At 42.4% G+C, this 72,089-nt stretch overlaps 1 protein-coding gene across 4 annotated transcripts; it reads right to left on the minus strand.

Annotated features, from left to right (window-relative positions):
* Positions 1-5,957: 5,957 nt before the first annotated feature.
* tfap2a (transcription factor AP-2 alpha) lies at positions 5,958-53,314 on the minus strand. Of its 4 annotated transcripts, XM_062977713.1 has the most exons (8): positions 44,470-44,898; positions 39,224-39,250; positions 34,392-34,826; positions 29,555-29,606; positions 25,003-25,228; positions 21,597-21,715; positions 12,344-12,485; positions 5,958-9,114 (listed from the first exon to the last, which is right to left on the minus strand). In XM_062977713.1, exons 1-8 carry the CDS (start codon positions 44,518-44,520, stop codon positions 8,826-8,828), a joined length of 1,341 nt encoding a protein of 446 aa, XP_062833783.1. In that variant the 5' UTR covers positions 44,521-44,898; the 3' UTR covers positions 5,958-8,825. The 4 variants fall into 4 exon arrangements, with proteins under 4 accessions (XP_062833783.1, XP_062833786.1, XP_062833784.1 ...); XM_062977716.1 differs by lacking the exons at positions 39,224-39,250; positions 44,470-44,898 and adding an exon at positions 53,209-53,314; XM_062977714.1 differs by lacking the exon at positions 39,224-39,250 and having other exon boundaries at positions 44,470-44,896.
* Positions 53,315-72,089: the final 18,775 nt, after the last annotated feature.

The raw sequence follows: 72,089 nt of genomic DNA on the forward strand, positions 1-72,089 counted from the left end.
AGCCTTCGACAATACTTTATTATTATTGAACATTGTATGACACAGCAAACAAGATAGATATGCTGGATTTCGTATCACAAAATCACAAGTCGAACACTTCCCAAGTGTCTAGGACTGTGTGATGTATTTTCGCATGATGCCTGCAGATCCCAGTAGGGTGGCCTTTTGCAGTTGGCATTATTATTATTATTATTACCCATCTCTTCTAATGGACTTGATCCCGGATCAAATCCCCATCCTAGGCTCGATCTGCACTTCTATATTTTTTACTACATTTATACCCCGCCTTCTCTCACCCCGAAGGAGACTCAGGGCGGCTTACAAGTTATATGTACATACAATATATTATATCATTAACATAGCACAATATAGCATTATATATTATATATATTATACTATACCAAAGCAAATAATCCAGATAGTCTGCTTTGAAATGGATTATATGAATCTACACTGCCATATAATCCAGTTCAAAGCAGATAATCTGGATTTTATGCGGCAGTGTAGATCCAGCCCTAGATCCACTTGCCTGCAAGTGCAGGTCTCATCGAACTCAATAGACTCTTGAGTAGATGATGATGATGATGATAGTAATAATAGATATTTAATGATGTACATTTATCGTTGTCAGATACACTATGCGACCCTATCCTATGGTTTTCTTTGCAAGGCTGATTTAGATAGAAGACGTTTGTCATTGGTCAATGGCGACCCTAAATAATACCTCAACGCAAGACAACTGTGCCTTGTGGCTACTTTTCTTTTCCCAGAGTTTATTTGTGAGTTACATATTTGTCTGAAACGAAGTGGCAGGCCAGTCAACAAATCAGATCAATATTATGATCTCTCCCCTTCCCCGCCAATACATTGTGGGACCCCAGGAGTAAATGACACCCGTTTCCGTGGGATTTACTCCACGTGGCGCGTCCCAGCCTCATCACAGATGTTTCCAGAGGGAATGAATGGGGCGAAATGGTAGGTTGCCCGTGCATGCAATAATACAGAGAGAAAACGAGCTGCCCATTATGGCATTTGCAGAGAATCCAAGCAAACAAGCACACGGCTTTGATCTGATTATGCAGTCAGATTTAACATGGACAATCAAAGAAAAACCTCCCTGATATATTTAAGGATTGGGAGAAATGAATATTCCTAGCAAGTGAATAAAATGTATTCAATTAACTGAGAAGCTCGTGCACTTCTGAACTGAAGTGGAATCGACTGTAATTGATTTATTTGAAACCAGAGGTTAAGGACTGAATTAGCTAAGTACAACTGGGTATTTCAAGCCACTGACTTATCAAATGTCAAATCTCTTCTATTTTAAATATTATTTCAGCTGCGGGGCACGGCTATCCTGACGGTTGCTCCACCAGTTAAATCTCAAATTATATTAATATTCGATTTTGGAGGTGGGGGGAAGGGAGGGAAGCAGGGAATGATGATTTATTACAGAGGAGGGTGGTAACCGTTCAGCTAGATGGAGTATTGTGGTACATTTTTTATTTTTTTTTTAAAAAATGCATAAATTAGCATGGCTTGAAAGGACCGAGCGATAACTCATTAACATGTTGCCATTCATCCTAATTTCAATTTAATCTGGAAGGGTGGGGAGGGGAGTATGTTAGGGTTAGGAGTTAAAAGCCTGGCCTAGCATTTGAAAGGCTGGAACCATGATTGATTACAATGCTTGAAACACATCCCCTCGGAAAGAATGTGAAAGTAATTAGCATGATTTTGTAACTGCACTTTGGTCACAGCAGATGAGCCCCAAACTGCAATGGCCATCATTTTCTTGATAAAAGGGGAGGGGGGAGCATTAAGGGGTTGTTGTTGTTTTTTCAAAAAAAAAAAGAGAAAGAAACATCCTCAAATAAATAACAGTGAGATGGAAATATCTCTGCAATCTCTTTAACTAAAGTGGAATGAGCAGAACCAACAGACAAATGATCAGTGCCACTAAAAAGAATGCAAAAGAGTGGGATCGTTTTCAAATAAGGAGCCATTTAATTTCCAATGGAAAAAGTGCTCTAGATTAGAGTATTAGTTAATCATAACCCAACACAAAATGCCAAGGGAGCTGGTTTTCCCCAGCTGTATGGCCATGTTCCAGAAGCATTCTCTCCTGACCTTTCGCCCACATCTATGGTAGGCATCCTTAGAGGTTGTTAGGAATATCAGAAACAAGGCAAGGGAGGTTTCTATATCTGTGGGAGGTCCAGGGTGGGAGAGAGAACTCTTGTATAGTGATTTGGATTTGTAATTTTATGTCTGTTCTTAATAGAATTGTTTTGGTTCTGTCTTATGATTTTGTTTATTATGTTTACTATGTTTCACTTTGTTGTATGGTGCTTTTTGAAAATTGAATGTTTTTTATGTTCATGTTGGAAACTGCCCTGAGTCCTCTCCAGGAGATGGGGCAGTACATAAATAAAGTTTTATCTTATTATTATTATTATTATTATTATTATTGTCTGTGGGAGGCAAGTGTGAATGTTTGAATTAATCCCATTGATTAGCATTGAAAAGCCTTGCAGCTCCAAGGCCTGGCTAATTCCTGCCTGGGGGAATCTTTTGTTAGCAGGCGTTTGCTAGCCCTGATTGTTTCTACTAGAGAAGTCAGCCATAGCAGAGCACTTGATGAACGAATCTGGACACAGCATATTATTTCATAACACAGAAATGCTAGAGCACTTTAACAACTACCCTGTCAAACTATATAGATAAGCCATTGAAAGCCACAAGCATGTGGACAATTTCAACAGAAAAGAGGAAACCATGAAAATAAACAAAATCTGCTTACCATATTTAAAAAAACTCTAAAATCAGGACAGTAAATAAAGAACAACACTCTAAAAACGGGAATTCCAGACATGGAATAATCAGGGCCAGCTAACACCTCCCAACAAAGGATTCCCCCAGGCAGGAATCAGCCAGGCCTTGAAGCTGCAAGGCTTTTCAATGCTAATCAAGGTGATTAATTGAAACGTTCACACCTGTCTCTAATAGATAAGAGTTCTTTCTCCCACCCTGGACCTTCCACAGATATATAACCTCACTTGCCTAGTCTCCAACAGACCTCCACAACCTCTGAGGATGCCTGCCATAGATATGGGCAAAACATCGGAAGAAAACATGGCCATACAGCCCGGAAAACTCACAGCAACTCAGTGATTCTGGCCATGAAAGCCTTCTACAACACAGTGGGATTATTTTCAAATAAGGAGCCACTAAATTCCACTGAAAAAAATATTTCAATTTTACTCCAATTATTAAGGGTTCTAGATTGGGGTATTAGTTAATAATAACCCAACACAAAATGTCAAAGGAGCAAATAATTACCAAACCAATACTAATGTTAATCTACTTCAAACCAGACCCACTGGTTTTTGATATATTTTATTGCAAGTAAACCTGTTTAGGATTATATTGTCAGGGTGGCACTGAAAATCTAGGCAAAGCTCTAATTGATTTTAACTGGACTTGTATTGCAGTCTAAGAAATATAGTAATCCAAATCAATTGGTTAATTGTATGTGATGTATAATGCTTTAATATTTTAACTGGGCAGTTTATATCAGCTATTGCTAGCAAGGTTTTAACATGTAGCAAGGCCTTGGTTATACTAAATTTTTAAATAATATCTTCTAAATATAATCTATGTGATTTCATTTATTAAATTTAGTATCTTAAATGCTCTTTCATACCCCAAATGCATTATTCATAGCCTTAAAATTATTAGGACCTCCTAATGTTCAAAGATTAAGGCTGTTTTATACATTGCCCAGTTAAAGCCTAAAACGATTAGGCAGAGGTTGTTTTTGCTGGGGTTTTTTTTTTAAAAGAAACAAGCATCTGTAAATCCAGATATGAATGAATGGTATTTAATAAGATTGTTTTTCTTTTTTTAAAAAAATTAGTATTTATGCATTGCTGGAGAAAGAGCAGCAGTGTGTGCATTGCTGTTTATGAATGCCTTTGTGCCTGAGGTTAGGATCCCCCACACAATCTGTGATGCAGCCAAGAAAAACAGCCCAGATAGACAATGCTTCACTTCACCTGCTACAAGGCTGTGCATTTCATTTATGTCAAGGCTGCATGTACAGTTAGGGTTCATTCACCTCATTATTTTGTTACATCCACTTTACAGTTAACCAATGTATCTTGAGGAGGGAGATGAATAAGCATTTTCAAAACGATGCCATCTTTATATGCAGAAGATCAGTCTCTCTCCCTCCCTTTCAAAACCACACACACACACATACACACACCCTCCTCACTGTTTTATTAAACAGTCTTTCACAGCAAAATAGCGTTTCAACTCTGCCAGCTCTCCCCTGGTTGGCCACACAGACTTTCTACTGCTTTATCTGACTAGATTATTAAACAGGGGGCAAAAGAACAACCTGTGCTCTCCCTGTAACGCATTAGCTTCCCCTCCTAATAGCAAAACCACCAAAAACAAGGGCCTATTTCTCTTTGCAGCTTCACTGAAAAGATATTAAGAAAGCTAGCCCATTTCAATGTGGACACAAAAACAGAGAACCTCCACAAACAAAGACAGTGTTAAGCCTCTTCAGAAATACCATCACTGTTTTGCAAAACCCAAGATGGACACAATTACGGTGGAGACAACAACCAGATTGTGCTAGAAGTAAGTTTCACAATGTTTTCGCTCAAAACTCTCCAGGTTTAGCAATCCAAATAACCATTGTAAGCAAACTGCTTTTTTAAACAAGCCTTCCACAAGAAGAATATCTTAAAATCCTCTCTGGGCTCCTCCTTTCCTATCAAAGCCATCTTTACACATGCCAAGTCCACACCACAAAACCCCACAATGAAGCCAAAAGAAATGCAATTTTCATGATAGTATATAGTGAGCCAGTTTGAGTTCTCAGACACAAGGAAATACCTATTTTAAGCAAGTACAGGAATTGACCAGAGCAATAAAATAATATTCTAGATCCAATTTTTGTGCTGTCTTGGGGCCTTCCACACAGCCATATAACCCAGGATATCAAGGCAAAAATCCCACACTATCTGCTTTGAACTGGGTTGGCTGAGTCCACACTGCCATATATTCCAGTTCAAAACAGAAAATGTGGGGTTTTATTCAGTATCTGCATTGAGCTGGGTTATCTGAGTCCACATCGACATATATTCCAATTCAAAACAGAAAATGTGGAATTTTATTCAGCTGTGCAGAAGGGCCTTGGTTATAAAACGTTGGGGAAAATATTCTGCTGTGTTACAACTAAATACAAACATTGTCTTTATTATGTACATGAAGACAGGTCATATCAGATATTTACAACAAAGCTATAGTATGTCCATCAGACACCCATAGAACTCCACTTTCCACAATCTGAGTACCTGTAACACATACATACACACAAACACTGCAATGTTTCAATGCTGTGTGCTATATGTGAAGATTTGTACTTGTGCATGTGTACAACTGCTCAGATCTTCACCCAGGGATACATATTCTTCCCCTGCCCCATCTCCACAGAATAGCAACAAGAAAAGCTGTGAAAATTCAAGGTCAATAGTACTGGTACATAATTACGAAGCAGGAATAAAAACCTAAAGATCAAATAAATAAAATAAAACTTTTATTTTTTTTAAAAATAAAATTACCTTTCAGTTAAAGAAAAGTATGCCATTTCTTTAACAGTACAGTATTTTTTTATCCAAAAGAGTACATTGTGTTTTATTGTGTAATTTGTCTGAATACAGACTCTGTGGAATATCTAAATGATACCCTGCTCTGAACTCCAACTTGAAAGTAAGTTTTTATTATACTTGAGGGAAACAATGGGTTCAGCTGCTTATTGCAAGGAGCAATTGTCAAGGGAGAGTTAAACTCAATTACTGTAACCATACTGAATAAAAAATACTGCCAAGAACAAAAATACGCCTGGGTAAAGACAGCCACTGAATAAAAAAAAATCGACATAAAGCGTATCAAATATTTATTTATCTGGGCAACAAAGGACTATGATACATTGACAGGCATGGAAACTACTGCCAGCACAACTCAATACAATACAACTATAACTGCTTCCAATATGGCCGGTGGAAATAGAGGATACCAGGTGGTCCCAAATGTATGGAAGTTGTTTCAACCAAAAGATAACTCAAAATGAAAAGGGGGAAGGGTTGGGAGAAGATCTCTCATCCTTTTTTTCTGAATTGACAGCAGCAGTGTATTGCTCTGAAGGTAATTTCAATAGAAAGACACTGGATATAAACTTTTTGTTTCTTTTTCTTTAAAGCCACAACACATAATAAGTTGACAGAAAACTACTAACATAGGGTCAAATCTTATCCCAAGGGGGCCAACATCATTTGAGGTGGAAGTGGTTGGGTGTCATTTCCCCCCTCACTTTATCAATGAGAAACTAATAATTTATTATTAAAATCCAGGTTGTTTTATTTCTTTAGCTGTTTTATTGTCCTCTTTAAAAAAAAACATGCTACAACAGGGCTGAAGTGATGAATCCCAGAAAAAATATGCCACCCCTCCCTCCAAAAAGACCCTCCCCGCCTCTGTTTTTCTAAGCAAGTAAGTAACCATGAACCACAGTGATGGAACTAAGAAGGAGGAAGATTTAAAAACCCACTAAAACGAGAGGTAAACGAGATCACCAGATAAATAATTAAAAAAAGGCTTCCAACAGACTCACCATATTTACAATTCCCATTAAATTACACATAAATAAATATATACATACATGAACACTGATCCCCTTATGGAAGAAGAACCGTGAACCGGTGTCGCTATAAGAAAGTTCAGATGGGTGGCTTTACCTTGGGCAGGAGAGAGGTTCTAGAACTGAAGACATGACATGGAACTGCATGGAGTTTGTGTTCAAGTTTATTCACAATACTGATAAAATGTCATCATCATCCTTTTTGCCTTTTTTGTTTTGTTTTGTTTTAAATATGGCTACAATCTTAAACGGAAGTTCGTGAAAGGGGAGGTGCTGGTCCAGAGTCTTGAGTTTTCTCCATATTTTAATTCAAACGTTTCTTATGGTTGAGGGTGAGTTCTTTCACTTTTTATTTCATTAGAAACAAAAAAAAAGTTCAGTGTTGTCGAAGGCTTCCATGGCCGGAATCAATGGGTTGCTGTGAGTTTTTCGGGCTGTATGACCATGTTCCAGAAGCATTCTCTCCCGACGTTTCGCCCACATCTATGGCAGGCATCCTCAGAGGTTTTGAAGTATATTGGAAACTAGGCAAGGGAGGTTTATATATCTGTGGAAAGTCCAGGGTGGGAGAAAAAACTTGTCTTGGAAGTGTGAATGCTGTAATTAATCACCTTGATTAGCATTGAAAATCTTTGCAGCTTCAAGGTCTAGCTGATTCCTGCCTGGGGGAATCCTTTTTTTGGAGGTCTTAGCTGGCCCTGATTGTTTCATGTCTGGAATTTAGAGGGTTTTTTTTAAATACCGGTAGCCAGATTTTGTTCATTTTCATGGTTTTCTCCTTTCTGTTGATATTGTCCACATGCTTGTGGATTTCAATGGCTTCTCTGTGTAGTCTGACATGGGGTTGTTAGGGTAGTCCAGCATTTCTGTGTTCTCAAATAATATGCTGTGTCCAGGTTGGTTCATCAAGTGCTCTGCAATGGCTGACTTCTCTGGTTGTCTTAGTTTGCAGTGCCTTTCATGGTCCTTGATTCGTGCCTGGGCAATGCTGCCTTTGGTGGTCCCTATGTAGACTTGTCCATAGCTGCATGGTAAGCGATGGACTCCTGCAGAGGTAAGAAGAACTCTCTCCTCCTTTGCTGAAGGTAGCATTTGTTGGATTTCCTTAGTAGGTCTGTAGATAGTTTGTAGGTTGTGTTTCTTCATCAGCTTCCCTATGCGGACAGTAGTTCCCTTGATGTATGATAAGAACAATTTTCTCTGGGTAGGTCTTTGTCTTTACTCTCTTGGCTTATTCTTGAGAAGCCACTGAAAACCACAAGCATGGGGAGAATTTCAACAGAAAGGAGGAAACCATGAAAATGAACAAATTCTACCTACCAGTATTTTTAAAAAACTCTAAAATCAGGACAGTAAATAAAAGACAGGGGAATTTCAGGCAAGAAACAATCAGAGCCAGCTAACACCTCCCAACAAGGAATTCCCCCAAGCAAGAATCAGCCACGCCTTGAAGCTGCAAGGCTTTTCAGTGCTAATCAAGGTGATTAATTGCAACATCCACACTTGCCTCCAACAGACAAGAGTTCTTTCTCCCACCCTGGACCTTCCACGGATATATAAACCCCACTTGCCTAGTTTCCAGCAGACCTCACAACCTCTGAGGATGCCTGCCATAGATGTGGGCGAAACGTCAGGAGTAAAGTTTCTGGAACAGGGCCATACAGCCCGGAAAACTCACAACAACCCAAAAAAAAAGTTCGGTTCGTTTTGTTTTTAAAAAAACTGCGGATTTTTTTGGTAAAAAATAAAACAACATTAAAAATTCACACAAACTCAAAGGGACCAAAAAATATCCCTCTCCCACAAAAAAATCATCACCACCCCCTGTCTGGCTGGCTCCATCTCCTCTTATTAGTTTCCTTAGTCTCCAGACTGGTGGAAGAGGAAGGAGGAAAGAAAGAGTGCTGCTTCCAAAGGAAGGGTTGCTTGGAGGGGAGGGCAAGGGTTCCCAGTCTTAAAACTGTGTGAACAGGCGACGGCAGAAAATCTCTGGGCTTCAGTGGCGACGGAGGAGGAGGAAGAAGAGCCTCGAAGAGGAAGGCGAGGGAGGGGGGCAGGCAGGCTGGCTGGCTGGGCAGGAAAGCTGGAGGAGTAGGTGGGTGGGGAGTCCTCATTTCCGGTGCTTCTCCTCTTTGTCGCCGCTTTTGGTGCTGTTGTCTGTGTGGCTGTTGGGGTTGTTGCTGAGGTACATTTTGTCCATGGCCTTGAGCGCCTCGGTGAGATAGTTCTGGAGGGCGGTGACGGCGGCGCAGACCGCGGGGCTCCCGAAGCCGTGCGAGATGAGGTTGAAGTGGGTCAGGCAGCTCTGGATGCCCGGCTCCAGGATGGGGCTGGGCCGCGAGTTCCCCAAAGGAGACCGGTCCTGAGCCAGCAGGTCGGTGAACTCCTTGCAGATCTGTCTGCGGCACAAAGGAGTAGAGAGAGACAAGGAGGAGAGGGGGAAATGAGCCAAGCTGTCAGCAAGAAGGCAGGCATGAGGAAAGGAGCATGAGAGAAGGCAAAGCAGGCAGGACTGCGCCTGCTTGCTGCCTTTCTCTCTCTCGCTCGCTCTCTTTAATCCTATCACATTAAACCTTACTCAGAAGATACATCAACTCTTTCTCTTGCCCTTCAGACACCCCCAAGAGCAACCTTTCTCTTTTTGGTCCCTATTTGTCCTCTTAATAGCCCGCCTTTCTCCTACTACTACCACTTTTAACCAGACCTTCCTCTTTTGACATGCTTCCACATATGTTAGCTCCTTCAAGTACAGTAGAGTCTCACTTATCCAACATAAACGGGCCGGTAGAATGTTGGATAAGCGAATATGTTGGATAATAAGGAGGCATTAAGGAAAAGCCTATTAAACATCAAATTAGGTTATGATTTTACAAATGAAGCACCAAAGCATCATGTTAGACAACAAATTTGGCAGAAAAAGTAGTTCAATACGCAGCAATGCTATGTAGTAATTACTGTATTTATGAATTTAGCACCAAAATATCATGATATATTGAAAACATTGACTACAAAAATGTGTTGGATAATCCAGAACGTTGGATAAGCGAGTGTTGGATAAGTGAGACTCTATTGTAGTTTCTGACTTTGGCCCCTTCCACACAGCTGAATAAAATCCCACATTATCTGCTTTGAACTGGAATATATTGCAGTGTGGACTCAGATAACCCAGTTAAAAGCAGATCTTGTACGATTTTCTGTCTTGGTGTTCTGGGTAATATGGCTGTGTGGTGGGGCCCTAGGTTATGTGAGTCTACACTGCTATAGAATCTAGTTCAAAGCAGATAACCTGGGTTTTCCATGGCAGTGGAGATGAGGCCTAAAACACAGAGAGGCCTTCTTGAACCCAGTAGAAACTTGGTGACTTTGGGCAAATCCCATTTTCTCAACCTCAGGGGAAGGCAAGGACAAACCCCTCTGAACAGGTCTCTGCTATGTTGGGCGTAAAGGCCCTTCCACACAGCTGTGTGGAAAGGGTTCATAATATCAAGCCAGAAAATCCCACATTATCTGTGTGTGAACTCAGATAACCCAGTTCAAAGCAGATATTGTGGGATTTTCTGCCTTGATATTCTGGGATATAGGGCTGTGTGGAAGGGCCCTCAGTAACCCAGGTGCTCACATTGTCATCAAGCAATATAGGGCCCTTCCATACAGCCATATAAACCAGAATACCACGGCAGATAATCCACAATATCTGCTTTGAACTGGATTATCTAAAGTCCACACTGCCATATAATCCAGTTTGAAGCGGATTTTATACAGCTGTGTGGAAGGGGCCTCAATGGACCTCACTCCCATACAAAAAGACAAGTCCTCCCTCTCATACAAACAAGGATATCTTCAAAGTAGATCAAAGATTTCAGTGAAATATAACAGAGATTATACAACCAGACAGACAGGAGAAAGAAAACAGACATGTCTTGTGTGTGTGGGGTATGTGTATCCATATATAAACTACCCAGAGAGATATAGCCTATGCTGGATGCTCTATCTATCTATCTATCTATCTATCTATATATCTATCTATCTATCCACACACGCACATACATAGTAGCATCCAGCATAGGCTATGTCTCCCTGGGTAGTTTTGTGGTTTAAAGCACACAGTGATTTTATAGCATAATTACACATCTTTTTTTCTTGGAAGTTACATTGATTTCAATAGCACTTACACCCTAGTGGATGCACTTAAAATATATGCCTTATCTAATCTACCATATATACACACATACAGGCAAGGCTTTCAAACGATATGTCTTGTGAATGTGTGATCTTATATTCATATGAATTGGTTTAAGTATCATTTCAATATGGGAAGCAATATAGAGAGGAGGAGGAGAGGGAGAAGGCATGAATTCCTTATCAATGCAGTTTAATAGTGGTTGAGTTGGATTTTAGGTCTGTAGAAACCTCCTGGTAGGCCTGCCATCCCAAGGACTAAAGGATCTCAGACCAAAGTAAAGGGGAATGCAACGCTATGAGGAACTAACAGAAAGTTAAATTCTGTTTATGTGTGAAAAGGCATAAGAAGGAAAGGGATTCTGTTCAGAAATCACACTCAGGACCCTTCACACAGCCATATAACCCAGAATACCAAGGCAGAAAAATCCCACTGTATCTGCTTTGAGGTACTGCCATATATCCCAGTACAAAGCAGAAAATGTGGTATTTTATTCAGCTATGTGGAAGGGGGCTCAGTGTCTGAGCAAACTTCTGCCGGAGGAAATTCAGGGGGAAACATGTAACTCTAAAGGCCAGTGTTAAACATCTCCCAGGCACAGAGAGCCTCCTCTATTAGCTGCTGGGTGCCCTCTGGCCCAGTGCCCTTCCCTGACATCCGCCACCAGCAATTAAGGGCTCCTAAACAAGTCTTTTAATTTCCAGCAGGCACACAATTCGCAATACTCCTCCCCCCCCCCCGCCCATCCTGGAAATCGAGGCCTTTTAACTATCTCCTTTCCCCACAAACTGTCCTTCTCCTGAAGTAACCCCCACTGACATTTAGTGCGCTTTGGTATCATTAAATGCACACTAGGGGGGAAAATCTCCCAAGAGGAAGAAAAAGTAACAATTTGGAATAGTCTGAGGTGCTATGCAGCTTCATTCTATGTCTATTCCTACTAATAATGATCTGGGATTGATTTCACTGAGATTATTGTTACTTGTTTTAGGAGTGTCTACTCAGAAGCAGAATTCATTGGGTTTAGTGGGTTTTACTCCCAATTAAGTTTGCAAAGGAGTACAGCACAATGTTATCCATGTTTACTTCAGCATAAACCTTATTGTATCTAATGCAGTTTAACAAGAAAGAGTAGTTTGCCATTTTTGTTTCACTGTTCAAAAGTTCCTCCTTATTTATCTGCATTAATTCTGGTGTTGTGGCATGACACAAACAATAGCCAACTTTAAAGGCAGATTAATCAAAGGAAGCCCCTTCCACACAGCTGTATAAAATCCAGATTGAACTGAATTATATGGCAGCCCGGATTTAGATAATCCAGTTCAAAGCAGATATTGTGGAATGTTTGCCTTGATATTCTGGGTTATATGGCTATATGGAAGGGCCCTAAGACATTAATCTCACAACAATAACCAAATAAAAAAGGTATTTCCTCAGAAATGTCTTACTTTGTAGCTAGAAGCATGTTTTTTCTTGTGACTTGCTCGTTTGGATCGGAATGTTGTCGGTTGAGAAATTCAGCTACTGCTTTGGCAGGGAATTCGGTTTCACACACGTAACCAAAATCTCTCGCTAGATGTACTGCTTCTCCTGAAACGAAGGACGGGGAGACACAACCAATCAATCCACAAAGCTGGGAGGGAAAATGTAGTCACCAACTTGGCCAAATAATCCTATTACAGTCAATAGCACTGCTCTGTTTCTTGAATACGTCAGTCGCTTCCCGCCTTTGGGTTGCTTTAACATACTAATGAAGAAGACGCCAACCTACAAATATTTGTGCATTTGTGAAATATAAATCAAGGTTTAGAGAAAACGAGGATCCCGGGGTATGACTAATCAGGATGAGAAATTGCTCTAGAGAGAGAAATGCTGTTTTCAGAGGATTCTTGAAAGGAACAAACAATTCCTCATCACTTTGGAGGCCTGGGAGCTTTTGAATGCATTGTTTTAAATCGAGCACCGTTTTCATTGGGTTGCTGTGAGATTTCCGGGCTGTATGGCCATGTTCCAGAAGCATTCTTTCCTGAAATTTCTCCCACATTTATGGCAGGCACCCTTAGAGGTTGTGAGGTCTGTTGGAAACTAATCAATTGAGGTTTATATACCTCACTTGGGAAAAAGAACCCTTGTATTTTGGTGGAAAGTGTGAATGTTGCAATTAATCACCTTGATTAGCATTGAAGAACCTTGCAGCTCCAAAGCCTGGCTGATAACTGCCTGGGGGAATCCTTTGTTGAGAGGTGTTAGCTGGTCCTGATTGATTCATGTCTGGAATTTCCCTGTTTTCAGAGTATTGTTCTTTATTTACTGACCTGATTTTAGAGTTTTTTAAAATAATGGTAGCCAGATTTTGTTCATTTTCATGGTTTCCTGCTTTCTGTTGAAATTGTCCACATGCCTATGGATTTCTATGTAGTCTGATTTGGTGGTTGATAGAGTGAGCCAGCATTTCTGTGTTCCCAAATAATATGCTGTGTGCAGAGAAGTCTGCCGTAGCAGGGCACTTGACGAACCAACCTGGACACAGCATATTATTTGAGAACACAGTAATGTTGGACCACTCTAACAGCCTCCACGTCAGACTACACAGAGAAGCCACTGAAATCCACAAGCATGTGGACAACTTCAACAGAAAGGAGGAAACCATGAACATGAACAAAATCTGGCTACCACTATTTTAAAAACTCTAAAATCAAAACAGTAAATAAAGAACAACACTCTGAAAACAGAGAATTGCCAAACATGAAACAATCAGGGCCAGCTAACACCTCCCAATAAAGGCTGGATAGCCATCTATGGAGTGCTTTGAATGAGGTTTTCCTGCTTCTTGGCAGGTGGTTGGACTGGATGGCCCACGAGGTCTCTTCCAACTCTATGATTCTATGATTCCCCCAGGCAGGAATCAGCCAGGCTTTGAAGCTGCAAGGCTTTTCAATGCTGATCAAGATGAATAATTGCAACATTCACACTCGCCTCCAACAGACACGATTTCTTTCTCCCACCCTGGACTTTCCACGGATATATAAACCTCCCTTGTCTAGTTTTTAACAGACCTCACAACCTTTGAGGATGCCTGCCATAGATGTCGGGAAAACGTCAGGAGAGAATGCTTCTGGAACATAACCATACAGCTTGGAAAACTCACAGCAACCCAATTGTTCATCACTTGGAGTGCCTGGGAGCGTTTGAATTCATTGTTTTTAAATCAAGCCCAGTTTCCATTGTGAGCATCACTACTTCCCTTCAGAACCAATCACAACGCGTTAAAAATTCCTGGTTGGATGGCAAGTGAAGGGGGGGGGGGGGGGGGAACTGACTCAACTCGGGAATGCTTTCGGCCCTAATTAATACGGAGATGTATTTAAGGCATTCGCTTCTATATGCTCCCGACGTTCTTCAGAATCGTTCATTTCTCTCATGCAAAGTGGAAATTGTCCTTTTGTTTTGATCTGCTTTATTTGCTCAGTTCAAAGTGATAAATTATGTGTGGGAAAATACAATGCTCCTCTCGGAGACTTCCTCTTCTTTTTTCCTGTTCGCATATACTTGAGATTAATATTGATCATCATGACTTCTCAAAGTCCCATAAGTGGACTGCATTAAATTGTTAAGTATTTAAACATTTAACTTGATCGCGGGTAATTATCTGCCCCTTCCCTCGTTTTCTTCTCTCTCTCTCTCTCCCTTCGCCCCCGCCCTTCCCTCCCCGCCCCCTTCAAACGATTAACCATAAGAATTTTAGGGTCATTCCGCTGAGTCTGTCTGTTTTGTTGATTTTCAAATCTTTGGTTTTAATTTCCTGAACCAGTTGGTTTTTACCGCAGGGCTTCCTGCCATTAGCTCGGGGTCCGGAAGAACGCATGCGCCAATTAGAGCTTCAAAGCCTCAGTCCAGTGAGCTTGTTTCCATAAAATGGAGCGGATCATAAACAATAACAGTACTTTGGAAACTGCCTCATCGCGCAGGGACCCACAGCCAAAACAACTGTAGATTATCTCTCCAGGAGGACAAAAAAAATTAGTCACTATTATCAGTTTATCTGCGCATTAGTCTTTGCTCCTTTGATTTGTTTTCTTCCCTGCCAGTGGATCAAACCCTAACCATTTTCCCAAAGCTCCTTTAGAACTATTAAACCTTCTACATATTACTGAACATCAAAATAACAGGAGCATTAACCAGTTTACTTTCCTCACTAATTCTTTTTTGTAAGAGAGAGAGAGAGAGATTTCTGGGGTTCTCCCTCTCTCTTTCCTCTGTCTGTTCTTGCCCCCTTCGGTTGCTTCTAAACCCTTTGCTCATATTATATGTGTTGTCGAAAGCTTTCATGGCCGGAATCACTGGACTGCTGTGAGTTATCCGGGCTGTATGGCCATGTTACAGAAGCATTCTCTCCTGACATTTCGCCTCAATCTATGCTAGGCATCCTCAGAGATTGTGAGGTTTGTTGGAAACTAGTCAAGTAGGGTTTATATATCTGTAGAATGTCCAAGTTGGGAGACAGAACTCTTTGTCTGTTGGAGGCAAGTGTGAATCATCTTGATTAGCATTGAAAAGCCTTGCAGCTTCAAAGCCTGGCTGGTTCCTTAGCAAATATATACATTAACAAATAAATAGTGAAAGGCTTGGGAGGTTGCTATTTCCAACAGAAAGAACTATTTTCTGTTGGAAGTGTGAATGTTGCAATTAATCACTTTGATTAGCATTAAAAGCACTGCATTTTCAAAGCCTGGCTGATTCCTGCCTGAGGGAATCCTTTGTTGGGAGGTGTTAGCTGATCCTGATTTTTTCATCCCTGGAATTCCTGTTTTCTGAGGGTTGCTCTTTATTTACTGTCCTGACTTTAGAGTTTTTTAAAAAAATACTGATAGCCAGATTTTGTTCATTTTCATGGTTTCCTCCTTTCTGTTGAAATTGTCCACATGGTTGTGGATTTCGATGGCTTCTCGGTGTAGTCTGACATGGTGGTTATTACAGTGGTCCAGCATTTCTGTGTTCTCAAATAATATGCTATATCATTTTATAGTTGCTAACCACACTGAGAATGTCCTTGACAAGCATTCAATTGTGGCTGGCATTTTAAAAAGGCGTTAAGATTCGTTTTCTTGAACCTTTGAATATGTTTGACTATTTAGTGGGAGGGAAGGAGGGCAAGAAAGAGAGGGAATAAGCCATAAAGGAAAAAAAACCATTACCTGATTCTAAGCAAAACTAAAGCTAACTCAAGGATCAAAAACAGTTTAAACACCACTTTACTGGCAGTAACCAAAATTGAGGTTAAAGCCCTCAAAAATTAAAAATAACGTGGGTATTTATCCATATCAACTTCATTTCAAGCCCCCTTTCAAACATGACCACTGCACTTCTTTCCCATTTGAAAACTCCCCTCCTTGCGCGCCCTTCCTCTTTAAGTTAAAATAATATGTCCACTCCCCCTCCCTACCATTCTGAGAGTTAAAATAGGAAATGGTATCAAAGAAGGTGCCCCATATTCTGCAGCGAAGGAGAACAAAAGAGAAGTTCAGGGGCTGACTGCAAGGCTTTCAGGACACCATTAAATCGTGACTTAGGTCAAGGATTCCCAAACTAATTCAGGAAGTAATGGTCACGCATTTCTCAAATGCAGATGTCAGAATAACTTAAATGATTTACTGGTATGTGGCTTAAAGGAGCAGAGACATATCTTTGGGTAGCTGAAGCACCTAACATTTAAAACTGCTTAGTGATTGACAGAGAATCTAATGCTACGGGTTGGAGAGTTTCATTAATATGTGGCCTGGTCAAACAGTTGATCTCCCAGCCTACCTGTTACATCAAATTAATGTAATATACTGGTTATAGACTACATAAAAATCAATGTATTCCTGGTTCCATTTTTAAACAAGAATATTCCAACATTACTATATCTCACAGAAATTTGAATATTTTCTTGACATACTGTTAGACTGTTGGTTTCAAATACTAATTCTTAGGGGAGGTGTCACATCCTTTGCCAGACAGTGAGCAAATAAATATGTGATCTTGGTGAAAAGTAGTGTCCTCTTGTATTTTGAACATTTTGACCTGTCCATTAGGACACTATGAATTTCATAAGATTTTCATAGGTTTAGGCAAGGAAAACTCAGAAGTGGTTTGGCTAGTTCCTTCCTCTGAGATATACATATTATGCAGCATTGGTGGTCTCCCACTGAAGTACTAACCAGGACTGACCCCACTTAGCTTCCCTTTGCGCTATTTAGCCCATACTTTTATTAAAGAACTAGCTGTGCCCGGCCACGCGTTGCTGTGGCGAAGAATGGTGGTATGGGAAATAAAGTATTGAGGAATTGGTGGTAGTTAAGGTAAAGGGTAAAGGTTTTCCCCTGATGTTAAGTCCAGTCATGTCTGATTCTGGAGGTTGGTGCTCATCTCCATTTCTAAGCCGAAGAGCCGGTGTTGTCCGTAGACTCCTCCAAGGTCATGTGGGATGACTGCATGGAGCGGCGTTACCTTCCCGCCGGAGCAGTACCTATTGATGCACTCACATTTTCATGTTTTTGAACTTCTGGGTTGGCAGAAGCTGGGGCTAACAGTGGGGGCTCTCTCCGCTCCCCCAATTCAAACCTGCGGCCTTTTGGTCCAGAAGTTCAGCAGCTCAGCACTTTAACATGCTGTGCCATCAGGGGATATTATTTCCTAAAGGTTGTGAATATACAATATTTCTGATTGGTTTTTTTTGTTTTTTTTTTGTCTGTTGGAGGCAAGTATGAATGCTGCAATTAGGAAAAATGATTAGGATGTAATGGCCTTGCAGATTTAAAGCCTAGCTGTTTCCTCCCTGAGTGATTTTTTTGTTGGGAGGTGTTAGCTGGCCCTGATTCTTTCCTGTCTGGAATTGCCTTGTTTTCAGAGTGGTGTTGTTTGCGATATTTTATGTGCTTCTACTGTCTGTGGCCCTGAGAAAACAGAGGATTGGCAAGACTTTGATGATGAGAATACTTTGTTGGGAGGTGTTAGCTGGCCCTGATTGTTTCCTGTGTGGAATTCCCCTGTTTTCAGAGTGTTGTTCTTTATTTAGTGTTCTGATTTTAGAGATTGTATTGTTCTGTTTTATTATACCACATAAATTTTTATATATTCTGATTTTAGTGTTTTTGAATACTTGGAGCCAGATTGTATTCATTTTCACGGTTGACCGCAACACAATAATAATAATAATAATAATAATAATAATAATAATAATAGTAATGATAGTAATGATAGTAATGATAGTAATAATAATGACTTTGGTAATACATAGTGCTTCACTGCCTTCTCAGCTTCCTTTCTGGAAGAATCCTTTCTTGGGAGGTGTTAGCTGGCCCTGATTGTTTCCTTTGTGGAATTTCCAATTTCCTTGCTTTATTTACTTTCTTTATTTCTTTATTACTGTCCTGGTTTTAGAGATTATATTGTTCTGCATTATTCTATCCTAGAAATTATTTCATATCAAAGTAGAATCTCACTTATCCAACATTCGCTTATACAATGTTCTGGATTATCCAACGCAGTCTGCCTTTTCATAATCAATGTTTTTGTAGTCAGTGTTTTAAATTCATTGTGATATTTTACTGGTAAATTTGTAAATACAGTACAGTAAAGTCTTACTTATCCAACATAAGTGGGCTGGCAAAATGTTGGATAAGCGAATATATTGGATAATAAGGAGGCGTTAAGGAAAAGCCTATTAAATATCAAATTAGGTTATGATTTTACAAATGAAACACCAAAACATTAGACAACAAATTTGGCAGAAAAAGTAGTTCAATATGCAGTAATGCTATGTAGTAATTACTGTATTTATTAATTTAGCACCAAAATATCACGATATATTGAAAACATTGACTACAAAAATGCGTTGGATAATCCAGAACGTTGGATAAGCGAGTGTTGGATAAGTGAGACTCTACTGTAATTACTACATAGCATTACTGCGCATGGAACTACCTTTTCTGTCAAATTTGTTGTATAATATGATGTTTTGGTGCTTAATTTGTATAATGATTACCTAATTTGATGTTTAATCAGCTTTTCCTGAATCCCTTCTTATTATCCAATATATTTACTTATCCTGCTGGCCTGTTTATGTTGGATAAGTGAGACTCTACTGTATATTTCTAATCTTATATTATCTGCTCAGAACTGGATTATCTGAGGCCCCTTCTTCACAGCTGTATAAAATGCACACTGAAGTGGATTATATGGTAGTGTGGAGTCAAGATAATCCAGTGCAAAGCAGATAATATAAGATTATAAATGGGTTATATAGCTGTGTGGAAGGGCCTTGAGTCTACACTGCCATATAATCCAGTGCAAATTAGATAATCTGTGGAAGAAGTCTAAGTGAGGCCTAAATCTGCCTGTCCCCTAACTGAAACCTGGCTGTCCCTTGGTTGCTAGGCAACCAAGTGGGCAGAGATTAGCCCTCTAAACTGGCAGCAATTGGATAAAAACAATTATTGCTCTCCCTCTAATTAGGACTTTATTTTTCTTTTCTTTTTGTTGTATCAACCCTGAGGCATGTGTGATGGGTTGTGTTGTCAAATTTCAAGGTTGGGGGGCCTGTAGTTTTGTTGCTTTGTCCACTGCCCTGATGCCATCACTCTTTTATATATATAGATAGGAGAGATGGTCTATCTCGATGCCTGGTGGCTGTTCAGTTGTTTTGAACTTCCACTCTCAGAAATCTGACAAAATTTTTGGGAGTAGAAGTTTGAAACATTTAGAGAGCCAAAGGTTGATGCTTACACATTTTATATTTAGGTTTTTTTTCTGAAGGGCAAAAGAATCAATTATCTGTTTGTCTTTTGCTCTTTTGGTCCAGATCTGTAAAAGTTTATGGTATCTTCAGATATGATGGTGCTCATCTTAAACTGACTGTTTTCAGTAATTCATGCAACATATTAAATTCCTAAGTCATTATTACACCACTAGTTCAGTAAACTTTCATTCCCTATCAACAGCAAATATAGGACTGTTTCTAGAGGCCATTCTCATCACTCTGTCTCACAAATCTAGGCTTTTACATATATAATCCTCACATCAATGGTTCAGAAGTTATTGCACTGTACATGCTATCATCTATTGACAACAAAGGACACAGTGAGAAGTGATGGTAGTTGTAGACCAACACCTAGAAAACCACATATTATGCCACCCTGACTCACATATTTAGTATCTAGAACCAAGTGTCTTTAGTGCAAATCAGCTAAGATAACATAATATGACCACAGGTTTCAAGGATACAAAAATACATATTTTGTCCTAGATAAGGGTAGAAATCACAGTGTTCCAGATCTTAGTGAACTATATATTCTAGTCCAATAGGACTACTGGAATTCATGGTCCATTAACAGCTGGAGGGTTACAGTCACTACCCCTGTTCTAGATACCATGGTAAATATTTGCACATAATTGGCAGCTTCGTGAATAGATTAGCTAACCTGTTGGGCTAAATTAAATGTTATCCCTATTTAGATTAGATCCACTGAAATGGATGGGACTTCAGTTAGTTGTGAGGAAAACTCCTATTCAATTCAATGCATTCATTAAGGAGGACTAAGGCTGAATTCAGCCCAGAGTATTTAACAGGACTGAAAGTCAGAATGAAATCATAAGAACTTAACTACAATGCAGGTTGCAGTACATTTGAAATATCTGAAGTTGAACAAATTTACATCCCTATCCCAGACAGTTTATTTGTAAACATTAATATTCATGCATTTCCTTATAACACATTTGAAAGGGAATACATTTACAGTAAAATCCTAGGCACCTTGACACAAAAATAAGGCTCACTGGGAGCAATAGGATCTACTTCCACCTAAGTGTATACAAAGTTGCAATCTTAGGGAGCAGCATTTTATTGATCCAAATGATATCAAAGACTGAAATTTTCTGTTTCGTGTTATGCCTATCTATTAATTTGAAATCCTGTAGCTCCATCAGTTTGAGAACCACATTTCAATTACCTATTTTAGCATAATTAATCAGTTTGTTAATCAATTAAAAATTGCAATTATCCTGAAAAGAAGCAGCTGCTTTTGAATACATGTCCTAGCCAACTTATATATTGTTTAGAAAACTATAATAACCCAGTCCCTGGCGTCTGAATCAAGATACACACAATGATTGTACACATCTCTACTGTACCTCTTTCACTGGAGACTACACTGATTAAAATCCAATTAAAATCCACCATGTCAATCAGTGATTAATAAATTAATCCATTAATTACGCTTACTCGAGTAATGTTTTCAGCCCTACTTTTTCCAAAAAGTGAGTGAAACAATCAGACAGCAACCTAGTTTAAAAGAAGTTTGGAAATTTAAGCCAACTTAGATTTGCTGAGGTTTGGCACCCAGAACAATGATGGTAGTCTAAACAGATTTAAACAGAGTCCACTTCCAAGTATTTTGACATAAATGGGTTTTTTGGACTAGGCTGACAGTTTCAATCCACCTTTTGAAAAAAGTACAAAGCAAAAGGTCAAAAATGAATGTTCTCTTCAGTCATGACGATTTAAATCAAGCAATACGCATAACCATTTCAGGACAGACCTTCAGAATGTTCACATTTTGTCCAGCTGACAAATATATATATTGATACAATATATGTATTCACACAAGCACACACTTCCCAAAGAATGCCCTTCCCAAAGCCAAAGCCAAAACCATCACTTACCCTCTACTAGTGATGTAAGCAGGGTAACATTAGCAGCTTTACGTCTCCCAGCTGGCAAATTTAATCCTATTTTGTCCAGTTTTTCTCTCAAAGATCTTCCTCCATTTTTTGATTTTGCTCTGTTCCACACATTAAAAAAACAACAACACTTAACACATGACTAATATCAACCAGATCATATTGCAACTCTGTTCAGACATTTTCCTCTAAAGCTATTTTACAAATCCTTATTATATAAAGGATATTTAGTAAAATTTCATTCCAGGAAATGTTAAGCGTGGAAGATGTGCCATGAAGGTACAATTAAATGTAATACAGGAAAACGTGCTGAAATATTTCCTTGTGTTTGAAAAAAAAGTCTGGAGATGAAACAGCTAAAATTAAGCCCGTTATGTTCTTATGGTATCTGCAAGTCATATATGGGCACCAGGCAATCCTTACAGAGGTTATAACATGTTCTGACAAAGTGTGACTGATGGCATAACCACTTTTAGTGCTTTTACTCATTAGTGATCCAACAGGGACTTGTCTGAGCTATACTCCTTTGCATTATTAACAGAAGTAATTCACAACAGTCTTGTTGCTCCAAAGGCTAAACTGGAAGATCCAATGTAAATGTTTCAAAGATAGGTGGGCTATTCTTTTTTTTAAAAAATGTATTGTATCTCTATACTCAGCCAGATAAAACCTAACACATTCCTTTACTGGAGCATAGCCTTGCAGCTTTCCTAAGTAATGCAATGCTGGCAGTGCCCTCAACTGGTGTGTCTTAGCTTTCAGCAAGTATTGCTAGGAAGTGTGGCTTGCTATACTGAAGGGACTGTATTCCTTTTCAGTGTTGACTTGAATGCTTAGGTGTTTTGTAGTAGAACAAGCTGTCAACTCTGAGTATTTCATTTTACACAGAGGTATGAGTTTGCACCGTTAAAGCTACCAAAAAACCCCCAATATTTTTAAATGCGAATCATCTCTATGATTTCATTAGCCGGTTTTCTGTAGGAGTATTTTGAAAAATATTGGTGGTCATCTAGTTGGGATGTCACAAATAATGTAGGCCCATTCAATGGTTGGCTGGTGTGTCAATACACAGATAAATCTAATAAGATTCAAGGGGGTCTGCTCTACTTAGGACCAAAATAAGATTTAAGCCAACTTGTAGCCTTGTCTCTTTTATAAAGCATTTTGAAGATGTTGATAAGTCCTTTTGTTTCATTCTGAGCTGCAAAATGAACATTGAGGCCCCTTTCACACAGCTGTATAAAATCCCATATTATATGCTTTGAACTGGTTTATATGACAGTGTGGACTCGGATAACCCAGTCCAAAGCAGATATTGTGGATTTTCTGCCTTGATATTCTGGGTTATATGGCTGTGTGGAAAGGCCCTGAATGACTGACTCAACACTATCCTTTGTATTACTGGTAGAACTGGAATTTGAACATAGGCCTTCCACGTTCAAAGGCTTGAAGGCAACAATAAATCCAGAATGCTAAGTCCCAGCTACATTGTTTGCTTGCTTATTTATTTTTAAATGACATCTTTCAGTTAAGGTGTTCATTTCATCATGCCCCATGGAGCTGCAGCTCCTGGTTCCATTATAATCCTTGCAAAATGGATACACTTTTGCAATAATTAACCCTGAGGTAAAGATTAACTCTGATCATAAATTAAAACAAAGGACACTGGACATTGAGGTCAGACTAAGGGGAGGACAAAAAGCACTTAATAGTGAAGTACCCCCCCCCACACACACACACACACTTTATGTAATACTATTGTTTTTCAGATATTCTTCACCCAAATTCTACAAAATCGTATTAGGAGGTATTATGCTCCATTGGAAGGAGGGGGGGGGGGGGTGTTCTCTGAATTGCATGAACAGACTGTGAAATGCAATACAGACACATTTGCTTGTTTTTTAAAAAAATCAAAAACAAGAAAATCTACCAGGATTTATGTCAGTGTGGAGACTTGGGACTTTGTAGAATGAATGCAGTCAAACTCCACTTTAACTACCATTTTATGTCAGAAGCGACTTGACAACATACTGCAAGTCGCTTCTGGTGTGAGAGAATTGGCCACCTACAGATGCCCAGGGGGCACCTAGATGTGTTAACTGGGAGGTTTCTCTCATGTCCCCGCAAGCTAGAGTTGACAGACAGGGAGCTCAACCCATCTTCAGATCAGCAACCCAACCTTCAGGTCAGCAGTTCAGCCGGCACAATGGTTTAACCCATTGCACCACTCCAACCTTCTCTGTGAAACAGTGCTGGTGCCTCACCAAACTACAAGTCCTAGGACTCAATAGCATTGAGCTGTGGCAGTTAAAGTGGGGTCAAACTGCATTCATTCTAGGGTGCGGAATAAGTATGGGCAAACTTTGGCCTCCAAGGTGTTTTGGACTTCAACTCCCACAATTGTAGGAATTGTGGAAGTTTAAGTCTGAAACACCTGAAGGGCAGAAGTTTGCACATGCCTGGTGTAAAAGTACCTCATAATTTGTCATTATCAGTGTCTGTTTAGGGAAAAACCTTAGGCCCTTTCCACACAGCTGAAAAAAATCCCACATTACCTGCTTTGAACTGGGATACAGTAGAGTCTCACTTATCCAACATTCTGGATTATCCAATGCATTTTTGTAGTCAATGTTTTCAATAATTGTGATATTTTGGTGCTAAATTCGTAAATACAGTAATTACTACATAGCATTAATGTCTAATGAACTACTTTTTCTGTCACATTTGTTGTATAGCATGATGTTTTGGTGCTTAATTTGTAAAATCATAACCTATTTTGATGTTTATTGGGCTTTTTCTTAATCTCTCTTTATTATCCAACATATTTGCTTATCCAACATTCTGCCGGCCCTGTTTATGTTGGATAAGTGAGACTCTACTGTGTGACAGTGTGGACTCAGATAACCCAGTTCAAAGCTGATAATTGTGGGATTTTTTTGCCTTGATAGTCTTGATTTTATGACTGTGCGGAAGGGTCCTTAGGGCCCTTCCACACAGCCCTATATCCCAGAATATCAAGGCAGAAAATCCCACATTATCTGAGCGTGGACTCAGATAACCCAGTTCAAAGCAGATATTGTGGGATTTTCTGTCTTGATAATCTGGGTTATAGGGCTGTGTGGAAGGGCCCCCAGTGTCTATATTTCAAGCAAATCTCTGAAGAGAAAAGAGTTCCTCAGGGGCTTATGAGGCCTTGGCCTCTTCTGTTTTATAAGGTGAGTCCAGCAGGGGATGGTGGCAAATTGCCGCCTTTGGAGGGAGCCTCCAGATTGGCTGAGCCACGGCCACGCGCCGGTTCTCCTCCAATGGGCTCCCTTCCCTCCAAAAAGCGCCGCCAGGTGGCTGTTCTCTCACGGTCCAGAGGCAGAGCTGCCTTCTTTCTCCTCACCTCCGGAGCACTCCGCCCAGCAGCGACGCGTTGAGGCACTCCGGCGGGGAGAGGCGGCGCTGCACCTCGGCCACGGTGACCTTGTACTTGGAAGTGGAGCTGAGGAGCGAGAGGCGGCCGGGCACCGAGCAGAAGACCTCGTTGGGGTTCACCACGCCGCCGAAGAGCGTGTCCTTGTTCATGGGGATGGAGGAGACGGCGTTGGACTTGGAGAGGGACACGGGGCCTGCGGAGGGGAGGGGGAAGCATAAGTTCACCACTACGGAGGAGCCCGAAGAGATGGAGAGGAGGAAGGGAGGGTTGGGAGGTAGCATGATGAGGAAGGGATAAAACAACGAGGAGCTTTGACGGATGGAAGACTCTAATTGAGAGCTCTTTTGGGAGACATAAGCAAAAGCTCAATGCTATGGAATCCTAAGAGTTGTCATTTTGCAAGGTCTTTCTCTGGACTTCTATGCCAAACAAAGCTGGTGCCTCACCAAACTACAACTCCTAAGACCCCATAGCTTTGAGCCATGGCAGGTAAAGGATGCTCCACAGGCCTCTCCCCCAGGTGCGCATGCGCCCAGCACAGAACCCCCAAAAAGGAGGACAGGGAAAGGTGTGTAAGCAAAACCGCAGGCCCTCCTTTCCAACTGAATGGCTACCAAAGGCATACCGACTGCTAGACCACCTGACTCGGTCTGGGTCCCTTTCTACACAGCTGTATAAAATTCACATTGAACTGGATTATATGGCAATGTGGACTCCGATAACCCAGTTCAAAACAGATATTGTGGGATTTTCTGCCTTGATATTCTGGGTTATATGGCTGTGTCGAAGGGACCTCAGATAACCCAGTTTGAAGAAGATATTGTGGGATTTTCTGCCTTGATATTCTGGGTTTTATGGTTATGTAGAAGGGCCCTAAAAGGAGCTTTCCTGGACGCAACAGGAGATAATCTTGAAAAACAATGAGCAGAGTTAACTTCTTTAAAAATAATTCAAGGACCAAGCACAACAGAAAAAAATGTACTCATATAAAATCAAGTAAAGCTGCACTTAGTCAGAGTTAGGCCCCTTCTACATAGCTGAATAAAAATCCCACATTATCTGCTTTGAACTGGCATATATAGCAGTGTAGACTCAGATAACCCAGTTAAAAGCAGATATTGTAGGATTTTCTGCCTTGATATTCTGGGTTATATGGCTGTGTGGAAAGGCCCTTAGTTAGAAAATGGATCCCACAGGGAGTGTTGTCTGCGTCTGTGCCTTCAAGTCGCCTGTTGGCATATGGGAACCCCATGAATTTAAGAGGGTTTTCATAGGGCCCTTTCACACAGCCATATAACCAAGAATATTAAGGCAGAAAATCCCACAATATCTACTTTGAACTAGGTTGCCTGAGTCCATACTCAGAAAATGTGGAATTTTCTGCCTTGGGATACAGGGCTGTGTGGAAGGGCCCTTAGACAAGAGATGATTTAGCCACTAGCTTCCTCTCAAATATAGTTTGAAAAACCTGGTATCAATTGGCTGTCTCCCATCCAAGGACCAAGGATAATGTGGGAATAAAATCCCACATTATCTGCTTTGAACTGGATTATATGGCAGTGTGGATTCAGATAACACAGATCGAAGCAGATATTGTAGGGTTTTCTGCCTTGATATTCTGGGTTATATAGCTGTGTGGAACGACCCTCAGACGAGTTTTCCAGGAAGCACCAAGTTTAGATATAGCCTTTTATTTATTTATTTTACTTTTGGGGGAAAGGCAGTACGGCCTAAAATGGCCATTAGCTACTTCTTGAACTAAATTAAGCTTTTCAAAAGGAGCTGGCACAGAGCAGGGAGGCACAAACAAGACCAGTGTCTCTTCAGGCTTCCTTTCCTCCCTCCCCCCAAAAGAGAAGGGCCAATCTGAAACTGGGGTTGTGTCAAGGCGGTTGGCTTCCCATTGGGCGGGGGGGGGGGGGAGAGGCGGGGCTTAGAGGGAACTGCCACTCCAGGGCTCCCCTAAAGGCCTCCCAAGGCAACCAAGTCCTATTGATTTCGCGGGAACTTACAGCCAAATCAGTGTCCTGAAGGCTGTCAGGGAACCTACCGCCCAGGGAGCCATAGAAATGCTTTATCTGATTTTTAAATAGCAATAGTATTCAGCAGAGCTCTGGATGGTGTAATGCCACCCTTCTCTAGGTTTAAAAGAGTACCAATATTTGGATTGTTTCCAAACAATTGGCTTGGCAAGTCTTTCCAGCCTGGAAAGCCGGAGGGGGAAGGAATCTACTTTCCGTCGCCAAAAGAAGCGGACAGTTCAGTCCTTTGTTTAGATGAGGAACGCACACCCAAAACAACGCGAGGAAGCAAAGCTGTTGCCCAACATGGACAAGCCATTTCTCCTTTCTCTTTCGCCTTCTTCTCCCAAGATCTGTAGCATTCTTAGAATCCGCAGAACTCTTCAAGCATCTCCCATTGTAGCTAAACATACGTGGAAAATAAGGGCAGCCTCGTTTGCATGCCACGGCCGTTGTCTTCCTGTTCCAGCCCCGGCCACACTCTAAATATTTACTCTTTTGTCATCCTCTGTTTATTCCCCTCCGTTCCCAATCCCTTCTCCTTCCCTAACCTTCCCTCAATGGGCCTAATCCAAATGTGCAAAGGGGGAGATGGAGCGGGGAAAAGGGGGGAGATATCTAGGTTTTGGATAGATCACTTGTGACATTAATAGCTCTGGGGAGGCTAATAGAGACAATAGGAGTTAAACGAACTCTTGAGATTACTAATAAAAGAGCCAATTATCATGTCGACTTGGAAAGAGCATCTCTTTAAGATTTATTCCTTGCACATCTAATTTGACGTGACAAAGGCTCCCCAGATTGGGGGAGGTGAGGGGGGGGGGGTGTGAAACTTTAGCTTCCAATGTACAGTGCCAAGGTTTCCAAAAGAGAAGGGCTTGACAGAGCATCAGACCTTGGTGATGTCTAAAAGCATCCAAACACTCCGCGAGGGCCCTTTTGTGTTGTCGAAGGTTTTCAGGGCCGGAATCACGGAGTTGCTGTGAGTTTTCCGGGCTTTATGGCCATGTTCCAGAAGCTTTCTCTCCTGACATGTCACCCACATCTCTGGCAGGCATCCTCAGAGGTTGTGAGGTTTGTGGGAAACTAAGCAAGTGAGGTTTATATATGTGTGGAAGGTCCAGGGTGGGAGAAAGAACTCTTGTCTGTTGGAAGTGTGAATGTTGCAATTAATCACCTTGATTAGCACTGAAAAGCCTTGCAGCTTCAAAGCCTGGCTGATTCCATACAGTGGACAATTTCAACAGAAAGGAAGAAACCACGAAAATGAACAAAATCTGGCTACTGGTATTAAAAAATACTCTAAAATCAGGACGATAAATAAAGAACAATGCTCTGAAAACCGGGATTCCAAACAGGAAACAATCAGGGCCAGCTAACACCTCCCAACAAAGGATTCCCTCAGGCAGGAATCAGCCAGGCTTTGGGGCTGCAAGGCTATTAATGCTAATCAAGGTGATTAATTGCAACATTCACACTTGCCGCTAACAGACAAAAGTTTTTTCTCCCACCCTGGACCTTCCACAGATATATAAACTTCACTTGCTTAGTTTCCAACAGACCTCACAACCTCTGAGGATGCCTGCCATAGATGCGGGCGAAATGTCAGGAGAGAATGCTTCTGGAACATGGCCATACAGCCCGGGAAACTCACAGCAACTCAAGGCCCTTTTCCTCTAACGAATTACCAAGCAAACGCTCCAATCCCAGGAATTATTTTCCTCGAGAAAAACCAACCCCGAGAAACGCATTGTAGCGACTAAACAAAAACAAGTTCAAAAACCTTCGGGGAGGTAACCAGAACCCGAAATCGCGCACGCTGTTTTTCCACATTCATTTGGAAGGGGAGGAGAGACACACAACTCTTCTTTCATAGACACACAACAATAACAACAGCAGCAGCCGCCCCACACCGTTGGGACGCAGCAGGGGAATTCATCCTGTTTCTGTCATTTCCAAAAGCAAGCAGAAACCGCAGCCTCGGAGAACACAACACCCCCCCCCCCTTTCCCTTCCCCTCCGCCATCCTCTCTGGCTTGTTGCAACAAAGCCCTCTGATGTCAACAATCCCGGACAATCTCCGAAAGCTGAGAGTGGGAGGGGGGGGGGCAGCGGAATGTTGTGGAGCTATAACAGAGCAGGATCTCCGCTTTATTTCGCCAATAACAATAATTCCGGACGCAGCTCGTGCAATGAGAAGCCAAGCTCTGAACTCCGAATGGGATTAGGGAGAACTAAAACCGGGGATCCCTTTAGTTGGAGAATATAATCGCGCCGAGACACACAATCACAGGGGTGGGGATTAAGGGAAAGGTTAGTTTGCAACCAGGACTGTCAATTTCGTTTTCCCATTTCCAAGCCTGTTGTAAATTACGTTTGGGGGGGGGGGGCAGGAGGAGAAGGGGAGGGAGAAGGGAAACAATAGCTCCAGCAAGTTCTCTGGGCAACAGAACCGAGCTTGTGAAGACATGCTTGGAATGCGCAAGGAAACGGCTTACCTTTCTTAATTACAGTTTGATCTGGGATGTTAAGACCGGGGTCCTCTACGTGCTGCAACAAAAGGAAGACACACGGTGTGAATATTTCAAGGAAGCCCTACTAGAAAACCGCCGCTACCACTGCTTTTCCCTTTCTTTCCTTATTTTTCAAAATGGAAATATCTCCTTTCACTGTATTGATATATTAGGATGTAACACATGTCTAAAATCATAGGAAAATAGCAATATATAACTGACAGAAAGGTTACTAAAGTAGGGAGAAAGCGGCCTTCCAGAAGCAGAGCAACCCTTCCTTGGTTTACACGGGAGGCAACGTAGTGAAGTCAATGGGACTTACTCTCGAGTAAGGTGGCCCTGTGTGTGGTGTTTTTGTTTTTTTTACTATCAGGAATGAACATAATAACAATCCCCGATGCCACAGTTATTCTGGTGGAATTATTCCCACCGCCCTTTGGTACAAAAGCAGGGCGAGGTGGGGCTGAGAGAGAAACAAATCGCAACAATGGGAAGCACTGCGATCAAGGGGGCGAAGGGTTGGGAAGGCTCCCTTTCCGGGAGTCTGGGGACAGGGAGGCAAGGCATGAGGGGACGAGGAGGTGCCCTGAAGGAGGGGAGCCCCTTGGGTGGCTATTGTCTGCCAGTGGGGTTTGCTCCTGCTTTCCAACTCTCCTGGAGAGAGCTCTGAATGGCACGCGTGCGCGAAGGGCGCTCCAGACGTGATTAGAAAGTACAATTGGGGTGTTTCGGGGTGGAGGACTAGGCTTTCTAATTCCCTGCCTGCCTGACAATGCCTCTGATGTGTGTGCCTGTGTTTACAAATGAGAATTCCTCAGAAAAAGAGAGAGGAGAAAGCAATCTCCACCGGGTTCCCCAATCCGTGGACTCCCCCTCTCCGAAATCCCTCTCCTTTCTCGGCCCAGCCCTAAAGCCGAGCCTAACATTTTCCATTCCTCCCTGGATTTATGCTCCTCTTAATTGCGCCTGATCTCAACGATTCCGGGCGGATGGGACGAAGTTGCTTTATTACAGGTTTTATTGTACTCAATGCTCTCATTTGTAACTTGCCTAAAGTGCTTCTGAATCTGAGCATAATTAAATTGAGAAGTGTGCAGAAATGACGGCGGCAGTTTGCTTTGGATCTCTTTTTTTGTTGTGTGTGCGTGCTTTTTTTTAACTACAGGGGGAAATATGATCCCTTCAAACAGGCGGCCCCTCCACTCATAAAGTAAATGTAGTGGGGCGTAACGCTTTTATTTGTCTGATTTCTCCCCCTCGAAGGGAGTCCACCGACTGTTCGGGGTTTTAAAATCCCGCCGAGATCTTTATGCCGAAATAATTCTCGCCTTGGCTCGAAGCGGCTCTTCCGGACCGAGAAGGAGCCGCGTTTCTATGGAAAGGTTAACAAGGCGGGCATTTAAAATAATCCTTTTCCACGACCCAGATCCCTTCTCCCCCGCTCTGCACCTTTGTCCCTTTAGAAGCACCCAATAAAGGAGACTAGGGTCAACATCGCCATTTTTGCCACCGTTTTAATAACAATACATCGCTTTAACGGATTCCGAGATTAGGATCCGACTAAATTTAAGGAGAAACTGGACGATAGGCAATCGTTTAAGCATTGCATGCACACACACAAAAAGATCCAGATATAAGGAAGCATTCTCCTGTTTGCAATTGAAATCGGTTTGGCGGTTATAATACAATTCGAACAAAAACGAAATTCCAATAAAGAAAGGGAAACACTTCTTGTCTTCCCTCTTTCTCAAGACAACCGAAGCCCCGTTTGATGTCAGATTATATTTCACATCCTGATCTCTAAAGACACGTGCGAGGAAGCCAAATATCTGCTATTCCAGATTATCTAAACTCACTTGAACGGGACTCGTTCTTATTTGCTTTCCCTCCATTAACATCTAACACAGACCTGTCTCCTGAGATGTAAATCCCATTGAGTTTCGTGGGTTTTACTCCCAAGAAAGGAGGATAGGGCTGCCTTCCAACCACAACTCGAAACGATTCCCATGCTTTGCTTTCTCCTTCCCGTTCAAAACAAGGAGCATCTCCCCCTCCCCGCATCTCTCCCCCAATTGCTTAGCCCCTCAATTCCACCTTTACCCCTCAATTTCAGAATCGCTGCATTTGTGACAAAACAGCCAACCCGCACTAGACATTTTCCGGTGTGTAAAGGCTTCCCGATTCTTCACCAAAAACTTTTTTTAAGTCCCCCCAAGAAATGAACCCATTACTGTTGAAACAGGGGACGAAATCGCTAAACCGTCACTGGATATATGAGGGGGTGATATCTGATCCAGTAATCCCGGGGGTGGCATTTTAGCAACACAAGGACAAGGGGAGGGGAGGGATAGAAAAGCCCCTCTACACCCCACAGGCCTTCTTCTCCGGCTGACCCACAAAAGGTCTCTTTCTCTGCCACCAAACCACCGGCCTGTCACTAAATTGTTTTCTCTGCCGAAGCCGGGAAGGGAGGGACCTTTTGGGAAAGCCTTCTTTCTCCCTGCAAGTCCAGCCTTGCAGAGCATGCCGTTTACAGATCAGGCAAACCCTCTCCGCCAAGCCAAGGACGCTCAAAAAGATCTCCAACTACAAAAGCCCCGTCCTTGGCTCTCTCTTTTCAACCGCTCGCCTGTTTTTTTCCACCTGCCTGAGGGAACAATCCTCGCCATTTGCGTTATTTTTCCTTAGCTTTCCTGCTCTTCCTTCCCCCCCCCCATCCGGTTCCATTCAATGCTTCCATTCTCGACAACGCTTGGTGGAGAATTTCTTTGTTTTGGGGACAGAGGAAGAACTGAGAATTTCTTTCTTTCTTTCTTTCTTTCTTTCTTTCTTTCTTTCTTTCTTCCTAGACATACAACAATGCAGTTTGGCCTCACATATCAACCACACGGAATCCGGGAAGGGGGTATTTTTAGTTTCTTTCCTCTTTCTTTGGCAGAGATGCACTAGGACCTTGTAAAACCACAACTCCCAATATGACATAGCATCGACCCATGGTAGCTTCAACTACAATAATTCTGCAGAGTATCACCCTAAGTCTTGAAATATGCAGATAGAAACCTGTGGTGACGTTGTTCGCTAAATTGAGGGAAATCTACCTCAATTTAAAAAAAAAACATAGATTACTTCTATAGTGTTGAATGTGCCCATGGAGAAGAGAGGTGGGAAGGGAGGTTTGGAAATCCTCATTTAATTCTATATTATTATTATTATTATTATTATTATTATTATTATTATTATTATTATTATTATTTCTGCAGAGTAGATACACCCAAGGAAGGGAAAGAGCTGGGAGAAAAGGGTTGGAAATTCTCAGTTCTATAGTATAGTATTAATTCGACAAAGAGAGAGAGGTGGGAAGAAAGGACTGGAAATTCTCACTTAATTCTATATTATGTTAATAACAATATAAATTCTAAAGTGTAGATGTGCCCAAGGAAGAGAGAAAAGTGGGAAGGGAGAGTTGGAAATCCTTACTCAATTCTATGGTATATTATTATTATTATTATTATTATTATTATTATTATTATTATTATTATTTCTACAGGGAGTGGTGGAATGAGAGGATTATAAATTCTCACTGAATTCCCCAGTATATGATTAAATCTTCAGTGTGGGTGCACCCATGGAAGAGAGAGAGGAAGGGAGAGAGGATTGGAAATTCCCACTTGATTCTATACTTTATTATTATTATTAATATTAATTCTTCAGTGTGGATGCACCCAAGGTAGAGATAGAGAGAGAGAGGTAGGAAGAGAGGGTTGGATTTCTCACTTAATTCTATCTTATATGATTAATTCTACAGTAGGGATGCACCCAAGGAGGAGAGAGAGGTGAGGGAAGCTTGCAAATTCTCACTTAATGCGACTCAACACGCTACAGTGTAGATGTACCTAAGGCAGAGAGGTGGGAAGAGGTTGGATTTCTCACTTAAGTCTATACTATATTATTATTATTATTATTATTATTATTATTATTATTATTATTATTATCATCATCTACAGTGTAGATGCACCCAAGGTGGAGCGAGAGGTGGGAAGAGAAGGTTGGAAGTTCTCACTTAATTCTATACTATATAATTGTTGTTATTGTTATTATTTCTACAGTGTAGATGCATCCAAGGCAGAGAGAGAGGTGGGAAGAGAGGGTTGGAAACTCTCACTTAATTCTATACTATATTATTATTAATCATTCTACAGTGTCGAAATAATAATAATATTAATAATAATAATAATAAATCCACTCAAAGCAGAGAGAGGGGTGGGAAGAGAGCATTGGAAATTCTCACTTAAATCTATACTATGTTGTTGTTATTTCTACAGTGTAAATACACTCAAGGCAGAGAGAGTGGTGGGAAGAGATGATTGCAATTTCTCACTTAATTCTATAGCATATGATGATGATGATGATTAGTATATGATATATTATTAGTAGTATTCGTATTATTAATTCTGCAGTATAGATGCACCCAAGGAAGGCAGAGAGGTGGTAAGAGAGGATTGCAAATTCTTACTTAATTCTATAGTATATGATGATGATGATCATTAGTATATGATATATTATTAGTAGTATTGGTATTATTAATTCTGCAGTATAGATGCACCCAAAGATGTGGGAAAAGAAGTGGGAAGAGAGGATTGCAAATTTTCACTTAATTCTATACTATATTATTATTGTTAGTATTATTATTATTTCTACAGTGTAGATGCCCCCAAGGCAGAGAGAGAGGTGGGAGGAGAGGGTTGGAAATCCTCACTCAATTCAAGCCCTGGAAGCCCTGGGGGAGGAGAGTATTAGGGTTGGGGTTAGGGCTTCTCCTTACCGAGACGTCTTCCAGCGAGTGGGGGATGGCGTGGATGGGCAGGTCTCCCAGGCCGGCGCCCAGCCCGTGGGGCCCGTGGAGGAGGTCCTCGTGCCGCCGGTAGTCCCTGCGGGGGTCCAGGCCGGAGAGCTGGTGGGGCAGTCCGCGGTGGGAGTGGAGGAGGCCGGCCTCCTGGTTCTGCCTCTGCCCGGGCCAGCCCGGGTGCTGGGGCTGGGGCTGGGCGTGCAGCGGGTTCAGGCTGTAGGGGTCGCTGACGTGGGCGTAGGGGTCCTGGGACTGCGGGTAGATGGGCTGGTAGGGCGGGGGGAAGTAGGGGGGCTGGAAGTCGGCGTTGGGGGTGTGCGAGAGCGGAGGGGCGCTGCTGTAGGGCGACTGGCCCACCGAGCCCAGCTGCGGCAAGCGCCCCGTCCCGTTGCTGGCCCCGTCGTGGCGGTCCTGGGAAAGGAGACAGGCAATGGGGCGAGGAGAGAAGCGGGAGAAAGACAGGGAGGTCACAATCAGATTTAGATATATAATCCCAACAAAATGACCCACATATAATACATATTTCCCCCAATAAACCCACACTACATTGATGTTATTTTCAAAACAAAAAGCAGCTCTGGAGCCTTGTGAGCTGTCTGAGATCCTGAATGCCATCAGTGCATCTACAGAGACAAGAGTTCTTTTTTCCACCCTGAACCTTCCACAGGACCAGCTAATACCTCCCAACAAAGGATTCCCTCAGGCAGGAATCAGCCAGGCTTTGAAGCTACAAGGCTATTCGATGCTAATCAAGGTAATTAACTGCAACATTCACGCTGGCCTCCAACAGACAAGAGTTCTATTTCCCACCCTGGACCTTCAACAAATATATCATCCTCCCTTGCCTAGTTTTCAACAGATCTCACAACCCCTGAGGATGCCTGCCATAGATGTGGGCGAAACGTCAGGAGAATCTGCTTCTGGAGCATAGCCAGACAGGCCGGAAAACTCACAGCAACACAGTGCATCTATATTAATAATAAGGACCAGTCTCCTTACGGTGTATCTGTATTAATAACAATAGTCGAGTGGACAAAAAGGTCTTAGATGGAGGACGATTTTTCCTTCCTTCCTGGGGAAGCTCATTGTCTCTTTTCGTTTGGTTGAAAAATGGAAAAACTTAAAAAACGTGTGTGTGCCTGGAAACGTTGTGGCATCCTTTGCATCCCAAAAAGGGATTCAAGGCGAAAAGCACATCCCCGCTGGACTTTTTGTTTTGTTTCTTTAAAAAGGGAGACAGCAAAGGCATTTAAAGCCAGAGAGTTCAAGCCTTATAGGTTGCTGTGAGTTTTCCTGGCTGGATGGCCCTGTTCCACAATAATTCTTTCCTGACATTTGGCCTGCATCTATGGCAGGCATCCTCAGAGGCTGAGAGGTTTGTTAGAAACAAGTCAAATGGGGTTTATATATCTGTGAAACGTTCAAGGTGAGAGAAAGAACTCTTGTCTGCCTGAGGCAAGTGTGAATGTTGCAATTGGTCAGCTTGGTTAGCATTGAATAGATTTGCTGTTTCAAATCCTGGCTGATTCCTGCCTGGCAGAATCCTTTGTTGGGAGGTGTTAGCTGGCCCTGATTGTCTCATGTCTGGAAATTCCCCTGTTTTCAGAGTGTTGTTCTCTATTTACTGTCCTGATTTTAGAGTTTTTAAAATACTGGTAGCCAGATTTTGTTTATTTTCATGGTTTCCTCCTTTCTGTTGAAATTGTCCACATGCTTGTGGGTTTCAATGGCTTCTCTATGTCGTCGGACATGATAGTTGTTAGAGTGGTCCAGCATTTCTGGACCACTCTAACAATGCTTCTGGAACATGGCCATACCGCCCGGAAAACTCGCAGCAACGCAGTGATTCCGGCCATGAAAGCCTTCCACAGCACCAAGCCTTAGAGTTGTTCGATTTTTCTGAGTCTCAGTCTCTCTCTCTCTCTCTCTATATATATATATATATATATGAATTAACAAATGCCGATTTCTCAAAAAGAGAATACTGAAAAGTTAGCAAAAATCTTCTTTTGTATTTGCAAGAGGAGGCGGAGAGTTGTGAAAAGGACCAGCCATCAAAATGCGTTGTTGGTTGTTACTGTATGCTAATAATAATAGTAGTAATAATAATAATAATAATAATAATAATAATAATAATAATAATAATAATGCACAGTCTGTGCTGATAAACAGATACAGAGCTCTCCAAACAATGATTATATATGTTGTCGAAGGCTTTCATGACTGGAATCACTGGGTTGCTGTGAGTTTTCCGGGATGTATGGTCATGCTCCAGAAGCATTCTCTCCTGACGTTTCGCCCACATCTATGGCAGGCATCCTCAGAGGTTGTGAGGTCTGTTGGAAACTAGGCAAGTGGGGTTTATATATCTGTGGAAGATCCAGGGTGGGAGAAAGAACTCTTGTCTGCTCGAGGCAAGTGTGAATGCTAAGTTTCCAATATCACTCACAACATCCTCTCCTTGCCATAGATGTGGGCGAAACGTTAAGAGAGAATGCTCCTGAATCATGGATATAAAGCCCGGAAAACCCACAGCCACCCAAAGATTACATAGATATGTATGAACACACAAAACGTATTAATATTTTTTTGGGAAAAGCAATGGAAAAAATAATTGTGCAACAGAAATAGAAGGAAAACGGGTCGGGGGATGTCCTAGGAAGGCAAATGTAAATGACTTTTGCAATTGGTTCAATTTAGGACTTCGCTGGTGATGAGATTATAGCCCACAGTGCAGATGCACACAAGGAAGGGAGAGCGGACTAGAAATTCTCAATTCTATAGTGTAGTATTAATTCGACACTAGATGCACCCAAGGAAGAGAAAGAGGTGGGAAGAAAGGGCTGGAAATTCTCACTTAATTCTATACTATCTGAACAATAATAATAATAATAATAATAATAAACAGTATAGATGCGTTCAAGGAAGAGAGAGAGGTGAGAGGAGAGGGTTGAAAATCCTCACTCAATCCTATACTATATTATTATTTCTACAGGGAGAGGTGGAAAGAGGATTGCAAATTCTCACTGAATTCAACACTATATGATTAATTCTACAGTGTGGATGCACCCATGGAAGAAGAGGTGGGGAGAGAGGGTAGGATTTCTCACTTAATTCTATACTATATTATTATTGTTGTTATTATTAATGAAGAGAGAGCGGTGAGAAAAGAGGGTTGGATTTTCACTTAATTCTATGGTATATGATTCTCGCCCAAGGAAGAGAGAGAGGTGAGAAGAAAAGCTTGCAAATTCTCACTTCATTCGACTCTACACTATATAGTGTAGATGCACCCAAGGAAGGCAGGGAGGTGGGAAGAGAGGATTGGAAAATCTCACTTAATTGTATACTATATTATTATTATTATTATTATTATTATTATTATTATTATTATTATTATTATTATTATTTCTACAGTATTGATGCACCCAAGGAAGAAGGAGAAGTGGGAGGAGAGGGTTAGAAATTCTTACTTAATTCTATACAATAACAATAATAATAATAATAATAATAATAATAATAATAATAATAATAATTCTACAGTGCAGATGCACCCAAGGAAGATAGAGAGGTGGGAGGAGAGGGTTGAAAATTCTCACTTTATCCTAAAGTATATTGTTGATATTATTATTCCTACAGTGTAGATGCACCCAAGGCAGAAAGAGAAGAAAGGGCTGGAAATTCTCAGTTCTGTAGTGTAGTACTAATTCGACACTGTGTAGATGCACCCAGGAAGAGAGAGCGGTGGGAAGAAAGGGCTGGAAATTCTCACTTAATTCTATACTATAATAATAATAATAATAATAATAATAATAATAATTCTACAGTGTAAATGCATCCAAGGAAGAGAGAGAGGTGGGAAGAGAGGATTGGAAATCCTCACTCAATTCTATACTATATTAATTATTATTATTATTAAATAATAATAATAATAATAATAATAATTGTAATAATTCTACAGTATAGATGGACCCAAGGAAGAGAGAGAGGTGGGAAGAGAGGGTTGGAAATCCTCACTCAATTCTATACTATATTAATTATTATTATTATTATTATTATTAAATAATAATAATAATAATTGTAATAATTCTACAGTATAGATGCACCCAAGGAAGAGAGAGAGGTGGGAAGAAAGGGTTGGAAATCCTCACTCAATTCTATACTATATTAATAATAGTAATAATAATAATGATGATGATGATGATGATAAAAAATAATAATGATAATAATTCAACAGTGCAGATGCGCCCAAGGAAGAGAGAGAGGTGGGAGGAGAGGGTTGGAAATCCTCGCTCAATTCTATACTATATTATTATTTATTATTATTATATTTGATATTATTATTGATAATATTAATAATCATCATCATTAAATACTACTACTAATAATAATTCTACAGTGTAGATGCGCCCAAGGAAGAGAAAGAGGTGGGAAGAGAGAAAAAGGTGGGAAGAGGGAGTTGGAAATCCTCACTCAATTCTATACTATATTAGTATTTATTATTATTAATAACTAATTAATATTATTAATGATTATTATTGATAACTAATTAATATTATTAATTATTATTATATATAACGAAACCAAAAAAAGGGGGGAGGAAAAACAATGGAGGGGTGTGGGAGCCCTTTGTGGCTAACTGGGAGCAGCCGGAGGGGCTCCTCCAGGAAGCGGGGTGTCGCTTTGAAAGAGAAGGGGAAGGAAGCGAGGTCTGGGTGGGATGCGGGAGAGGGAGCAAGGCAGGTCTCCCAGCGCGGTTTCGCCCTCCAGCCCCAGCCCCGAGAGAAGAGAAATCTGGATCCACTCACCATCGCCGAGAAACTGTGAACTAACATCTGCGAGGTTTGCGGGGCGACGGAGTCAAGGCAGGAGAAGGGGGGAAAAAGGCAGAGAAAAAAGTATGGCTCTTTAGCGCGCTCTCGTCTTCCCTTCCTTCCTTCCTTCCTTCCTGGCTCTTGTCCTGAGCTGCCGCTTTCCCTCTCTGTCCCTCTCTCGCAGGCACACTCACACAATAGGAAAAGCCTAGACTGCCCCCAACCCCAGTCCCCAGCGCCCAAGCTGAGCCGGGAACCGCAGGCGAAGAGGAGCCATCCGGACTGGACCCCGAAACGCAGCAGCTCGAGGCGAGAGGAGGCAAAGTTGCGCGTGTGAAACAGAGAGAGAGGAGAGAGAGAGAGAGAGACAGAGAGAGAGGGTGCGTGTGGGCGAGAGCGCATGTGTGTGCGGCTGTGTTCGCCCCCTCCCTTTCCTCTGCCCTCCCCTAATTTTACTTCACGTGAGAGAAAGAGAGAGAAAGAAAGGAGCGAGAGAGAAAAAAAATCCGCCGCTTGCTTAGAGTCCCCGACTCCCTAATAGCAGATATTCATGACGATTAATATTACACGAAGGCTTAATAAGGGAAGAATAGCTGGAAATCGAGCGTGAAGCGAGGCGGCGACTCAAGGCAGGAGTCTGTTCTAAATGACGTCCATTGAAGGGAAGGATCAGGGGATGGAATCAGGGAGGGAGGGGGGAGGGAGGAAGGGAGGGAAAGAGAGACAAAAAGGAGGAGGGGGATAGAGAGAGAGAGAGAGGGAGAGAGCCCCGCCGCGGAGGTGTCTGGCGAATCACAGGGAAGGGGCCACATTTTAAAAGGTTGCAAGGCCTGGGGAAGCGAAAGAGAAAGGGGCCAGGGAAGCAGAGAGCGGAGAAGGCCGGAGAAGGAGGAGAAAGGAAGGGAAGGGGGAGGAAAGAGTAGAGAGAGAGTGGTCGGAAGGGGCAGAAGGGAGGAAAAGGCTTTGCTTGAGCCCAGGGCGCACCTGAGGCGGCGGGGCGAAGGCGGAGAGGTCTCCCTCCCGGGCTGCCGCCTCCTCCTCCTCCTCGTCGGGGCCCACGCTCCTCCCCGGCTCCTCGGGGCCCGTCTCCTCCGTGGCGGCCTCCATGGCGCGAGGGCCCCGTCTCTCTCCCCGGTTTCGGGTGGGGAAGGGGGGAGGTGGGGAGGGAAAGAAAGGCAGGCAGGAAGGAAGGAAGGAAGGGAAAGGAAGGGGTGGCGACTGCTGCTCTCTCTGCCGGCCCGGACAAGCTCAGGCTCCCAGCTCCTCAACCCGTCCGACTGGCTCGGCAACTCTCCTGCCGCCCTGCTCCCCTTTTCCTCCCCGCCGCCTTCGCAGAACCAGCGCAGGGCCTCGGCGTGTCTCTGCAGAGCTCGCCACACGCAGCCTCTCCCCCACCCGCCCCGTCTACACAGCCCGCTTAACGCAGTTCCGACCTCGAACGCAAAAGAAAGCCCTTCGCGCGCGTATAACACTGCTCTGCGGTTTGTGGCCTCACCATCCAGGCCTCCAGCTCGTTCCTAACCATCTGCACAACTAAACTCCTTTCTCCAATCAGGGCTTGAAACGATTTGTGTCTCTCTGTGTGTCAGGAGCGACTTAAGAAACTGCAAGTCGCTTTTAGTGTGGGAGAATTGGCCGCTCCAACCTCCGACCTTTCACTCAACAGTCCTGCCTGCACAAAGGTTTAACCCATTACCTCACCCTGTCAGGAGCGACTTGAGAAACTGCAAGTAGCTTCTGGTGTGAGAGCATTGGCCGTCTGCAAGGACGTTACCCAGGGGACGCCGGGATGTTTGATGTTTTACCATCCTTGTGGGAGGCTTCTCTCATGTCCCATCTGAGACCAGATCCTGGGTCACTCTCCGTGGACCTCTCTGAGCTGGGCGTCCATTCCTGACTGTATTTCCTCCACCTGGCAGAAATGGGGTTGGACTAGATGGCCTCTGGAAATCTCTTCCAGCTCTAGGATTCTCTAACCGGTGTCAATATACAGACCAGGCAGTCCTTTTCCTTACAACAGTTTCTTTTTTACGTGTAAGGAGCGACTTGAAAAACATCAAGTCAGTTCTGGTGTGAGAGAATTGGCCGTCTGCAAGAACGTTGCCCAGGGGACTCCCGGATTAGGTGTAGATGTACCCCCCCCCCCTCAATAGCGCCACCTAGCCAACCTGAGGCTTTTCCTGTCCTCCAGCCTTGGTCCTCTCTTTCCTTCTGACTGAATCTACATTGACCTACATCCCAGAATCTGGTCCCAAATTTTTCTGATTTGAACGGGATTATATGAGTCTACAGAGCCTCCGGTGGCGCAGTGGATGACCCCTCATGGGAGGTTTGAATCCGAGGAGCGGGGTGAGTTCCGGCTGTTAGCCTGAGCTCCTGCCAACCTAGCAGTTCGAAAAACATGCAAATGAGTAGATCAATAGGTACCTCTCCAGCGGGAAGGTAACGGCGTTCCATGTAGTCACGTAGGCATCTACTGACAGCTCTTTGGCTTAGAAAGGGGGATGAGCATCAACCCCCCAGAGTCGGCCATGACTAGACTAGACTTTATGTCAGGGGAAAACCTTTACCTATATGAGTCTTCACTGCCAGATAATCTGGGATCAATTCTGGAATATAAGGCAGAAGGGCCCTTAGAGCCAACTCCTGACTGTATTTCCTCCACCCAGCAGAAATAGGGTCGGACTGAATGGCCTTTGGAAGTTTCTTCCAGTTCTAGGATTCTCTCTAACGGTGTCAATATACAGACCAGGAAGGCAGCTTCAAGTAGAGTCATAGAATCCTAGAGTTGGGAGAGACCTTGTGCACCATCCGGTCCATCCTTCTGCCAAGAAGCAAGAAAATCGAATTCAAAGCACCCGGATAGATGGTCATCCAGTCTCTGTTTAAACGCCTCCAAAGATGGAGCCTCTACCACACTCAGGGACAGAGACTTCCACTGCTGAACAGCTCTCATAGTTAGGAACTGATCCTTTATGAGGAAGTTCTTCCTATTGTTCAGGTGGGATCTCCTTTCCTGTAGTTTGAAGCCCTTGTTCTGCCTCCTAGTCTGCAGGGCAGCAGAAAACAAGCCTGCTCCCTCCTCCCTATGGCTTCCTCTCACATATTTATACATGGCCCTCATCATGTCTCTTCTCAGCCTTCTCTTCTGCAGGCTAAACATGCCCAGCTCTTGAAGCCGCTCCTCGCTCCTCGTAGGGCTTGTTCTCCAGACCCTTGATCGTTTTAGTCGCCCTCCTCTGGACACATTCCAGCTTGTCAACATCTCCCTTAAATTGCGATGCCCAAATTGGACCCAGTATTCCAGGTCTGGTCTGACCAAGGCAGAATATAGGGGTCGGAAGCATGACTTCCCTGGATCTAGACACTGTACTTTTTCTTACAAGAAGGCAACAAACCCTTTTAAGTTCCTAGCACCCCGACAAACCTCTGGCTGTTTGTTTACCCGTCCAGAGATGAAGCAAAACAAATAACGGAGAAGCGACCAAAGCGACGGGCAAGCAAAGTTGAAGAGTGGAGGAGAGCGTTTCTTGTCATTAAGGGGCACTTCCCTCCTGCAAGCCCCCAAATCTCTCCGCTTCTGACATTCTCGCCCTTCCGAAGGAGCCGTAGATCTCAATACTAGCCTTTTTACATCCCGAAAGAAACATCTGCTAAGGAGGCAAACAAAGGACCACGACCCGAAAAGCCGGTTTTAAACGGCCCGCTGTCTGCAATCTACTTGGGGGGGGGGGGGGGGGCTGTAAAGTCATAACAGGGTCGCCAGCACTTGTGACTTCGTGCGGTTGTGAGGATCTCACCACCTCTGAGGATGCCTGCCATAGATGTGGGTGAAACGTCAAGAGAGAATGTTTCTGGAACACGGTCATATAACCCGGAAAACTCACAGCAACCCAGTGATTCCGGGCATGATAGCCCTCCACAACACTAGTGAGTTTGGCTTCTTTCCAGAGCAGCCTTCACTTCACGTTGGGATCCATTACATCCTTCTGGCCCTGATTGTTTCATGCCTGGAAGTCCCCTGTTTCCAAGAAACCTGGACACAGCATATTGAGAACACAAAAATGCTAGACCACTCTAACAACCACCATGTCAGACTACACAAAGAAGCCATTGAAATCCACAAGCATATGAACAATTTCAACAGAAAGAAAGAAATCCCTAGGGGAGTAGCGGCATACAAGTTTGAATAATAAATAAATAAATAAATAAATAAAAATGAACACAATCTGGCTTCCAGTATTAAAATCAGGAAAGTAAATAAAGAACAACACTGAAAACAGAGGAATTCCAGACATGAAACAATCAGGGCCAGCTAACACCTCCCAACAAAGGATTCCCCCAGGCAGGAAACAACTAGGCTTTGAAGCCGCAAGGCTTTTCAATGCTAATCAGGGTGATTAATTGCAACATTCACACTTTCAACAGACAAGAGTTCTTTCTCCTACTCTGAACCTTCCACAGATATATACCTAGTTTCCAACAGACCTCACAACCTCTGAGGATGCCTGCCATAGATGCTGGCGAAACGTCAGAAGAGAATGCTTCTGGAACATAGCCATACAGCTCAGAAAACTCTCAGCAACCCAGCCTTCGACGACACTTGTGAGTTTGGCTTCTTTCCAGAGCAGGATTCTTTTCACGTTGGCATCCTTCTGCCCACCAAGACACCCGGTATCTGAGGTGAATCCTCTGCTATTTGGGTATACGGGAGAGTAAACATTCCGCGGTGCACCCCGAAAGAGCTTAAAGCGCATCTCCGGCGCCGTGCGGCAAAGGCACCCATTCCGTTTCTCCACCAAATCGGAGTTTCCTGCCATCGCGTCATAACTCTTCTCCAAACCAGACTCTGGGTTGGCAAACTACTCCGGAAGCCACCCCTTGGACCTTTTATATTTTTGGTGCCCTGCTGCCACCGTCGGGGCGAGAGAGGACTCGTCCCAAGACCTCTATCGGCGTTGCGTTTCCTCCCTCCCCGGTGTCACCCATCCATGCATCCGTCCATCCATCATTCTCCCCCTCTTCTTTCCTCTCTCTCTCTTCCTAGCGGTGGCACAGAAAGACCTCTCCTTCTCCGCCCTCTCGCCTTTTCTTCGGCCTCGACAGCCCCCCAACTGTGCATCTTCCCCTCCCCTTGAAGATCCCAAAAAAAAAGGGGTGGACAAATTGAGCCCCTTAAGCGCCAAACTTGGGAGAGGGATCAGATACTGGGTCGGGAATCCCCTGGGAAAAGCGCTTACCTCGCATTCCTCATACTTGATATTATCCGTCAGTTTCCAAAGCATTTTCATGGATTGGCGCGGCGAGAGACAAGCGAGAGAGAGAGAGAGAGAGACAGAGAGAGAAAGAGACCGAGAGGAGGCTGCGATGCCCTGCCGCCCTGCCTGCCTTCCTGCCTGCCTTGGCGCTCTCCTCTGGCATGCAGAGCGCGCCCGCTGCTGTGCTTGAGAAGAGGAGGAGGAGGAAGAAGAGGAAGATCTCCCTCTAATGGTCGAAACTTTCCCCCCTCTGCCTTTCCCTGAGCCAGTCTTCTCCCAACGCAGCCGCCTCGCCTCATTAGCATAGCAGGCGCAGCCCAGTTGCGCCGCCAACGCCAAAAGACCGGGAGCCCCGGATTGGATTCGCCGTGCCCCCTCCTCTGAAGAAGAAAAAACAACATAAAGGTGCCCCCTCCCCTCCAGAAGGAGAGGGAAAGGAGGAGGCTCGGCTTGGGTCCCGAATGTTCCCATTTTTAAAGGATCCTCTTTAAATTGTCTCCAATTCTTCTCTTTCTCTCAATCTCTCCACTTCGTCTGCCTCTTGTACCTGTGATCCCCAGTTGTCTCCTTCTGCAAAGGCATGGGAATCAAAGCCAGGCTCTGCAGAAGCAATGTTTGCTCCGATAGAAGAATATTCATCCAGTCTAACCAACGCAGAAGGAAGCCCTCACCATCTACGCTGTCATCTAATACCGTTTCAGAATGGCACTGGGCTGTACACACCGTCCAAGTCGATGCAGTCAATCTGCATTCTGAAGCATCGTAGATCCAGCCTGAGTTCCATGCATGGAAAGGCTTGCGCCTAAGGACCTCATCACACTAGAGCTTGAATTCAATTTAAATCCATGTTAAATTCACTTTAGGGAGAGGGCTTTAAATAGCTCAGGCAGACAGGTCCTTAGCCTCAGCAGACTACAAACCCCAGAATTCTGCAGGAGACAGAAACCGGATTTAAAGTGGATTCATGCTCTAGTGTGATAAGGCGGTAAAACAGCCAGTAGAGGAATTGTAAGGCCTGCGCTCTTCTGATTTAATAACCTTGCCTCACCGAATAATTGACTAGAGAAGAGATTTTTCTCAGTATTTAAAAAATCAGGACAGTAAATAAAGAACAACGCTCTGAAAACAGGGGAATTTCCAGACGTGAAACAATCAGGGCCAGCTAACACCTCCCAACAAAGGAATCAGCCTGCAAGGTTTTTCAATGCTAATCAAGGTAGGTTGATGTGAGTTTTCTGAGCTGTATGGCTATGTTCCAGAAGCTTCCTCCCCTAATGTTTCGCCCACATCTATGGCAGGCATCCTCAGAGGTTGTGAGGTATGTTGGAAACCAGGCAATTGGGGTTGATATATCTATGGATTGTTCAGGGTGGGAGAAAAAACTCTCTTGTCTGTGCGAGGCAGGTGTGAATGTTGAAATTGGCCACCTTAATTAGTATTGAATAGCCTTGCAGCTTCAAGGCCTGGCTACCTACAGCCTTGGAGGATCCTTTGTTGGGAGGTGTTAGCTGGCCCTGATTGTTTCATGTCTGGAATTCCCCTGTTTTCAGAGTGTTGTTCTTTATTGACTTTACTTTAGTTGCCGTCCTGATTTTACCGTTTTTAAAAATCTGGTAGCCAGGTTTTGTTCATTTTCATGCTAAGTTCTCACCTCTGCAGGAGTCTACAGTAATTTACACAAGTCTACATAGGGACCTCTAAACACAGCATTGCCCAAACAGGAATCAGGGAACATGAAAGGCACTGAAGACTTAATCAAACTTAACCAGAGAAGTCAGCCATAGTAGAGCACTTGAGGAACCAACCTGGACACAGCATATTATTTGAGGAGATAGAAATGCTGGACCACGATAACAACCCCCATGTCAGACTACACAGAGAAGCCATTGAAATCCACAAGCATGTGGACAATATCAACAGAAAGGAGGAAACAATGAAAATGAACAAAATCTGGCTACCAGTATTTAAAAAACTCTAAAACCAGGACAGTAAATAAAGAACAACACTCTGAAGACAGGGGAAATCCAGATAGGAAACAATCAGGGGTAGCTAACACCTCCCAACAAAGGATTCTCCTAGGCAGAAATCAGCCAGGTTTTGAAGCTGCAAGGCCATTCAATACTGATCAAAGTGGCCAATTGCAACATTCACGCTTGCCTCAAACAGGCAAGAGTTCTTTCACCCATCCTGGACATTCCACGGATATATAAACCCTAACAGACCTCACAACTTCTGCGGATGCCTGCCATAGAGGCAGGCGAAAGGTCAGGAGAGAATGCTTCTGGAACATAACCATAAAATCCGGAAAAGTCACAGCAACTCAGTGACTGCGGCCACGAAAGCCTTCGAGAACACAACGTCACAAAACTCATTTGCTTCGTGGTGTTGGGAAAGGAAGGGACCCTTGGAGACAATAAAGCGTTGGCTTGTCCTGATCTCTTGTTTGTTTGTTGTTCTGAGGCTCTGTGGCCTAAGGATGCGCCTCAAGAATCCCCTACAGGCTGAGAGCCTAAATTGAGGTGGAAATCAAAGGTAGCCCAAGGGGAAACTATGGGATATTGGTCGGGAGAAATGGGTTGCGATGCTAAGTAACTGGCGCCTGTTTAGTGAATTCTACTCAAAGGCAAGGCCACGTGTCATTTAAATATCAGGGAGTTCAGCATTAATGCCGATAGGGATTGAATGGCAGGAGTCTGTGAAATCCAGACTTAAACCATAAGCTCAAAAGTCGGTTTTTTCAGCAGGTGGGTGCAAGTCCCCGAATATATTAATAAGAAAAAGTGCTCTATGAGCATAGGTTTTCCATCTAGGTATTATAGAACCACAGAGTTGGAAGAGAAGCCAAGTATCCTCCAATCCAACCTCATTCTGTCAGGCAGGAAAATACCATCAAAGCCCTCCCGACAGATGGCCATCCAGCCCCTGCTTAAAACCCTCCAGAGATTGCATAGCACTGAGCAAGGTCGGACTTAGAAAGGCAACACAAATAGACACATGCCCATGGCACGTGTGATAGCTGCAGGGTAGGACACGTGCATGCACGCAGGCGCACTATCTCATGTGTGTATCTATGCCCTACAGTATATAACAAGAGCATGTACCATACATTGTCTAAGACAGCAAGTACAGTATATAACAGATACTGTTTGTGCTGGTGGTGGTGGTGTAGGCCTTCAAGTCTTTATAATCACCCTAAGTGCAACCTATTGGTTTTGGTCAAAAAGGATTTGCCTTTGTCTTCTTCTGAGGCTTAGGGTTTGAAGCTGAGGCTGAGACAGTGGGTTCCCAAGACTGAGAAGGGGTTCAAACTCTAGTCTCCCAGTGTCCTAGTTGGACTACTGAGTGTTAGACTACCACCTCACTCAGATAGAGAGAGAGATTGCCTTATATACAGAGATATAGCATATATGTCTCATATATCTATAACTATAAAATATAACATGACCAGAAAATATACATTACATACAGATATGTTATTAATTTCTTTATTTATACCCTTTCTTTCTGTCTATCCTATGGCTACAGGTATATATATACACACACACATATATTATCTCTTTTGTGTATCTTAGATGGTTATAGTTATTTTCCTTACATACAGTAGATCTATTATATGTTTGCAGATTGTGTATGCAGGGCAAGATATATCATATGTGAACACATCCAGTAGATAAAATGTATGTATACCACACATTTATACACATTTAGAGCTAACATATATTCACAACTTTTGAGTCTAACCGCTCAATATATTCCCAACAAAGGGTTATGGGCCCAGCACGCTTCTGCTGCTAGAGTCCCAACAACAACCATATAAGTATAATGCGTATGTGTATTCTCAACCATGCATCACATATGTCTATCATATAGCTGTAGATGGCACCATACACACACTCACAGATACACACACATATACATGCATAAACACACAGATGTCACACATTATATGCCAAATACAGTACATCTATGCATTTCATATCTCAAGGAAATGTTATCCCCCCCCCCCCCACACACACACACAGAAAACACTTTCTGATTTCTTCCTCAGCAACCTACAATCCAACTACTAACTGTAACAATAACAAACTTTCTACTACCTCTTTCTTCAGTGTAAGGGAGGTTGGGAACTTGTCCAAAACTCCTAAGTAACCTGTGAATTCTCAACAATATGTAGAGGAGCCCATTCATCCTCAGGCAATAGTTGTTTCTATGTGCTTCAAAGTTCGTATTAGACTTATGGCGACCCTATCACTGGGATTTCTTAGGAAGTTTTGTTCTGTGGGAGTCTGTTATTTAAGCTGAGACAGTGCGAATCAATGTCACCCAATGGGTTTCCACAGCCTGATGGGGGATTCGAACCCAGGTCTCTAGAGTCACAATCCCACTCCCAAACTACTACCCAGCACTGGCTATAATACTTGAATTACACGGGGAACCAGTTTCCCCTCCCTTCTCCTCCACAGCAGAGCCCACTTACTTGATGTTCAGGCCAAGAAGCATGGCTGACTTAAATGTGCTGCCTTACAGTGAAGCTTACAGATTTGACTCAAACTAACACACACACACACACCCATCATACACTACTGTAACTTGAGTGCTGCGCAGTTAGGCCCAGAGCACCTGAGGTATTAATAACCTGATCTTTTGTAAGTTGCTGTGAGTTTTCGGGGATGTATGGCCATATTTCACAAGCATTCTTTCTTTTCGCCTGCATCTATGGCAGTCATTCTCAGAGGTTGTCTGATCTGTTGGAAATTAGGCAAGTGAGGTTTATATATCTGTGGAATCTTCAGGGTGGGAAGACGACCTCTCCTCTGTTTGAGGCAGGTGTGAATGTTGCAAATGGCCACCTTGATTAGCATTGAATAGCCTTTCAGCTTCAAGGTCTGGCTGCTTACTACCTGGAGGAATCCTTTGTTGGGAGGTGTTAGCTGGCCCTGATTGATTCCTGTCTGAAATTCCTCTGTTTTCTGAGTGTTGTTCTTGATTTGCTGTCCTGATTTTAGAGGGGTTTTTTTAAAATACTGGTAGCCAGATATTGTTCATTTTCATGGTTTCCTCCTTTCTGTTGAAATTATCCACATGCTTATGGATTTCAATGGCTTCTCTGTGTAGTCTGATAGGGTAGTTGTTAGAGTAGTCCAGCATTTCTGTGTTCTCAAATAATATGCTGTGTCCAGGTTCGTTCATCAAGTCCTCTGTTATGGTTGACTTCTCTGGTTGGAGTAGTCTGCAGTGGCTTTCATGATCCTTGATTGAGGAATTCCAGAAATGAATCAATCAGGGCCAGCTAACACCTCCCATCAGAGGATTCCCCCAGGCAGTAAGCAGCCAGGCCTTGAGGCTGCAAGGCTATTTAATGCTAATCAAGGTGGCCAATTGCAACATTCAGGCCTGCCTCCAACAGACTAGAGTTCTTTCTCTCACAGATATATCAACCCCAATTGCCTGGTTTCCAACAAACCTCACAAACTTTGAGGATGCCTGCCATAGATGCGGGCAAAACGTCAGGAAAGAATGCTTCTGAAACATGGCCCTAAAACCCGGAAAATTCACACCAACCCAGAGACTCCGGCCATGAAAGCCTTCGACAACACTGCGATCTTCTGTGTTTCTTTCCAGTAGGAACGAATCCGCCTGAAATGGATATGTGTTTTTTTTATTCATCTTTGACTTGGATCCTGGCTCGCTTTATAATGGTATCTACTTGTAAACAATTCCCTCGGAGTTCAACAGGTCTCAGCAAATATGGGAGACCTTCCACATAGCTCTATATCCCAGAATATCAAGGCAGAACATCCCACAATCTGCTTTGAGCTGGAATATATGGCAGTGCAGACTCAGATAACCCAGTTCAAAGCAGATATTGTGGGATGTTCTGCCTTGATATTCTGGGATATTGGGCTGTGTGGAAGGGCCCTGGAATTGCTGCTTTCCAAGGTGCTTTTCCAATCGGCTTTCTCTTTCTTACACTTGTTTACAAATTCGGCCCCAATTGCCATCCCAAGTGTCAAACCAAGCTTTCCCATAGAAATCAGTGGGCCTTCTCTCAGCTTTAAAGCTCGAATCCAATAACGCTTAGAAGTTTCCAAACAGATAACACGGCCACAAAAGGCAGAAAGGCCCGACGTTTCAAGTTAACACTTTCTTTGGTGGATTTACGCTCTGAAAACGGGGGGAAACATCGCCAACCTTGTAGAAAGCTCGTTGCTCCCACCTCGCTGAAACTCAGTGTTTCGGGGCGGCGAAGAGAAGAGCAGAAATTGAGAGATTGAAAGAAAGTAAAGGTGACTCCCAGCCAGCGCCGCGCAACGAGCAAGACGTGGAGCAAGAAGGGAAACTGGAAGCATAAGTGGTTGGGTACTGAAAGAAGGAGACTCCAGGGCCCATCCACTCAAGAGGCCACACAGAAAACGGATGCCGAATCAACGAGGTGTTCAGTTCAAACTTGAGTCACCAAAGGTCCTCCAGGACTGGAGCTGGTAGCCGCCTCCATAACTTCCGCCTTCCCTCATTCTTCCCTAAGCCATACTGATATTCTATATATACATGTGATCTAAAAGCACCAGTTCATATCAGATCTTGCAAGTTGAACAGGGTCAAACTCTGCAAACCTAAGACATCCTCAGGAATAGAAGCTTATCCTAGCTGGCTAGCTGGTTATGAAGTTTACTTCTGGTACTCTGCTATATTTATGGTGGAATCACCTCAATTTGGAGCCTAACAGCTCAGATTTCCCAACAGTCAGCCCGGAATAATCCGGGAGGCTCCTTTCAAATAAAACCCCACATTTTCTGCTTTGAACTGGAATATGTGGCAGTGTGGACTCAGATAGCACAGTTCAAAGCAGATATCGTGGGATTTTCTGCCTTGAGAGTCTGGGTTATATGAAATACCAGGCTCTGTAGGCTATGTTTCAGAGGAAGGAACTGGCAAAACGCGTTGCTCATTCCTTACCTAGGAAAATGCTTTGAAATTCCAAAAGTATCCAAAAGTCGACTTGAAGGAATGCAGGCAGTAAGATTACAAGTGCTCACTTTCTCTTTCTTTCTTTCTTTCTTTCTTTCTTTCTTTCTTTCTTTCTTTCTTTCTTTCTTTCTTTCTTTCTTTCTTTCTTTCTTTCTTTCTTTCTTCCTTCCTTCCTTCCTTCCTTCCTTCCTTCCTTCCTTCCTTCCTTCCTCCCTCCCTCCCTCCCTCCCTCCCTCCCTCCCTCCTTCTTTCTTTCTTTCTTTCTTTCTTTCTTTCTTTCTTTCTTTCTTTCTTTCTTTCTTTCTTTCTTTTTTCCAACCTATCTAGGCTAGAGGTACATGCAACACTCAGCAGACACAGGCCTTTTCTACAAAAGTCCTGGCCTTGGCAAAAGAAAGGAAGGCTGCTCAAATGTTGACTGTCCCAACAAAGCAGATTTCTGGAGACTTCAGTATAGTGCTTTCCTTAAAACCTTATCTTGGCCTACAAATTAGCCCCTCAAACTTAATGGACTTTGTTTTATACCTATATGTATTGTTAGCTGCCTTGACTCCATATATCAGAAAAAGGTGGGATTATTAATATTTAATAATAATTATAATAATTATAATAATGCTCCCAATTGGACATGATTGTTATTTATGACTTCTGGCATAATCATATTATTATTATTATTATTATTAAATATTATTATTAATATTGATATTGATATTTTATTTTATTAACATTAATAGTATTATTTCATTATTATTATTATTATTATTTATGAATAATAATATCTGTTGTAGTGATGTCCTCTCTTCAGAAACCCCAGTCCATGTCTCCTTCTTGGTAAAGTGCTAACCATTCTCCTTCAGACTTTCTCTTGCAAAGGAGAACTGCCCTTTCTGTTGACAGAGGACCATTTTCTCAGCAATGCTAATCCACTCTCAAAAACTGTGAGGTTGCAAAAGCATTGGAAGAACTCATTTTGACATGTCAATAAAATGATCATTGGGAAAGATTAATAATAATAATAATAAATATTATACCAAAAGTCATAAATAACAATAATGTCCCATTGGACAGCCCAACACAATAACTATTAGTGTCTTAGAATGTAGGCCTGTTCCTGGGGTTATTTGGGGCACTGATTCAAAGAAGTGCATTGGATAGACTGCAGCAGCTCTAGCTTCTTAGATTTTCCTATGGGCGAGCAGATGGCAACTGGAAGATGCCATGTGTTCTGTATTTCAAAAACTAGCGCTGGTAGGGGACAACTGTTGCCATGTTTAGAATCAGCAGGTCAAATAACAGCGAACATTTGAGGCACCCAAAAGGTGTGTTGGGCAGTCTAGAGTCCTGCTCTCCTTTCCATAGAGAAGAGGATTGTAAGCCAAGTGAGAGGTTGGCTTGCTGCGGCCTTTCCCTTGCCTCCCTGCCAAGTCCCGAGGTGACAAATAGCCCACAGGGCGATTGTTGAAGCGAAAAGGAAGAAAACAACCCACGCAGATCAATCTCCGGGATCCGTTTCTTCCCAAAGAAGGCCCGGAGGGGACAGAAGCAGCGGCAGCGGCAACTCCTCAGTCAGGTGAGCGGCGGAATGTGCTGTGGAAAGGTGGCCCTCGAGATTTTTTTCTCTCTCTTTGACTGGCACCGCATCAATACGTGTGCACGCCTAAAGAACTTTGCCTGGGCTGGGTACATTTCCCTCTTCCCAGGGGGGAAAAAGAAAGAGAAGACAACAAGAGGAGGCCAAGAAGTAAGTATTACCTGCCAGTCGCTCATTTTGGCAAGGAGTGACATGCTGGCTCTCTGCTCGGGTCCCTGCCGGTCCTGGGGTCCGCCCGCTCTCCTGCCTCTCTCCGGAGGCCAAGCCTTTCTGCTTACCTGCCGGCGGCTCACCTGGCCGTAAAGAACAGGGCGCTACCTGCCCCGCGCCTGCGCACTGGCTCAGGAATGCGTGGGGGGCCCGCGCCCTGTCTTTTGGGGATGATAGATGGACGGACGCGGGGCAGGAGCAGCTCAGGAGGAGCTGGCTTCCCTCAACCCACTCTGCAGGAGCCGTGAGGTGTGTGTGAATGTGGAAAGGGGCTTTCCTTTCCCCTCCCTCCGTCCCTCGATTGTCTTCTTCTATTGTTTGGCTTCGTGGCAGCGAGGAAGGCGCGGAAAAGCCGAAAGACGGACTTGGCGATCGGGAGAGCTCTCCCTGGAACGTGTGAAGGCGGGCCAGAGTTGGAAAGGGATCCGGGGACTGGCCGGGATCCCCCAAAAAGCAGCGGGTTGAGCGGAGAAGGATGGAGTCTCCCCTTTTCCCTTTGCCTTAAGAAATTCTATATCAACTATGTATCGGTAGAGTGGGTTTATGTCTCTGTGTCTGCAATCTCGCTCCTATTCTCTCTCATTCTCTGCGTCTCTCCCCTCTTGGTTGTTGGGGATTTTCCGGGCTGTATGGCATGTTCCAGAAGCATTCTTTCCTGACGTTTCGCCCACAACTATGGCAGTCATCCTCAGAGGTTGTGAGGTATATGGAGATACTAAGCAAGGAATGTTTATATATCTGTGTACGGTCCGGGTGGGAGAAAGAACTCTTGTCTGTTGAATGTTGTGATTAATCACCTTGATTAGCATTAATGGCCTTGCAAGCTTCATTCCTGCCTGGGGGAATCCTTTGTTCGGAGGTGTTAGCTGCCCCTGATTGATTCATGTCTGGAATTTCTCTGTGTTCAGAGTGTTGTTCTTTATTCAGAGTTTTTAAAAATACTGGTAGCCAGATTTTGTTCATTTTCATGGCTTCCACCTTTCTGTTGAAATTGTCCACATGCTTGTGGATTTCAGTGGCTTCTCTGTGTAGTTGTCAGAGTGGTCCAGCATTTCTGTGTTCTCAAATAATATGCTGTGTCCAAATTGGTTCCTCAAGTGCTCTGTTATGGCAGACTTCTCATGTTCCTTGACTCGTGTCTGGGCAATGCTGCATTTGATGGTCCCTATGTAGACTTGTCCACAGCATGGTATATGGTAGACTCCTACAGAGGTGAGAAGATCCTTCTTGTCCTTCGCTGAACATAGCATTTGTTGGATTTTCTTAGTGGATCTGTAGATAGAGGTTGTGTTTCTTCATCAGCTTCATCAGATCCACTAAGAATGCTTCTGGAACATGGTCATACAGCCCGGAAAATGCACAACAACCCAGTGATTCCCGCCATGAAAGCCTCCGACAACACATTGAACTTTCTTGTCTCCACACCCTCCTCCAGCAGTTTCGATCTCTTTCCACTCGGGTCCAAGGCTCGCCTCTCAGACCACGATCCACACTCTGCTTGAACCGCTCAAGGTCTACGTTGACCATTGAATACACATTAACATCCCAAACCGGTCTTGAAGAACGCGGGGAAATCCTAGAATCGGCCGGAGGATGGAGACGGCACCAACCGCTGATGCTCATGAAGAACTTGCTTTGGCGCCTCAGCTAGAAGCTCGTTTCGAACTGTGTTCAATCGTCCCTGTGGATGAGCCTCCCCCTCTCCAGAAGCCCCGGAAAGGGGCTTTCATTGCGCTACTCTGTTTCTAAGGAGGTTTAAACACCAAAGGCAGGGAATGATGAAGCCCTGAGTCCCTATCACAGCAGGATCGGCATTTGAGTCGCACCGGGCGCTGCGGAAAGGAAACAGAAGGACATTTATTGCATTGACTGGCATAGAAGCCCCGGTGGCGCAATGGGATAAACCCTTGTACCCACAGGACTGCGGGTTCGAATCCCTCTGTGAGCTCCAGCTCCTCATGCGGGGATATGAGAAACGCTTCTCACAGGATGGTAAAACATACGGGCGTCCCCTGGGCAACGTCCTTGCAGACGGCCAATTCTCTCGCACCAGAAGTAGCTTGCAGTCTCTCAAGTCGCTTCAGACACGGAAAAAAGAAATCTTAGGAAACTGTTGGAAGGAGAAATATTTCCGGGTCTGTATATTGAATCCTAGAGCTGAAAGGTCATCCAGTCCAACCCCATTTCTGCCAGGTGCATTCTCTCCTGACGTTTCAACCAGAGAAGTCAGCCATAGCAGAGCACTTGATGAACCAACCTATACTGGTATTATTTGAGAGCACAGAAATGCTAGACCTCGCTAAACAACCATCATGTCAAGCTATATAGAGAAACCATTGAAATCCACAAGCATGTGGACAATTTCAACAGAAAGGAGGAAACCAGGAAAGGGAACAAAAATCTGGCTACCAGTATTAAAAAATTCTAAAATCATGACAGTAAATAAAGAACAACACTCTGAAAACAGAGGAATTCCAGACATGCATCAGTTAGGGACAGATAACACATCAGAACAAAGGATTCCCCCAGGCAGGAATGAAGCTTGCAAGGCCATTAATGCTAATCAAGGTGATTAATTGCAACATTCACACTGGCCTCCAAACAGACACGAGTTCTTTCTCCCACCCACAAATATATAAACCTACCTTACTTAGTTTTCCAATATGCCTCACAACCTCTGAGGGTGCCTGCTATAAATGTGGGCAAAACGTCAGGAGAGAATGCTTCTGGAACATGGCCATTCAGCCCGGAAAATGCACAACAGCCCAGCTCGGTTAGGAGTTGGTGAACGAGGAATAGTTCAACGCGACGAGGCAAGCAGGATCTAAACTGTTGTCCAATGCTGTGGTCAGTTGAGTAGACCCATAGACTGAAATTGAACTTTATTAAACTGCAGTTATATAGGTCTACTGATCATGAAGCCGTTCCAAACTGAGTTATATGCCAGTGTCGATCCAACCACAGTTGTAGGCAAGATATCAAGGGCCCCTTCCACACAGCTGAATAAAATCCCACATTATGTGCTCTGAACTGGGATATATGGCAGTGTGGACTCAGTTAACCCCGTTCAAAGCAGATGTTTTGGGTTATTCTGCCTTGATATTCTGGGTTATATATATGACTGTGTGGAAGGACCCAAGGTCTCAGAGGAAAGATTTCCTCCTTTGTCGGAAAATGTGAGTTCCTCTCCTCAAAAAGTAACCCTGGAAGGAAGGAAAGGCAACTTTTGGGGCTTTCCATGTTTCCCCTCCTTCTTTCCAGATTTTCATCTCTGTCTCTTGTGGGAAAGTACTACGACTCTGGAGAGAAGGGTGTGAATTTCAGCCCTGAAAACACAAACACACACACTCGGAGCCCAACAAAATTTATCATAGGGTCGCTTCAGCGCGTCGGAGAGAAACAAGAACAGAAACTTGGCAGTTCTGACCAAATTTTTCAGGGCTTCCCGAGTTCTTGAGTTTTCAAAATGTTTATTGTTCTGAATTTTTCCTCGGGGTGTGTGTGTGGTGTTTTGGTAAGTTGTTTCAAATGCTTTCCCTTCCAATCTTTAAAACGAAAGCACTTTTTCGTGGGAACGCATCTTGAAGATGTTTAAGAAGAAGGCAATCAGGGCCAGCTAACACCTCCCAACAAAGGCTCCCCCAGGCAGGAAGCAGCCAGACCTTGAAGCTGAAACGCTATTCAATGCGAATCAAGGTAGCCAGTTGCAACATTCACACCTGCCTCAAACAGACAAAAATTTTTTCTCCCACCCTGAACATTTCACAGCTATATAATCCCCACTTGCCTAGTTTCCAACATACAAACCTCATTACTTCTGAGGATGTCTGCCATAGATGTGGGCGAAACATCAGGAAAGAATGCTTCTGGAACATGGCCATACAGCCCGGAAAACTCACACAACCCAGAGAAATGGCCTCTAAAAGTCGGAGCTTTTGGGAAGTGCCCGAGGAAAACGTTTTCCACTGTAAAATTAAGCACTTTAATTACACTATGGAACACAGATTTTTGTTCCTGGGTTACAAATGTCATTTTCTAATTGGTTCTATCATACAGACATGGGAAAAAAAGTTTTTTTAAACTGCCAAAACTTTATTATTATGGGACATCCTGCAGCACATTTTGCTGTACTTTTTCAAGGAATGTCTTCTGAGTCTCCACCAATTCAACGTAGTTTGTGGCAACCATCAAAACGAAGTTTCTGGAGTAGAACAACTAAAGTTCTTTCCGCACAATTAAACAGGAAATAACACTTTCAAACCAGGCACAGGTATATATATATATATATATATATATATATATATATATATATATAATTATTGCATAGTGTTATTACGGTTCAATGTTCTGCGTTGTAGTTTGGTGCGGCACCAACACTCTTTCGCCCAGAAGGCAAAAGATCTTGAGAAACTACAATTCTCACGAGGCTTGGCAAGTTAAAGTCGTGTCAAACTACATTCATTGGACAACCGAAGAACACTCAGAAGACAAGAGAATTCCAGACAAGAAATATTCAAGGCCAGTTAACACGTCCCAAAAAAGGAGGTGGAGACTCCTTCTTTGGAGGCTTTTTAAGCAGAAGCTGGTTGGCCATCTGTCGGGGTGCTCTGAATGCGATTTCCTGCTTCTTGACAGGGGGTTGGACTGGATGCCCCATGAGGTCTCTTCCAACTCTATTATTTTATGATTCTATGATTCCCCCAGGCAGGAAACAGTCAGGCTTTGAAACTGCAAGGCCATTCGATGCTAATCACTTGCCTCAGGCAGACAAGAGTTCTTTCTCCCACCATGCATATTCCACAGATATATAAACCCCACTTGCCTAGTTTCTAATAGACCTCACAACCTCTGAGGATGCCTGCCATAGATGCAGGAGAAACGTCAGGAAAGAATGCTTCTGGAACATGACCATGTTGTTTATTCGCTCAATGGCTTCCGACTCTTCCTGACCTCATGGACCAGCCTACGCCAGAGCGACCTGTCGGCCGTCGCTACTCCCGGCTCCTTCAAGGTCAAGCCAGACACTTCAAGGATATCATCCATCCATCTTGTCTTTGGACATGGCCATACAGCCCTGAAATCTCACAGCAATCTAGTAATTCCGGCCATGAAAGACTTTGTTCGACAAGGACATGAATCCGTTATTACTACTCAAGTTTCAAGTCCCCCTCTGCCATGGAAACCCATTGGATGGGCTTGGGCAAATCATCGAGGAAAACACCATCAAAGACACCCCCATACTTTCTCAGCCTCAGATCACAATCCCCTGGAAATGACCACTCCTGTCCGCATAAATCCTGCCAAGAAACTAGTGATAGGTCCATGTCAGGGTGCCATAAATCAAAACCCATCTGGCATAAACTTGCGTGGACTCCAGTCCACTTCAACATATGCAACTACATGATTCTAACTACAATTAGTCCTTTCTTAGTCCTCCCTACAGTTTTCCTGCTGGGTGCCTTAAAGTCATGCCTTCCTTGCAGGCTGTGGTCCCATTCAGATTATCAAAGTAGATAATCCACATTTTTGTGTGTGTGTGGAAGCTTTCATGGCCAGAATGACTGGGTTGCTGTGAGTTTTCTGGACTGTATGACCATGTTCTAGATGCATTCTCTCCTGACGTTTCGCCCACGTCTATGGTAAATATCCTCAGCAGTTGTGAAGTCTGTTGGAAACTAGGCAAGTGGGGTATATATATCTGTGGAAAGTCCAGAGTGGGAGAAAGAACTCTTGTCAGTTAGAGGCTAGTGTCAATGTTGTAATTGGCCGGCTTGATTAGCATTGAATAGCCTTGCTAATTCTTGCCTGGGGGAATCCTTAGTTGGGAGATGTTAGCTGGCCCTGATTATTTAATGTCTGGAATTCCTCCTTTTTCATAGAGTTGTTCTTTCTTTACAGTCCTGATTTGGGAGTTTTTTTTTAAATACTGGTAGCCAAATTTTGTTCATTTTCATGGCTTCCTCCTTTTTGTTGAAATTGTCCACATGTTTGTGAATTTCAATGGCTTCTCTGTGTAGTCCGACATGGTGGTTGTTAGAGTGGTCCAGCATTTCTAATAATATGCTGTGTCCAGGCGGGTTCATCAAGTTCAACAAAAGATTCCCCAAGGCTTTGAAGCTGCAAGGCTATTCAATACGAATCAAGGTGGCCAATTGCAACATTCACGCTTTCCCCCAACAGACAAAAGTTTTTTCTCCCACTCTGGACATTCAACAGCCATATAAACTCCACTTGCCTAGTTTCCAAAGCATCTCACAATCTCTGAGGATGCCTGCTATAGATGTGAGCAAAACGTCAGGAGAAAATGCTTCTTGAACATGGCCATACAGCCCGGAAAACACACAACAACCCGACCCCATAGTACCTGCTTTGAACTGGGTTATCTGAGTCCACAGGGCCATATTTTCCAGTTCAAAGCAGATAATGTGGGATTTTATTCAACTGTGTGAAAGGGGCCCCTGTGGTATGGAATCATGGGAGTTGTAGTTTCCCAAGGTCTGTGGCCTTTCACCGAATTATAGTTCCTACGATTTCATAGGATCCAGCCATGTATTCAGTCTAGATGTTCCCCGAGGCCCCTTCTACACTGTCATATAATCCAGATTGTCCAAGCAGATAACCAACATGATCTGCTTTGAACCGGATTATGAGTCTACACTGCTATATAATCCAGTTCAAAGCAGATGATCTGGATTTTATATAGCAGTGTAGAAAGGGTCTGAGATTCGAAAAGTTGCAAACCTGAATGTTGGGGCAAATAGATCTTAGGCGATGAATATCAAACATTAGTATTAATTCGCTTGCTGTATTAAAGACGCAAACTGGGCTTTCCTAATACAAAGGATTGCTCTTAGATTAATTTTTTCCCTCCTCCTTTCTTCGTGTCTTTTTCTTTTTTTTAGCTGACTTATTCCTTAATTTTCCGGGGAGTTTTCCGTTGTCGTAGGGCCGTTATCAGTGGGGGGATTTCCCTTCTCTTGAAGTCTCAAAGGAGACAAAATCGCCTCTTATCCCGCCTGTCAAAGTTTAATCTGCCCCGGAGGAAAACTGTAGGAAAATACTTGTGGCGGGATTGGGAGGAGGAGGAGGAGGCGGGGAATGAGAGGAAACCTTTCGAATACAGTCCCTTTGTTCGCTTTAAAAAAATTAAAAACTCCTCTCGCTGCCAGTGAAATAACAGCTTTGGTTGGTTTGGAGGAGACAAAACTTCGGAGTTCTGAGTCAGAAACAACCGGGATTGAGGAATCTGCAGGCGCATCTGCACTATATAATTAACCCAGTTTTGACACCGCTTTAACTGCCGTGGCTGAATGACATGGGATCCTGGGAGCTGTAGTTTGGTGCACAAAAGCCACGTAAAACTACAACTCTCAGAAAGTCATAGCCTTCAGTCACAAGAGTGAAGATAATTTTTTAAAATTATATCAAAATTTTTTATCAGTAAAAATTATAATTTTAAAAATATATACTTTAATAAATAAATTAAATTAAATCTCTGCCCTCACGGATTTCTATATTAATATGGTGATCAATAAGGTCTAAGCGGTCCTAAAGAAGGCATTAAGCATTTTAAGTGTGCTTTGCCATATCTAGTTCTCCTCGCACAAACCTTACAACAAACTCCTGTCTATTATAATATCTTTCCTATTATAATGTGATCCACTTTTTTTTCGTGTCAGGAGCGACTTGAGAAACTGCAAGTCGCTTATGGTGTGAGAGAATTGGCCGTCTGCAAGGACGTTGCCCAGGGGACGCTTGAAAGTTTTGATGTTTTCTGCTATCCTTGTGGGAGGCTATGTGGGAATATGAACCGGCATATTTGAAAGCAGTGAATTCACTCCAAATCCAGAAAAACCTAAAGTCTTGGGCATTGCAAAGAATGTCAGGGTCAGCTAACACTTCCCAACAAAGGATTCCCCCCAGGCAGGAAGAAGCCAGGCTTCAAACCTGCAAGGCTATTCAATGCTAAGCAAGGTGGCCAATTGCAACATTCACACTTGCTTCCAACAGACAAGAATTCTTTCTTCCACCCTGGACTTTCCAAAGATATATAAACCCCACTTGCCTAGTTTCCAGCAGACCTCACAACCTCTGCGGCTTCCTGCCACTGATGTGGGATAAAAGTCAGGAGAGAATGCTTCTGGAACCATTCAGTCCGGGAAAACTCACAGCAACTCAATGATCCCGGCTATGAAAGCCTTTGACAATACTCTGTACTTAATGCTTTGCTAAAGCATGCTGGTGCATCACCAAAACTACAACTTCCAGGATTCCATAGCACTGAGCCATGGCAGTTCAGGGACTGAGAAATTGCATTCAATTTCTACAATGTAGGTAGACTGATAAGTCACTTTGCATGGGCGCCTCCTTTGATCTGCTTCATTGGCATCTCCCCATTCTTTGGCATGAATGGGGAGATGCCAGCCACTTGTTTTAACGAAGAATCCTTAACTTTTCTATATAATTTTGCGAGGTGATCTTGATATTTGGGGTTTTTTTGGCTTTTTTTTTTTTTAAAGAGACATTCCGAAGTTTGGAAAGTTCTTTTATTCCGACTCCAACCCCCAGAATGCCTCTGCTGGCATGGCCTAGGAGCCTCTTGTTTCAAAAACAACAGAGTCCTGTGGTGCCTTAAAGACTAACAAGTTTTATTTGGCATCAGCCCGCTTCACCCAAGGCGCTAAGCTGGAGTCCAAAACAAGGCTGCGCCAAACAAAACTTGTAGGTCTTTAAAGCACCACAAAATTCAGAAGCATTCTCTCCTGACGCTTAGCCCACATCTATGGTAGGCATCCTCAGAGGTTGTGAGGTCTGTTGGAAACTATTCAAGTAGGGGTTTATGTATCAGGGTGGGAGAAATAACTATTGTCTGCCTGAGGCAAGTGTGAATGTTGCAGTTATTCACCTTGCATTTAATGGCTTTGCAGATTCAAAGCCTTGCTGCTTCCTGCCTGGGGGGAATCCTTTGTTGGGAAGTGTTAGCTGCTCCTGACATTCTTTGTAAAGTCCAAGACTTTAAGTTTTCTGGATTTGGAGTGAATTAACGGCTTTCAAATATGCCGATTCATATTCCCACATAGGTTATTTTTTGTATCGTATAGGAGAGCATTGCCACTGAATTGTAACAGCGAAGCTAAAATCTTGGAAATTGGGACAGAATTTGTCCCATGGAAGATTAAGAGAACTGATATCTTTCAGGCAAACCAGCTCCTGGAACAATTCGTCTTCCCCTTTTGCCACTGTTCAAATGCAGTTGCTTTAGATGGGCAATAGACTTCAGTCCACACTAATTCTTCACTCGGAATCTATCCACTTCTAAACACGCGTGTACCTCCAAAGAAACGATTCCCAAGTGACATTGTTGGAAGTTTGTTCAGTGCCATTCTCCCAGTCTTTTCAATTGGGAGCCTTCCCACACTAAATAGCTCTTCGTGATTCCACCTTAACTGCAATGGCAGCTTCCCTTGGAATCTTGGGATTTGTAGTATTAGAAGGTACATTTATAATCTTCAAACAGAGTGGTGTAAACCTCTGGATTCGATAGGATGTTGCCATGGCAATTAAAATGGATCACAGTGGCAGATTTGTGTGTTGTGAACTGTCACCCAGGACAGCAGTCATGTCTCTTGAATCTATGAAGACATAACATAGTAGAATTAATTCACTTGACACCACTTCAATGGCTATGGCTCAATGCTATAGGACCCTGGGAGTTGTAGTTTTACAAGGTCTTTTTCTCTGCCAAAAATGCTGGTACCTCCGCAAACTACAACTCCCATGATTCCAATCACATTGCAAACTCAAGGCACAACTCCATTGTAGAATGAATACAGATGGACACTACTTCAACTGTCATGGGAGCTGTAGTTTTACAAGGTTTTGAGTCTTCTCTGCCCAAATATACGGGTACTTCACCAAACTACAACACTCATGGTTCCAATTGTATTGCAAACTCAGGGCAAAACTCCATTGTAGAATGAATACAGATGGACACTACTTCAACTGTCACGGGAGTTGTAGTTTTACAAGGTTTTGAGTTTTCTCTGCCCAAATATGTGGGTACCTCACCAAACTACAACACTCATGGTTCCAATTGCATTGTAAACTCAGGACAAAACTCCACTGTAGAATGAATACAGCTGGAAACAACTTTAACTGCCATGGGATCCCGGGAGTTGTAGTTTTACAAGGTCTTGAGTTTTCTTTGCTAAAAAGATTCTGGTATCTCACCAAAGTACAACACCCATGATTCTATCATATTGCAAACTCAGGGCATAACTCCATTGTAGAATGAATACAGCTCTACAGGCCTTTAACTGCCATGGCTCAATGCTATGGGATCCTGGAAGTTGTAGTTTTACAAGGTCTTGAGTTTTCTCTGCCAAAAATATGGGTACCTTACCAAACTACAACTCTCATTATTCCAATCGTATTGCAAACTCAGGGCACAACTACAATGTATAACGAATACAGCTGGGCACTACTTTAACTGCCATGGCTCAATACTATGGGATCCCGGGAGTTGTAGTTTTTCAAGGTCTTGAGTTTTCTCTACCAAAAAAAAAATGCTGGTACCTCCCTAAACTACAACACCCATGATTCTATTGTATTGCAAACTCAGGGCACAGCTCCATTGTAGAATGAATTCAGCTTGATACTACTTTAACTGCCATGGCTCAATGCTATGGGATCCTGGGAGTTGTAGTTTTACAAGGTCTTGAGTTTTCTCTGCCATGGCTCAATGCTATGGGATCCTGGGAGCTGTAGTTTGGTGTCTCTGTGGCATCACTTTATGGCATCACCCTAAATATGTTGTAAATCGACAATTCCCTTGATTCCATAACACTGAGCCATGACAGTTAAAGTAATGCATTAAACTGCATTCATTTTACTGTGGAGATTCACCCTTATTGAAAGAGATGTGTACAACTCAGAACCGCAAAAGGTATTCCACTATGGCCCCTGGCTGATGAATTCTGGCAGTTCATAGTCCCAGAAAGTAACTTCCCTCAGCTCTCCAGGGTTGAAGATAATTTATGAGGAAACCGGTTGTTCCAGACTGAAAAAACACAGACTAAGCATTATTTAGAAAGTCACCTCCAACCACTTTCTGCTATGGAAATCTACTTAGGAGGTTGGCAAGAGCAGTCAGATCACAGTGCTGAATAGCTTTCATCAGCAGAAGCCTTTTAAAAGAGGCAAACTTAAAATGAACCGACATTTGCATGAAGAATTATGATTCAATTGATCAACTCCAGCAAGGCCTTATTAAGTCTTATTAAGAAGCCACAAATGCATACCGAGTTGTTATAAATCAGGACTAGTCCAGGCAAAAAAGGGCATCTGTCATGAAATTATTCTTGGAGCATACCAATCCAGGACTGCAGGGGGGAAAGGTGGAACCACTACTATCTCTCTCTCAGGGTGCATCTACATTGTAGAATTAATGTAGGTTGAAATCATTGTAACTGCCCTGGCTCAATACTATGAAATCAGAGGAGTTGAAGACTTACAAGGTTTTTTTGCTATGCTTCACCAAACAACAATTCTTATAAATCCATAACATTGAGCCAGAGCAATTAAAGTAGTATCAAACTGCATTAATTTTACAGTGTAGATGCACTTTTAGATACACACAACCACCACAGCACCACAGGGTAGGCAGGACTGAAAGGACTAGCTCTGCCCTGAAACAGAGGCAGCTGCCTCAGGCCACTGATTCGAGGTGTTGTGAAAAGGCAGCATGTTATTTAATATATTACGGGTGTTGTTTTCCACCCAGGGAAAGGTGTTCATGAAATTTTCTTCCCCAGGGTGCCAAAAATAATGATGCAGGGCATATTGATTTAGGAGCAGTGACACAATTTGCTGTTCTGCCCCGGGCAGCAAAATATCTTGGTACCAATATAGAATTCTGCCCAGAATTGCCATAGGCACTTTGGATTGAGCCAGGACGGTTAAAGTGGTATCAAACTGCATCAATTCTACACTGTAGATGCACCCAGAATTAACCAAAAGTACTTCTTTAGGGTCTTTATTCAGAGATCTGCACAATTTTACCCTCTGAATATTCAGTTACTATTATGTCCAGGTTTTAAATTCTGTTGATGTGTTTATGTTGTTTTATATTGTTACAATGTTTTAATTTATGGATCAGTGTTTTTAACCTATGTTGTTGTTGGGCTTGTCCCCATGTGAGCCGCCCCGAGTCCCTTCGGGGAGATAGAGGCAGGATACAGAAATAATGTTATTATTATTATTAGTGATATAAAGACATAGTATGACACAGCAAACAAGATCTATATGCTGAATTTCGTATCACAAATTCACAAGTCAAACACTTCCCAAGTGTTTAGGACTGTGTGATGTATTATTATTATTATTATTATTATTATTATTATTATTATTATTATTATTATGTCACAGCAAACAAGAGAGATATGCTGGATTATTATTATTATTATTATTATTATTAACACAACAAGATGAGTCCACAGCAGACACTCTGCTGGCTGTTGTATTGGATCACACGTCAGACACTTCCCAAGTGTCTGGGACTGTGTGAATTATTATTATTATTATTATTATTATTATTATTATTATTATTATTATTATTATTGACACAACAACATTGTATGACACAGCAAACAAGATAGATATGCTGAATTTCGTATCACAAAATCACAAGTTGAACACTTCCCAAGTGTTTAGGACTGTGTGATGTATTTTCGGATTATTATTATTATTATTTTATTTTATGACACAGCAAACACGATAGATATGCTGGATTATTATTATTATTATTATTATTATTATTATTATTATTATTATTATTATTAAGGGTTTCTCTAAAGGGTGGTCTTTACATTTTATCATTTTATTGTTTTTTATTTTTTATTAATGTATTATATTGCATTACTATGGTTTTTATGTGTATATTTTTCTGCTTGAAGGTGTTGTCTTTACATGTAGTTTATTTTCTTTATTGTTTGTTCTTTGGTCTTGTCCCCATATTAGCTGCCATGAGTCCCTGCGGGGAGATGGAAGCAGGATAGAAAAATAAAGTATTAGTGTGGATTGTGGTGGAGGCTCCTTCTTTGGAGGCTTTTAAGCAGAAGCTGGATGGCCATCTGTCAGGGATGCTTTGAGTGAGATTTTCCTGCTTCTTGCAGGGGGTTGGACTGGATAGCCCATGTGGTCTCTTCCAACTCTACAATTCTATGATTCTATGATATTATTATTATTATTATTATTATTATTATTATTATTATTATTATTATTATTATTATTATTATTTTATGATACAGCAAACAAGATAGATATGCTGGATTTCGTATCACAAAATCACAAGTCGAACACTTCCCAAGTGTCTAGTTGTTGTTGTTGTTGTTGTTGTTGTTATTATTATTATTATTATTATTATTATTATTATTATTATTATTATCCAAGACTTTTCTAAAGGATTATGGACTCTTTAGAAACTAAGTAAGAGGAGGAAGACAAATCCAGAAAATTGGGGAAATTATAATGCTGCTCAGAAAAAAAACCCTACCAAACCTTTCTCATAGAAACTTTATAAGCATTGTAGGGACTGACAAAAACATGTCTGAGTATTAATGGCTTAAGAAAACCCTATGAAATTCATGGGGTTGCCATAAGTTGGCACACACAAAAGTCAATCTAAGTAAGCATTTCAGATATTCAACTACTGAATAGATGGTTTAGACAAAACCTGAATTAAGATCCTGCTGTTCCAGTAAGGTAACATGGTTAGAGGCACACATTTTCTCAACTGCCTTTAGCCAGGTTAGTTCCATGGCTTTTGGAAGGAGGAAATTGCTCCACTCGTGATGAATCCAGGCCTTAGGTCTTCATTAGGCAGCTTGCTCCATTTCTGCAAAGCGTACCTTCTGGCAAGTGCTGAAGAGTCACCTTTTACCTTTGTCTTTCCCCTTTGATCAGGACCTGCTTTTCAGGGTGGGGCTGTTTGAATTCCTTTGCCCTGAGAGCTTTCACAAGTTCCCTCCCCAAGCACCTCTTTAAGTTGCCTCACTGTTGAAACTTTCCCTTCTCTGGTGACAGGAAAACTTGAAGCACTCTTTTCCCTCTCAAATGAGAACTTTGGGGGGTAACATCTGAATAATAAGACATAAATGAACCTCCTTGGCTTTTTTTAAAAGTCAATCCTGAATGCTCAGTGAAAACACAGTTGTCTTTGTCTTGAAAAGAGTCAATGCTTACTATGGTCTATTTGGGAAGGAGCTACTCAACCTATGGTCCACAAAGTGGAATGCAGACAAACAACTATGATGCAGTATCCTCTCTCTGTTTTGCAGTCCTGGGATCCATCTACGTTGTAGAATTAAAGCAGTTTGACACCACTTTAACTGACAAGACACAATGCTATGGAATCAGAGGAGATGTAGCATTAGAAGGCATTTACCGTATATACTCGAGTATAAGCCGAGTTTTTCAGCCCTTTGTTAGGACTGAAAAAGCCACCCTCGGCTTATACTCGGGTGAGGGTCCTGGTTGGCTTATATTTGAGTCGGCTTATACTCGAGTATATATGGTACATTTATTATTTTCTCTATTATTATTGGTATTATTACATTTATTATTTCACTCTATTATTATTATTATTACATTTATTATTTACTCTATTTATTATCATTATTACATTTATTATTTTACTATATTAATATTGTTACTATTACATTTATTTTACTCTATTTTTATTATTATTAATACATTTATTATTTGACTCAATATGATTATTGTTACATTTATTATTTTATTGTGTTTATTTTTACACGTATTATTTTACTATATTTATTAGTACAATAGAGTCTCACTTATCCAACACTCACTTATCCAACGTTCTGGATTATCCAACGCATTTTTGTACTCAATGTTTTCAATGCATTGTGATATTTTGGTGCTATATTCGTAAATACAGTAATTACTACAAAGGATTAATGTGTAATGAACTACTTATTCTGTCAAATTTGTTGTATAACATGTTTTGGAGCTTAATTTGTAAAATAATAATCTATTTTGATGTTTAATAGGCTTTTCCTTAATTCTTCCTTATTATCCAACATTTTTGCTTATCCAATGTTCTGCCGGCCCGTTTATGTTGGATAAGTGAGACTCTACTGTATTGTTACATTTATTATTTTACTCTATTATTATTAAAAGGATACGTAAGCCCATTTACATTGAAGAAGATGAGACTAATGATTTAACCAGAGTTGGATAGTTTTATCTTAAATTACAGTTTTATGTAAATATTCAAAAATATTAAACCTGTTGATGCCTCAATTAATGTAATTTTATTAGTATCTATTTTTATTTCTGAAATTTACCACTCTTGGCTTATACGAGTCAATGTTTTCCCAGTTTTTTGCGGTAAAATTAGGTGCCTTGGCTTATATTCGGGTTGGCTTATACTCAAGTATATACGGTAGTCTTCTCTACCAAAGAATGCTGGTGATTCATCAAACTACACATCACAGGATTGCACAGCATAGAGATAGTGTCAAGCTCCATTAATTTAATCATGTAGAGATGAACCCCTGATTGATTAAATGGCCTGAAGTCCACAAAAGCAATAAGTTCCATAGGTGGTACATGACCCGACAAATACTAGGAAAAATGTACAAAAATATCCAGAATATGTGCTGGAAATGTCAACATCAGGGAGGGAGCTATTATCACATGTGGCGGTCCTGTAAGGAAGCTACAAAATATTGGACTATGATTCATGGAGAATATCAGAAAATATTAAAGTCAAAATTCCCCCCCAAAAAACCAAGAGTACTTTCTCTTAGGAACGACACTCAGAAACAGAGTTTGATTTAAAAAATGACATTTTATTTACTTTGTTGACAACAGCGGCAAGAATATTATATGCAAAAAACTGGAAATTAAAGGAAATACCATCCTTGATGCACTGGGTGGAAAAAGTTATGGAGATTAGGGATATGGATACAGGAAGTTATATAAAGAAGAATACAGGAAGTTATATAAAGCAAATAGATTGGAGCAGCCTTGATAACTATATCAGCGAAAATGGAGAATTATGGCAAAAGATAAAAACAGAAAGAGCGAAGTGAAGACTAAGAATAAGGGACACAATAGGTTACTAAACAGTCCTAAGGTATAGGAGCGGAGGAAAATAAAAAGAAAGACAACCACAACGGAAAAGAATGGAAAACAAAAAAAACCCCTACCCCTTGTTATCTACCCTCTACTATTCCCCCCTTCTTTAATATTGGAAATCCTCCCCCTTTTTTCCCTTCTCTTTCTTTCCTCATCCCATCTTCTGACTCATCTAGATTCCCCCCCCCCCGACTGCTTTTTATGTATAACCTACTGAAAAAATGTTAATAAAATTATTATTTAAAAAAAGCATTAAGTTTGAAACCAGCCAGGGTTGGATTGAGCACCTGACCATTAAATAGTCTAGCTCGTTGTTTACCTAAGCAACCCGAAAGACAGTTGCATCTGTCAAGTAGGAAATTTAGGTACCACTTTATGCAGGGAGGCTAATTTAAATAATTTACGTCACCATAAAAATGTCCATCAGTGTGTGGAAGAATGTAGAAGTACTCCATCAAGGACTCGGTGTCACAGTGGATGATGAAGCAGTGGCTCCCCCTGTGCCCAGAATCGAGCATACCCTCATGAAGCCGGAAGCTGGAAAATGTTAAATTGCCTCTGTGTCTCTGTCTGTATGTTATATATCTAATGGCACTGAATGTTTGCCATGTATATGTACATTGTGATCCACCCTGAGTCCCCTTCAGGGTGAGAAGGACGGAATATAAATAATGTAAATAAATAAATAAATATCTTAAAAATCAAAGATCCGGTCTTTTTAGGTGCTATTAGACTCCTTGCCAGTCATACATAGCTGGTGACTTGCATGCCAGCAGAACTGTGAATCCACACTGGAGTTTTATTTGATCAGTGGTCTCTCTCCCCTCCCCCCATACATAACAAAAATGCCATGCATTCTCCACCAGAGAACATTTCAAGAGAAATGCCAAAATTGACCTCCTAAGCGGCCCAGGAAACCACAAAAATGTCTGGTGGAAGGGTCACATGTGAACCATGAGCCACACTTTGCTCATCTCTGCCTTCTTTTGGATCCATGACAATTGGCATTTTCATGGCCTACTATATGCACCCCCAGTCACGCAGTGGGTTAAACCTCTAAGCTGCTGAACTTATTGACCAAAAGGTCAGCAGTTCAAATCCGGGGAGCAGGGTGAGCTCCTACTGTCAGCGCCAGCTTCTGCCAACCTGGCAGTTTGAAAACATGCAAATGTGAATAGATCAATAGGTACCACTCTGGCGGGAAGGTAACTGCGCTCCATGCAGTCATGCCAGCCACATGACCTTGGAGGTGTCTATGGACAACCGGCTCTTCAGATGAGAAATGAAGATGATCACCAACCCCCAGAGTCAGACACGAGGAGACTTAATGTCAGGGGAAAACATTTATCTACCATATGTCAAATACCTTTTGTCAAAGAGAAAGCAAACAATGTAATAAAATTTCTATTATGGTTGCCACTACCATCACTGTCAGCCCTGTGTACATTTATGTCCTCCTTTTCCTCAATTGAATTAAAGGTAAAATACAACATAATTGATGTGCTTCTCTTGTTCTCACAACAATCTTGCGGTTGAGACTGAAGAATGAGTTTCATAGCTCAATGGAGACTTGAAACTGGATGTCCTCAAGTCCACCTCAGTAATGTCTCCATTATATGACACTGACTCTTGTGGACAAAGTCATACGCATGTGTCACTATTTAGATGTTGTAGTAGTAGAGATCTTGGAATGGACAGTATCTGGAAACCGGTTTCAGAGGTGGAGCAAAATGATGACACATTGCTGCAGCATTTCAGAATATTCTTTCTTCAAACCCACTCCTCAGCAGCTTCAGAGGGTAGCAAGTGCAATGTCACAAAGGTACAAGGTCAGAGAGGAACAAAGTCACAGAGGTGCAAGGTCACAAAGATTGTGAAGTAGCCAACTTTGGTATAGTGTGGATGTATGGCTGGAAGTGTACAGACCCATATACAGAAACTTGCCTAGGATTCATTTTCCTTATAGTGGGGTTTTGGCATAAAGAGAAGGCTACAAACATCTAAATAAATAAATACATGTGTTTTAGTGAATAAATAAAAGTCATTTGCCACATCATAGACATCACTGTATCTCTTTATCTTGTATTCACATACTACTTCAAACAAGTACCTCCATTGCTGGATGTCAATAGTTTTTGGTGCTGTGTTGGTTATGTGAATGAAGAACTATCACCGATAAAATTCCACAGATACAGATTTCAAAACATCTGAGATGTAGTGTTTTTTGGCAGATTCACAATTCACAAATGAAGAGGTTAAGCATCAACTTTGGAGCAATCTTGTCACTTATTTTGTTGAACTTCTGTTGAGGTTAATCAATGACGTTTGCGTAATGGGAAAAAACCAATGATGCAAGAAACATTATTTTCTTGGTAGTTGTCCATATGCATACGAATCATGGTAGATAGATATCCTTGCAGAAGAGACTTCGTTCTGTATGATCCGGTGAGTGACAAAGGCTTAAGAGATCCAGGGTCAAGGCTGTACTCAACCATGAAACTCAGGCCCCTTCTACACAGCCATATGAAATCCAGATCATCTGCTTTGAACTGGATTATATGGCAGTATAGAGTCGTATAATAAAATAACATGGATTATCTGATTTGATAATCTGGATTATATAGCAGGGTAGAAGGGGCCCCAGAGGATGGATGTGGTTCAAGCAGTA

This window comes from Anolis carolinensis, chromosome 4 (genome assembly GCF_035594765.1).
Source record: "Anolis carolinensis isolate JA03-04 chromosome 4, rAnoCar3.1.pri, whole genome shotgun sequence".
Lineage (NCBI taxonomy): Eukaryota > Metazoa > Chordata > Lepidosauria > Squamata > Dactyloidae > Anolis > Anolis carolinensis.

Bases quoted from the DNA above. Each gene is read 5' to 3' on its own strand.
- tfap2a (XM_062977715.1), bottom strand. From the start codon at position 39,631: ATGCGCTCTCGCCCACACGCACCCTCTCTCTCTGTCTCTCTCTCTCTC. The intron at 34,827-39,223 runs GTGAGTGGATCC...CTCCTTTCCCAG, and splicing joins TTCACAGTTTCTCGGCGATG to GACCGCCACGACGGGGCCAG. The intron at 25,229-29,554 runs GTAAGCCGTTTC...TCCCCTCCGCAG, and splicing joins TCAAACTGTAATTAAGAAAG to GCCCCGTGTCCCTCTCCAAG.